This window comes from Gobio gobio (genome assembly GCF_949357685.1).
Source record: "Gobio gobio genome assembly, chromosome: 8".
Taxonomy (NCBI): Eukaryota; Metazoa; Chordata; class Actinopteri; order Cypriniformes; family Gobionidae; genus Gobio; species Gobio gobio.
Window position 1 is genome coordinate 27132109 of NC_137114.1, and position 60948 is coordinate 27193056.

At 40.1% G+C, this 60948-nt stretch overlaps 3 protein-coding genes across 3 annotated transcripts; 2 read left to right on the forward strand and 1 right to left on the reverse strand.

The window, feature by feature from the left end:
• Positions 1-34179: 34179 nt before the first annotated feature.
• On the forward strand, positions 34180-35754 carry LOC307130659 (ras-related protein ORAB-1; the record flags this gene model as incomplete). The annotated part of the gene is made up of 6 exons (XM_079823750.1): positions 34180-34193; positions 34426-34498; positions 34728-34823; positions 35133-35228; positions 35318-35449; positions 35533-35754. 6 exons carry the CDS (start codon positions 34180-34182, stop codon positions 35752-35754), a joined length of 633 nt encoding a protein of 210 aa, XP_079679876.1.
• A 3529-nt stretch (positions 35755-39283) lies between these two features.
• On the reverse strand, positions 39284-41622 carry LOC307130846 (gap junction delta-2 protein). The gene is made up of 2 exons (XM_079824096.1): positions 41457-41622; positions 39284-41125 (listed from the first exon to the last, which is right to left on the reverse strand). Exon 2 carries the CDS (start codon positions 41115-41117, stop codon positions 40053-40055), a length of 1065 nt encoding a protein of 354 aa, XP_079680222.1. The 5' UTR covers positions 41118-41125; positions 41457-41622; the 3' UTR covers positions 39284-40052.
• A 2507-nt stretch (positions 41623-44129) lies between these two features.
• On the forward strand, positions 44130-60237 carry vezf1b (vascular endothelial zinc finger 1b). The gene is made up of 5 exons (XM_079824097.1): positions 44130-44239; positions 54248-54987; positions 55125-55194; positions 55902-56067; positions 57229-60237. The coding sequence occupies exons 1-5, from the start codon at positions 44207-44209 to the stop codon at positions 57591-57593; spliced, it is 1374 nt and encodes a 457-aa protein (XP_079680223.1). The 5' UTR covers positions 44130-44206; the 3' UTR covers positions 57594-60237.
• Positions 60238-60948: the final 711 nt, after the last annotated feature.

The following is a 60948-nucleotide window of genomic DNA, read 5'->3' on the forward strand; positions in this document are numbered from 1 at the left end:
TCAGTTCAATAAAAGAGTCCGTTGAGACTTGAGGCGACTGAGGCAAAAACCGCAAATACTTCCATTTAAAGCGCTTTTCTGACTTTTTTCGCCTTCAAATAAATCTCAAAATAGGCTACTCTTATACAAAAACAATTGATAATGACTTAAGTTTTTTGTCTTTACTTACCATAAACCGTCTTTCACTCGTTTCAATCCGAAGACGCTGATAAAATGGCGGCTTCTCGCACTGGTGCCGTCCGTGTTACGTGACGTGCATGCTCTCTTTAACGTCCGCGTTCCCAACCAGCACCGCTGGGTTGCAGGTTAAGAACAACTTTCAACCCAAATTGGGTTAAATCAACCCAGCATTCTTACCCAGCAGTCTCAACCCAGCGTTTGGGTTGAAAAAACAACCCAGCATTTTTTAGAGTGCATAGTTCCCTGAGAAGGGAACAAAACACTGCGTCCCTTTGCCATACTCCCTGCATCCCTGTGATCCCTTGCTTCTGCAGTTTAGCTGAAGTGCGATCGCCGATCGGACCGGATGTGTATTTATAATTTCCTGGTCGTGACGTCACCCGCCCGTGACACTCACTCTCGCTGTTGGCTGAGTTGACATACATGCATCAGACGCTATCACGCTGTAGGCGTTCCCAGAGCTGTCCCTAGTGGACGCAGTGTTTCGTTCCCTTCTCAGGGAACTATGGTTATAGTCATAACCTGAGACGGTTTCTACCCTAGTACCGGTACTTCTGAATGGGCTGAGGCTGGGATATAGCGGGTTTGAAGTGAAAGTATTTGATGAACATATACTATGAGCAGAGAGCATTTTTGACCCAGGTGGCTTTTAGAGGCTTTTGCATTGGAAGTCTTCATATATATAGGCTATATATAAAACATAAAACCACTGAAAAGTCTTTTCATCTTGGGTTTGTTTTTGGGTAACGCAGCCCAGATTAGATCAGTTGTTAATTCTTGTTTTTAATTCAACTTAAATGTGGTTTGAATTCCTACAGTATGTATCCGGATTATGTTTTGAGCTTATGTCTTGCCAATTGTCCTTTCTAAGTATGTGTCCATTGTTACTTTAGTTTACATGAACTAAGAATGAACAATACTTCTACACTACAGAATTTATTGATCTTCATTTCAACATTTACTGGTACATTATGGAAATCAAATGTTGTATTTGTTAACATTAGTTAATGCACTGCACACCGCAGCTTGGACAATTATGTAAATGTTATAATGTATTGAAAATATAATGATATCTGTGTGATATACAGTATATGGTCTAAACTTAAAAAAAAAAATATTTTAACTCTTTTAATGGTCTTCACTCAACAATCTTATCAAGTCCCATCCCCCAAAACTGCCAAAATGAATCCCTATTTTTTTTTATGTAAAAATATAAATACTCAAAGAAAAGATTATTGGTAAGGTATCGACTTTAACTCAATCAGTACATTATATTTAAGTATACTGAGTCTGAATAATAAACCAAATCTGAATAATATGAAATACTCACCTTGGCATATACAGTATTTATTGGGCCATTGGGACTTTTGGTCAAACCATTTCATCATCTTGAAACATCGGATTAATGAGACCTGTGGGAGAGTATATTAATGACATCTAGTTTTGTTTATCACATATCATAAACCCTTGATAAACCTCTTGTGCCTCAAGTTAACTCACCAATTAGATATATACGCCTTAATAGCAAACAAAGTTACTAATAAAACTGTGGGGATTTGTGTCACAAAGCCTATACAGAAAAAGTTTCTTAATCATTTTTAAATCATGACAAAAATGTCTAAAAACAGCTGAAAATGATTTACCAGGGAACAGTTTTTGCACTTTTACTTTCGAGAAATGCAAAACATTACATAATGTAAATAAGTTTTCACAGAATAAGAATATGTGAATAACTACATTTTGACAAAAATGTCAGGTAGAACCATAATTCCAAGGTGACGAAATATTTATATTATGAACTAAAACATGTTATTGTCAGATCTTAGGCTTCAGTTCTCAAATGTTTGCATCATATACAGTGTGAGTCACTGAACAATTTCAGTTATAAATCCATATTAATCATTATGATTCTTCATGGAACCATACACTCTAAAAAAAAAAAGGTTCTATATTGCACCAAAAATGGTTCTTGGCTCGTAATCATAGGGGAACCTTTTTTAGTGCTATATAGCACCAATTTTGGTGCTTCAGTGGTTCTTCAGCGGTTCTTCAGAGGTTCTTCAGCGGTTCTTCAGAGGTTCTTCAGAGGTTCTTCACCGGTTCTTTGACTAAGGTGCTATATAGCACCTCTGAAGAACCGCTGAAGAACCACTAAAGCACCAAAATTGGTGCTATATAGCACTAAAAAAGGTTCCCCTATGATTACGAGCCTTTTTTTTTTAGAGTGTAGATGCTAATAAAGAACCTTATTTTGCACAGAGCTCTTTGACCTAGATGTGAGGGTGTCAGAGTTAGACATATAAAATGTCCAGTATTGAGAAGCACAAGTCTAAAAGAATTACCAAAGAATCTCAAGATTTATGTCAATAGCTCCGTTTCCACCGAAATTACACTGAATAATTTGTCCCAGAAACTTTTTTTTCTTCCAGACCTGTTGCTGTCTGCGTTTCCATCACAATCTAAAGTACCGTGAAGATTAGGCAAATTAGTCCAGTGACGTAGGAACTTAAAACTGAATTTCATCCTCTGCATATAAGCTTAATAAAGCCTGAACCCGGTCGTCTGTCGTTTTTTTTTTAACTTCATTGTTGATCGAATAGCAAACAACTCTTAAAGGGTAACTAAACCCTAAACCAACTTTTTTTAGTTAATGATCTGTAATGCTGGGGCTTTATAATGCTGTTCATTGATTCTAGTAAATGTTTTAACATTTGAGTATAAAGTGTTTTAATTCTATAAAATATGGTGTAAAACCGCCAAAGTGCTGCCCTCTTAAGGTTGAACGGTGGCTACTGCAGTTGAATTTTCCTATTGGACGTTGTGGTACATCGTGACGTAGGATGGTACTTCCAACGGCTCACTATCCGCGCCTCTGGCACGAGCTCACCACGCCCTCAGAAATGTTTCCCCCAATCACATGAGGAGAACGGCTTCACTCCAGTATGAACTGTCATGTTACATGAAGTAGAAAAATTATGAATGAAACTGACTTGACACTTGCTTTAACATTGTAATGAAGAAAATGCGGTTGTCAGTACACGTCAGGCATTTCAAGTAGTTGCCGCAGTAACGGCTGGCGTATATACACTGTTAGACATTTCTGTAATTTGTACAGTTATTTACTATATATCACCCAGTATAATACTGTAAATTCTCTTTACAGTAAATAACTGTAATTCCCGTTGCATCATGGGTATTTTCTATGACGTCAAACACCAAATACAGTGATTTCCTGTATTTTTAAAAAATAAAGTATAATACTGTAATTACCACAACGGCCTCTTTGGCACAATTGGGATCGACAGGATTTGCTTTAGATTTATATTAGGAACCATCAGTGCAGCGTTGAAAGTTTCACCCGAGGAGAGAGCTCACGGTTCCAGAGAACATATGAGCTGTGTCCGGACACCCTGCGAAGATTTTTTCATCCCCGTGAGAACGGCAAACAAGCAAGGTAAGTGTGATTTGTACTAGCCGCGGTTGTCTGCACCCCAATTTTTGCTTGTCAGCATTGGTGCTAAAAACTGAGGTAAATGTCACCGGGTGAAAACCTGATAAATCCAAAAAGATTCCTCATTGGTTCTAAATCTGGCTCTGTTGAGTGTTGGCCATAACGAGCGCCAGCTGAAGCAAATCAGCTGTGCTTCATTGAAGCATGTGCTCAGGAAAAGGAGCATAAAAAGGCAGTGTTTGCGCAGTGTGGGAGGACGGGTAGGCAGCAGTGTGTGTTCTGACAGCGGGGGTGAAAGAGGAAGGCTGAAGGTTTTAATGCCAGATCGGAGTTCTACTGTGAGATTCCCCGAGGCATGCTCATTTAGTGAGTTTTCTGAAGAAACCACGAACAGCAACGTAATGAAGTAAGTGAGAGAGGAAACCACTGCAGGATATTGAGTGACTCACAGAGGAAAAGTTAAGTGCACCCTTCATTTGATTACCCGTTGAGAGAACCACAGTTGACGATTGACCATCACCAGAGTGCAACTAACCTTTGTTTGTGGGCAGTGTGAGTGATCTTGTTGACAGAACGAAGCGTAGTAACTGGACCAGCTGGGAGGATCGTTGCTGTGTTCATGCTGATCTTCTGAAAACGTTATTCCTTGAGTCATCCACCCTACAGAGAGAAGAGAAACGAGTCGATTAATCACTGTGGAGATGAAGTGAGTTTGCAGTGTCTGAAAGAGTGAAGTGCACACGTGTGAAGATTTATAAGAGTGATTTATGCACAAGTGTGGTGAGATCAAATGACTGCGTTTCCCTCTGAAACTTTGATGGATGAATATTGATTTATGACTGAAGATCCCTTCAAATTGATCTGTCTAAAGCTGTGTCCAGGTTCCCACTTGAGTGTACGGTGTGGAGGGAAAGAGCTCAACGCACCCCGAGTACCACACTCCACGAGCACTGTCTCTCACGTCCACGAAAGTCCAGTCTCACAAACTCTCCCAACGACGCCGCTCTGCTACGCACGGAACGAGAGTAAAGGCGGGTAAATTACCACGGTCCTGTCTCGCTTGTTATTGCCTGATCCACCGTCACTGTCTGTCCCTCAGAAGAGGTGAGGAAGCTGCTGTCATTCGATCGGCTGTTCTATGAACACGTCCACAAGCTGAGTCTGAGCACCGTCACTGTCTGTCCCTCAGAAGAGGTGAGGAAGCTACTGTTCATTCGATCGGCTGTCCTAAGAACACCTTCACGGGCCAAATACTTACCTGCTCTGTCCGTGGGGAAAGTTGAAGGCGAGAAGAAGCCTCTGTCCGTCCTACAAGCACCTTCTGACGGGTCAAAGAAATTACTGTCCCACCCACGAGTCAGTAGAGAAGAGGAATGCCCCCCCCCCCCCCCCCCCCCCCAGTTCCTCTTCCCAAATCGGGTTCCAGCCAATTCTCAGCACTGTTTTTATTGTTTTAAATTAATAAAAAAAACGTACCTTTGAAAGTCATTCTGTTGTCCGCCTCTTGGTATCCTCAGGTGTCTGCTCCTCCGGAGTGTGGTAATCGTCCCTCGGCCCTAACACCGGTTACATAAACCTAAAGTTTTATTTTAAAAAAAAAAAAGTAACTTAGTTTATTGAATTAGATTAGGAACCAGTGCAGCCAGCGTCGTAAGTTTTGCCCGAGGAGAGCTCACAGTCTGGACAACATAACGTTACTTTACAGAATGTTAGGTTATCATTTGCTTAAACTTTGCTGCTAAAAACTGAGGTAAACCTAACGTTTTATTTTAAAAAATGAGTTTATTGAATTAGATTAGGAACCAGTGCAGCCAGCGTCGTAAGTTTTGCCCGAGGAGAGAGCTCATGGCCCGGACAACATACTTTACATAACGTTAGGTTATCATTTGCTTCAGCTTTGGTACTAACTGAGGTAACGTAAACCTAACGTTTTATTTTTAAAAAGACTTAACGTTAGTGAGTTTATTGAATTCACTTTACCAATACAATGAAGATTTTGTTTATCGAGCATATTAAGCGTACATTAGGACGACGTTAGTAAATTAACGTTGGCCACTAGTTGCAAAAATAACGTCGTTAACAAGCAACGTTTACATTTGGATTGACTTTATTTATTTTACATTTTAGATAAGAGAACCAGGAGCCTGCCTGTGCTGTGCGACACTGGAACTCATACAACGGTAAGTAACGTTACCCCTCTTTGTTTCTCCACATATTATTGTTAATTCAAAGTTTTTCTTGTATGTTTTAGTCGGGTCTGTTTAACTGAATCACAAAATTATTTAGTTTTTCCACCTCTTTTTAGCTGTAACTAGCCATGTACCATGTTTTTTCATAAATTATATTATACTAAAATAATCCAAAACTGTGTTTGTCCAGGACTGACAGAATATAATTTTATTTTCTGGAATTTAAGCAGTCCTGGACAATTTTTGGATTATTTTGGCAGATTAAATATAATTTATGAAAAAAACATGGCAACTTTATTATAATGTTGTTCAAGTGCAAACCTGAATACATTTCTGAACAAAAGATGAATGTTGTAACCTAACAGATTGAGGCACCATTCACTTCTATAGTAATTTTTTCCTACTATGGAAGTGAATGGTGCCTCAAAATTGTCTGGTTACAAACATTCTTTAAAAGGTTTAGAACAACTGGGCGAGTAAATGACAGAATTTACTCTTTTTTTTTTTTTTTTTTTTTTTGGTGAACTATCCGTTTAATGACGGACCATTATTCTAAAGTGTTACCAAAAACATTTAAAGCAAAGGCACTAAGGGTGATGAAATTTAAAATATATTTATTCTCTTAATTTTCTCTTGCTTTAAGTTTTTTTTCGTGAGGAAAAACCCAGAGGAGGGAACAAGATGCACCACCAAAACCAGAGTGAGTCGGAAGACCAGGGAAGTTGTTAACAGGAAGTCCACTGTAATCAACAACAGAGTGTCATCCTTCCATCGCTACCTAATGGAGTTTGAATATAAAAACTTGGACAAGGTGAGACACTTTTTTAATAGGATATGTAATGTACACAGACACTTACGCTGCATTCACACAGGGCGTAATGCCGGTTAGAAATTTTGTCTGACTTGAGGAAGCACCGACTCCACGTGACAGTGACGTATGGCATCAAAGCACTGAGCGATTCGAGAGCAGTCGGCTAATACAGCCGGTGAAGTTTCTCCAGAGCGACTGCACAGACTTTGATTATGACATAGCTGTTCCACGATTGGCCAGATTCTCCGCATGACAGCGATCACATGTGTTTCATGTTTATTCTAAAACCTTCAGTTCCTCGAATGCGCACAAATCTGTTTTTTATAACCGTTAAACCTCTTTTCATGTAGTTGCGATGTTATAATGTCATGTTTATCAAAATAAAACGGATGAAAATGTAGACCCTACTTCATTGATAGTTTAGGCTTGTATGTTAACTTTATTCATTTGTACAAACACACGCTGTATTAAGCAGTGCATAAAGTATTACATGACAAAAAATGTCTCTGAAACATCTGTGTATTGACAAATATTGCATTTATTTCACTTCAGCTGATAAAGTGTGCAAACACAGTGCAAGTATCACTGCGGGAAGCAGAAAGTGTCTGACTTGCCGTCTCCGTTTGCAGCTCCTCCTCGCCTGTGGCTACTCTCGCCGATTGGTTGCATCCAGCCACAGCTGATGTCCAACACACCTTTCAACTTCTGCCACTTGCAACGTGAGTGAAGCGACGCGACCCACAATTCAGTTCAGCAACGCATGACGTCACCCATTCAAAGTAAATGAGAAGCGTTAACGCCGGTGCGAATGTAGCATTAAGTTTGAGGATGCCTTACTAAAGCTAATGCAGTATACATGTAATCCATCCTTCAATAAAAGGTTACATTGTTGTTTTTGATTAAATAGTTTGTGAAATCATGTTGAGGTGATTTAGTAATATTACTTTTTTGGAGCATGTAGTTTGTGCTGCTGCTACTATTATGTACTGACAGTTTTCTTTAGTTTTTTACTCAATATCAATTTTGTTAAGCTAAATTACAGAGACACCTCTCTAATATGCAATCAGGTTCAGCATCACTACAAAGTACATTCTTCAAAATATTAATAACATTGAATCACCAGCTAAAAAAAAAACTGAACATTTCATTTCACATCTTCATGAAGGCATTGCAGGACTGAATTAGACTAGACAGCATGCGTTAAGTTAGGTGTACTTCAAAGTGTTAACTTTCTATAAAATACTATTTTACCATTATGATGAATTGTAATGGGATTATTATTTTTTATTAAATTCCAACAGTGTAAAAAGTTTGTGTATACTCAAATTGTATGACTATCTTCATATCATTCTTATCTAGAGGGACTTCTTGCCATAATGGAGCAGAATCCTGGTTCCTGTTTGAAATCATCCAATGTGGAAGATGGCACAGATCGGTACAGACATGAAATTTGTGTTGTGTTGTGATAACTTGTTTCAGAATTAATTTGCTCTTTGTTTATATTTTATTCATGTATATGCGTATTTTGCACCAAAGTTACAGTATTCTTCAACCAACTATTTACAGTATTCTACCAACTATTTTCTGCAGAGTTTTTAAAATTGTAGCTCAAACAATAGTGTGGGGCGCTAGCAAGGTCATGGGTTCAATTCCCAGGGAAAGGAAGAACTGACAAAATGTAAAATGTGTATCTCGAATGCAATGCAAGTCGCTTTAGATAAAAGCGTCTGCCAAATGCGTAAATGTAAATAAAATGTAAAATAAGTGATATTGAATGCACTCTTATCACTTTTATACATGATTTTCTGAAAATAAGATTTGATTCGAGGATGTTTTAAAGTGAACTTTTTCCACACATTTACATGTTTAAGTTAAAGCACTTAAATGTTTTAAATAAAGAATTTTATATTTCATAATTGTGTCTGTTTGGATTACTTCTGTAGGATAGATTAATGTAAGAATAAATGTAATTCAGTAAATATTAATGATTGAATAGGATTAGGATTAATGCACTGTTAACCAAGGTTTACAGTAACGGTACTGTATTACAAAATTACAGTAACATGTAGTTACTGTAAACTGAAATGCAGTTATTGTACTGTAAATCTCAAATACAGTAACTTACTGGCAACAGTGTTGCCAGTAAGTTACTGTAAAATCTCTTATAAATGTCTAACAGTGTGGTCTATAGTCTGTAGTATAGATCTATTTTTAGTGTCATTCAGTGTAAGGATTTGACTGTTCATAGATTAGATCAGTTCTCTTGCGCCACTGCTTCGCTAGCATCGTCGGCATCGGGAGTAAACGCAGTTTGAGCCAGCGGCTCGCATTGACAAGGCTCTGGGTCTGTGTCTGCAGACAATTCACCCTCCTCCACTTCAGGTGAAGGTGTGGGAGAATGACCGCTCAGTTGCAAAGCTGGCGTCACTCCAGTCATTCTCCATCTTTGCGACTCGCGAGTCTGACAGCTGTCAATCAAGCTGTCAATCAATCCGTCACTGCGGGTCTCAGGTGACAAAAGTGGGCAGAGCCCAGCGGAGACAGAGGGGATGAACCGAGGGCGGGGCTGAGTGGAGGGCGTCTCCGCTCAGCCCCGCCCTCAGTTCATCCCCTCTGTCTCCGCTGGACTCTGCCCACTTTTCCAGCATTTTTCAAAAATTGCCAGTGGGTGGAGTTAAGCTCTGAGCTGGGGTTTAGTTACCCTTTAAGGTCCTTGCACACAATTGTTGTCCGAAATTTTCACACGTTAAAAAATAAATATGGCTTCATGTTGTGTTAATCAGGTTTACACTGCCTGCAAAAAAATTGGATCAGGTTAAATTTTCTGTGTTTTTCGTATCCGTAGCAAGCATTTTGAGAGGTGTTTTGACAATTCAGAGCCACCGTACAAGCGAACGCCCCACTTTGCCTCGCAGCCCAAAGCATCGTATGACAAACAAAGTTAAACTGTTTGACAAACAAAATTGGTGGTATTCTTTTTAATATGTGACTCCAGTATCCCTAGCAAAGTATCAAGCTGAGCCACTGACATCCTGAAGTAAACTTTGAATTGCTCGGGATAATCCTGCAGCTCCTTGATAAGGAGGTGGAACTCTCCTTCCTCTCTACGCAATCTCAGGATTGGATGGACCCTCTTTCTTTTTCTCTTTTTAAGAAGAGAGAGGACAACAAAATCACCCTCACTGCTTGAAGACTCCATTGTGTATTGTTTTGTGAAATTTTTCTCAACGGATTAAATAATATGCATCAGACTCTGTGTGCAAAGTTTCAGTGTGTGACAAATACTTCCTCGCGAGCAGGGATTTTCTGAGGGGGAAATAATTATTAGTACCACCTCAAAGTCCCTAGTTCCTGGAGAAAGTTCCAGCAGTGGAAATGCTGCTAATGAAAACATTGACCCTAATGGGACTAAAGACCAGAGAGGAATCCTATTAATTAAGTCTGTGAAACATTGGTCAAGGGACAGCCACTGTGAGCTGACTATGACTGTAGAGACTAAGGGCCTAATTTGAGTAAGTGAATTAAGGTCACTTAAATGAATGCAGAGTATTTTAAAGCCACTTGTGGATAGAGAGGCCTTTAAGTGGAACCAGGGGTTCAGAGTTACTAAACATTGCTCCTGCTGGGAAAGTTAACCAAGTTAGCCATTAACTACACCTGCACATTGGGTCCAAAAAGAAGTATCTTTTTGCATTGACAGCAATTAAAATTAGCAATGTACTTTGATAAAATACTTTTGTATGTTTCAAAAGTAACTGATTTTTATATGGCTTCATATAAACAAAACAGACTTTTCTGTGTGCAAAACAGAGTGATCAGTGACATGACACAGTCAAACCTAAATTTATTCAGACACCTTTAATTTGAACATTTCAGTTCGCTATAGTTTAGAAAATGGATTTAAATACACAATTAGATAATACCAATTTAGGTCAACCAATGACCAAGCAATGCTTAATTTTAAAAGGTCACAGTAGCAACTAAAGAAAAAACACTTAAGCAAAACAGGGTCAGGACAAAGTGTCTGAATAATTTTGGTCCCAAATTTTTATAAATTTAACTGGTAGTCCGTCTACCATGTCAGTTTACTTTATTTTGATATCCTCTCTTACATAAATTAACTATAGTGTCCTGCACCAACTAGTAAAAAAGATGATATATGGTGTCTGAATAAATTTTGGTTTGACTGTAGGTTTGGGTCAGATGATTGGCTCAAAAGATGATCATGACGTAAAGATGGTAGCATTTACCAGGCCATGTCTGCAACTGGGATAAATGGGAATGCCAAAATATTGTTTATTCCTGGTACATTAGCTCTAAAAAAATGGCTTTATGCTGCACAATGTTAAAAGTCACATGCGTGTGCTGCATGTGGAACTGTAAACAGTTTGAGTCTTATTTCTGGAATTTCTGAAAACAAAAGAAAAAGAGCCAACGGTCAAATAATTTCAAATATCAGAAGTAGAATATTAGGTAGAAGGATCTCCTTTGCTTTACAAGGAAAAACAATACATCATTTTCTGTTATATTATTTTCAGTAGGTCTCTGAAAATAGTGTCCAGGGAACACATTAATTGGCTCTCTTGGACCTCTTGTCTCAGGTCTACTTGTTTTTGTTACTGTATCTGTTAGCAACGAGATTATTGTTGTAACTGTTCCATAGTAATGACTGTATATATCAAATTCAAAAAACAATTCAAAATGTTCAGCATGACAGCCAATCAGGGTGAAGCATAGAAACATTTTAAAAAATGAAATAAAGTAACTAAATAAAATTAAAGAATATGCTTTAGACAACATTTGTAATATGGTTTTCAATCATTCACTGTAAAAAACATACCATGCTGTATAGAATCACAGGACTAGTAATATGAAATAAGTACTTCATCATCCATATAATCAGTATATTCAGTGAATCAGGCCCCTGATGGTTGTCACCATCAATAGTTACCAACATCATCGGGCCCTGTTCTTCATAGATTACTCAGTTATCTGGATTTGACATCCAGGATTGTTATGTTCTTCGAAGCTCATCCTGGGGCCCGTTTCAGAAAGGAGGTTAAGTGAAAACTCTGAGTATGTTAACCCTGAAATAAGGGAAACTCTGGGTTTTCTGTTTCTGAATGGGAGGTATGTCAAACCCGAGAAAGCAGGGTAAGTCAAGCCCGTTTCTAAAAGAGGGGTAACTTATACTGAGAGTCAGTTACCAGGGTAACTTACTCTGTGAACCTAACCTGGTCAGGAGCAGGTTTTCTTTGGTAAACCCAGAGTTTCTTTCAGTCTCCTCCCCTTTTTAAAGCGCCAGCTGTGTTTAAATACTTAATTCATTCATTCAAACTGCACAAATGTTTTTCTTACTGAGTATGTTGGTCATATTTCAAGTACAAATATCAAAAAATTATACATTTAATCTAAATCTAAGCGAAGTTTACTTAAAACACATTAAATTATCTGCCACTTGACAAAAATAACTAGTAAGAAAAGCATTTTTTGCAGTGCAGGAACATTCATTCATTACTCATATTTCTACCATGAAGACTCGGGAGACCAGATAAAGTATGATAACACCACAAGTTTATTAGCAGACCAGCAAGTATTAAATTAGAGGTTCTTTGGCGTAGGCCCCGTCCGTAGCGCTCGTCACGAGGGTAACGGACTCTGCATTTCCTGCCTGAAGATGAAGGCAGGGGAGCAGCCGACCCCCGGGAGGTATAGACAGGGACCGACCTGGTGGTGGTGGGGAGGATGGAGGCAATGCTGGCGTCAGCATCTGTGAACTCAGACATGTGTTAATTACCAATCTTTTATACTCTGAGAATTATGACTTGATTGGATAGGTCTGAATGTGATAAGTGACGTAACATTGAATCTTCCTGCCAGAACTTGCGCATAAGCTTCATTTCTACCATGAAGACTCGGGAGACCAGATAAAGTATGATAACACCACAAGTTTATTAGCAGACCAGCAAGTATTAAATTAGAGGTTCTTTGGCGTAGGCCCCGTCCGTAGCGCTCGTCACGAGGGTAACGGACTCTGCATTTCCTGCCTGAAGATGAAGGCAGGGGAGCAGCCGACCCCCAAAAATTGGTGGAGGAAATTAGTTCCTCCAGGACGGGACCTACTCACCCCCAAAAATTGTAAAAGAATTGTATACTCGCCCGTCGTAAATGCTGCGATTCCTTGAACGGCCACAGATGGGCCTTGATCAGCCAGGTAGAGACAAAAGCCTTGAACGGCCGCAGACAGGCCTTGATCAGCCAGGTAGAGACGAAAGCCTTGAACGGCCGCAGACGGGTCTTGATCAGCCAAGTAGAGACAAAAGCCTTGAACGGCCGCAGGCGGGCCTTGATCAGCCAGGTAGAGACGAAAGCCTTGAACGGCCACAGACGGGTCTTGATCAGCCAGGTAGAGACGAAAGCCTTGAACGGCCACAAGACAGAGCCTTGATCGGCCGCATGGAAATGAAGGCAACGTTAGGCCACCTGGAGACGAAGGCCACCTGGAGACGAAGGCCACCTGGAGACGAAGGCCACATTAGGCCACCTGGAGACGAAGGCCACGTTAGGCCGCATGTAAACGAAGGCCACGTTAGGCCGTATGTAAACGAAGGCCACGTTAGGCCACGTTAGGCCGCATGTAGACGAAGGCCACGTTAGGCCGCATGTAGACGAAGGCCACGTTAAGCCACCTGGAGACGAAGGCCACGTTAGGCCACCTGGAGACGAAGGCCACGTTAGGCCACCTGGAGATGAAGGCCACGTTAGGCCACCTGGAGACGAAGGCCACGTTAGGCAATTGACGAAGAATAAGAGCTATAGAGACTGACAAACGGCATGAGTAATAATCTGAGAATGTGACGCTGTGACACCACCACCAGTATTTGCATAAGAATTACTTCGAATATGGACATTGAACATGCAATAGATATGGATATTGACATAGGTGTTAACCAATAAACAGAGGGAATTGTTATGCTACTGCAAAAGCCGCGTAGGCTGTATGGACTGCCACGTTGGCCAAATATTCAATGCCTCCATAGGCCATGGTACGGAGAGCTGCGTAGGCTGCATGTTCTGCCACTTTGGCCATATATTCACTGCCTCAATAGGCCGGGGTACGAAAAGCCGAGTAGGCTGTATGTTCTGCCGCGTTGGCCATATATTCACTGCCTCAATAGGCCATGGTACAGAGAGCTGCGTAGGCTGTATGACTGCCACATTAGCTGTGTATACTGCCTCAATAGGCCGGGGTACGAAAAGCCACGTAGGCTGTATGACTGCCACGTTAGGTCGTATATACTGCCTCGATAGGCCGGGGTGCGAAAAAAACCCCCACATAGGCTGTATGACTGCCAAGTTAAGCCGTGTACAGCCTTGATAGGAGAGGGTACAAGAAAGACGCGGCGACTGAGAATGATAAGCCGGTGCGCAGAGAAGGCTGCGATAGCCCATAGTGAGGAGAAGACAGCGTGGGTGCATGAGTTGGTCTCGATAGACCCCATGAAAAAGTATTAGGAGTTAAATGATAAACTGTAACTTACCTGATGCTTGTCAAGACACGTAGGCAATCTTAGATTACCTGAAGGTTTGCTCATTCTATAATATTAGAATGCTGACGACCATCTTGACCACCAAACAATCCTGCGTTCAGTTGCTGTTGTAGCAGCACATAACCCTGAATGAATGTCCGGTATACTGAGGAGATGGTCTGTAGGTCTGTCTCTAGGTGAGTTAACCACCTTGATATGGGAGAGCGTTGGGGAATATAAAAATTGCAGAATGATTAGGGGTGCAGGGATGTGCTTAGAAATATCCTCTTTTACCAAGACGAAGGCCACAGAGATGAAGGCTACAATAGGCCACCTGGACAGAGACCACGTTAGGCCACAGAGAAATTCATGAAAGGCATAGAGACTGACGAAAACAGGATTGATGAGTAGTAATGAAGGAGAAAACATGCCACCGCCAGTATTTGCATGAAAATTATTACTTGAAGTTGCTGAGTGTTTGAGTCAGATCTTGCTTGTACTATAATGCGGAAGATGACCATGTACACGGCACCTTGATAGAGTATGCGGACTCCACGCATTGAGCTGCGTTCGTAGCAGCCCCAATCCAAAGAATGACCTAGGCATAGAGGAGTTGGGGAACTGCAGTTCTTAGCATCTGCAGTTGGAGGATTCGAAACCATTGGGCGTGACTCCAGCTCACAGCTAGATAGAACACCATCTAACCATCAGAACCTGTTGAGAGAACCCGCAGAAGAAAATAAACCAGAACAGCATGACAAATACATAACTGACAATTGAAAACCAAACAAATGCCCTTGCGGAAGGATAAGAATGTTTTAGAAGACGCTTTACTAGCTAATAAACCATAGCTGGCTATAGAACCCTGCAAAGCAACCGAACCAATGAAAAACATTAATCAATGTGAGAGTCATCGTTTGATAACCTGAGCCAAGTTCATACTGTATGATGAATTTTTTTTTTTTTTTTTTTTTTTGTCTGTCCACGTTTGGCAGTCTGAGAAAAATATCGCAATCCTAAATTCTTTGGACCATAGGTTAAAATCTTGTGTCTTTGATAACATGTTTGACATACTCACCAACAGCCATGATAAAATTGTAACCTGAAGTAAATTAAACAAATGTGGGTGGGTTGATGTAACCTCCAGACAAATTCTTGTGCGTTTGATCATCATGCAGTCTGACATTAATGCAGCGGAGTTCCCACAGTGTGACATCAGGATCACAGTCTGAAAAGCAACGATTCACAATGATTATAAGCCGCACCGTGTGTGCCAGCTTTGGTGACGAGAAAAACAAAAAGCTCACTGCGAGAGAGCTCGTAATTTGCAGAAATCAGTACGCATGTGCAGACTTTGTCAAACAGTCACACTATATTTACTCCCCGTATATTGTGTTAGTCTCGATAGACTGACAAATGTTGGTGTTTACAATGCGAGTAGGGTTGCCACCTTTGGTGTGGCAAAATAAGGGACACCCATTCACGACCCCCCCCCCCCCCCCCCCAAAAAAAACCACGTCATGAAATGATTATTACATTGACTACCTGACAGCTCAATAATAAACCATAAGAAAACATGAGATCAAGTATGTGAACTTGCAACAGAACACATTTTATATTATTTTAAATTTGATTATTTTATTTATTTCTAAAGAACTTTTTAGTAGCCTATTTGGTGCACTTTAAAGGGACAGTTCAGCCCAAAATGAAAATTCTGTCATCATTTACTCGCCCTCATGATGTTCCAAACCTGTATGAGTTTCTTTATTCTGCTGAACACAAAAGAAGATATTTTGAAGAATGTTTGTAACCAGGCTTCTTTGGGGGCACCATTGACTTCCATAGTAATCTTCCTATGTGTTCAACATAACAAAGAAATGTATACATGTTTGGAACAACTTGAGGGTGAGAAAATTATGACAGAATTTTCATTTTTTGGGTGAACTGTCCCTTTAAGCAGTCATTCTGAACCAGTAATCACTTTTTTGAATTTCAAAAATATATATTTTTTTTATTAATTTACTTAAATTATGACTATATTATCATGTAGTTATTTGTCCCATTTTTATCTTTTTTTTTAATTTTATTTCATAAACTTTATACAAACTTTAGACAGGATTATTGGTTATGTATGATTATAGCGTAGCTAAATTATAAATTAATAATTACATTTATTAGGCTATGATCTATTAATTAACCTGTCTAAAAAATAATAATTCTGTCTGCCAAACTCTGATAATCTATGGAATATTATATTAATATATTATCCATTAAAAAAACTATAGGCTACCTTTAGAAGCACAGATGTGCCTGTCACCGCTGCTGCTTTAAGTCAGTCAGTCTGAGACACTGATCAATGCTTCTCATAAAGTGTGCAGTTGGCCTGAGGTTCATCATGAGTTACTGGACAGACCCATTGATACCTTTTTGATATTCAGCTCTATATCTGGAGATCCTCTTGCGTTCAAACGGTGGACGCGACGCGAGCTCGACATGTTTTTAAAAAAACGCGCAAGTTTTCAGGCACACTGCACACGGCACAGCGCATGTTCTCGAGACTCCGCCGCTATGGCAACAAAGCCGCTAAAACGCCATCACGCACAAATGAGCTCCTGTACTACTTATTGTGAAATTGATTTGTTTATATTTGCTATCAGTATTCTCCACACTGCAAAATCCTTGTGTGTTTATTGAACTATGTGACCTATGTAAAATACGGAACAAATCGCGTCCCGTATTGGTTTGATACGGAACGCGTCATTTTGCTTGTAAATACGGGACGATTCCGTATTTTACGGGACGGGTGGCAACCCTAAATGCGAGCGTAGCCAATCACAGACACGTCTTTCCTGAAGCTCAAACAGTAGAGCGTAGCACCAGCAACTCCAAGCCATGGGTTCGACTCCCAGGGAAAGCAAGATCCGACAAGATGCCAAATGTGCACCCTAAATACGATGCAAGTCGCCCTGAACCAAAGCGTCTGCCAAATGCGTAAATGTAAATGTCTGTGGAGCGCTTGAATGCAATGGCCAATTGGAGGAGCCAACACAACACGGAACATACGCAATCAGGATTGAATGGCTCAGCGCTTGTTCACTGACCAATTCTGCCTTCTAGTGCATACGTTTGACCAACGAAGAGTAGAACATGCTATAGATTCATGATTTGGTTTAGTCAGATTGACCGAAACGGTTTCCACTAGTGTCCGAGTTTAGTTGAACTGAAGCATTTGACGGTTTCATGCATTTATAAAGGAAACGCACTCTGCTCACTTACTATATTCATAAAAGATTTGAATAATTGTATTCCCGTGCTGCGATTTAGTTGCTGTACAGGATGTAATCTTTATGAAAAATGGGTCAGATTGAGTACGGAATTAAATTACTGCTATTGAATATCCAGTCAAACCTTGTTTATTAAGCAAACCTTACTTGACATATGGTGCTTTGAGTACTAGCGAGATACACTTTGTTTAATTCATAATTGTAACCATGGCGTCATAGTACAGAAGGACCGAATGAGACATAGCACTAAATTCTAAAGTTCCTAAAAATAGACATAGGCATCCAGATATCAGTAGCGGAATAAAACACGAATAGAGTCATATTAACTGGAGTACCGCAAAGACAAAAGCACAATTACTATACATGTTTGCTTTAATGAACTAATTTATTAATATGAAGCGCATATTTATAAAGCAATAAGCAACGGCACCTTTATAAGAGCACAGAACGCTGCGGTTCTTCCTCATAGTAAAGGAAGCCATGTTGAATCACACAAGGAAGCCATTTCAAAACTGGGGGCCCTGTATGTTTGAGCAAAATATGTACTCTGCTGGATGACAGGCCCATAACACTTCTAAGCTTGAAACTATGGTGTCAGTTTCAATTGCATTTTGTATGTGACGAACTCACAGCGCTTGCAAGATGAATAGCACCATTGAATGAGAACGGATCAAGCACTGATGTCGGTGCTGTACTTAAAAATATATGCTGAGCAAATTAGCATAGTTAATTCAACTTTAGCGATCTGATAACACTGAACCCATTCGCGATTTCAGCTTAACTTCTGTTAATCATGAAGCCCCGATTAATGTGTGCATGTCGCTTTAAAACCCGTGTTGGATTCCTTGCATTCGTGGGGAGAACGATAGAGGCTAATATGCTGCGCCAGTGTTTAGATAACACAATGAATTACCAACACGAGGAGCTGGTTAACACATGACTTTACTGGTGAACACCATCAGACTAATAAGCCATCACACATAGACCCAAACCCCACCCCGCGCTGACGTGCCACAACACTGGGGATCAGACGTCACATCCCATATACGACACCGGGGATCAGACGTCACATTCCACTGGCACCACCCATTTTCCATAGAACCACACTACCGCTCCTGCAGTAACTGCTGACCTGTAAATCACAGTGAGGTACCCAGGATAGCTATGTGGTAACAAGAAACAACTGTTAGAATCACCTATACGGTACAGCCTACCAGGCTATTAAAGAACACCAAACACAAAATGTATAAACCTATAAAATAACTTTCCCCCCACACCCAAAAAAGGATACGAGTCAAGGCTATATGCCTACTGTAGCTCATAGTCCATCAGCTTAGCAGGGAGCCGGCGAAGACGGCCAGACTTCTGGGGTATCGACACCAGGCTGTGACAGGGGGAACTACTTGTACTGCTGACAGGACCAACAGGTGAAGGTGCTGGCGCAGCTATTGCCACAGGAGCATCAGGAACCGGCGATGGTGCTGGTGATGATGCTGGTTCAGCTATTGCCCTAGGAATGTCAGGCATCTGTGGGGAAGAGCTCATATCCCATTCCTCGCTCTCAGAGTCCGAGTCCTCCTCAACTGACGCAGTTTTCTCAATGATGGACTCAACTTTGTTACAATCACTCAGTCAAACTCTATACGAGCCACGTCGTAGCTGTGAGCCTGTAAACTTTCGAATGTTGCACCATGCTCCATCAGTACTAAGTACCAGATAACGACTCCGGGCCTGATACTTATTTCGATCACTATACAAGTACACTAGATCTCCTGGGCCAACATCTGGGCAAACTGCAAATCGGTTTGATGGAACTTTAGCCTTACAGCTGTGAGGATGGTTTACCAGACGTTGTGTATGCTGTTGAGCAATTAACTCCTGATCGTGGACCGGTAACTGTTTCAGAGAGAACTGATCACGTTGGAACAGCATCTCACGGGCCGACATCCTAATCCGGCTGTTCAACTGAGCGACAGCCATAGACAAAAGAAGAGGTGTGATAAACTGACAATGTGGCTCCAATCGCAAAACCTCATCCTGCAGCTCTTGAATGGCCTTTTCAGCGACAGGGTTTTGTGTTAACATTTTTAGCTGCACCCAACTCAATGACCAATCTATGCTGTGCAAGCACCTCGTCATTTGTTAATGCTGCGAATCCTGGTGCCGGATCAGTCCTGACCACTGCCAACGGACCATCGAGTGGACGCAGACCAATGCACAAGGTTACGATCCCATCCCGCAATGTCTCTTTTCGCTCATCAGCAATCAAAAGGGCGGCCGTGAAAGACGTCACAGCCTCACGAACAACTAGAATGAGCTGACGTTCACGTTTTAACACATCTGCTGCAAAAGAGGATCCTACAGCCTCAGGCGGGTCACTGCTGGACTGTTCCACTACAAACGAAGGGGACTTTGCCAATGCTGCACATTGATGACAACCCTTATTGGTGTGTTGAATAGCAGCTTCCAAATCCAATGCATAGAAGTATCGGCTGACTACGAGTCTCAACTGATTTACAGATGGGTGATTCAACCTGATGTGCAATGACATAAGCAAGCCATGCAACACATTCCTTGGAACGACAATGCACTCGGAAGATCTCACTAGCGGTGTATGACGATGTACGACTAAGAGCCCATCCTTTGCCAAAGTGATATTGTTCAGATAGCGTTTCACATCTCTGACATTGGTTACTCGCTTAGAGGGGCGTGTACCTTGGCGAAGATGTGCACATACTCTACGAAGATCTGGACAAGCTGCCTGTATGGACACCCATGACGCTCTATTTGAAAAGGGTACCTTTTGTGCTCCGTGCAAAATGTCACCAACGTCAGACCGGTGCACAACCATATTCATACACTCCTGGACGAATCCACACACCTGACATGTAGGGCTGTTGCACTCTACAGCATTGCGACTAGCATGATCTGATGGAAGAATAGCAGCCCCAGCGACATGGCGGACAGACACCTGGAATCGACTTGCAGTTGACAAGAACGTAGTGACACGTGGACTTGCTGAAAACTCACCCCTACATAATTTCTCAAAGGCTTGCACACACGGTTTGCTGTCAGTAAGAACACACGCCTTCTTTGTTGACTGGATAACAAATGGGCCAAAGTGCTTTAATGCAGCCGCTGTAGCGAGAGCTTCAATTTCACATGGAAGCCAATTGATCTGGTTTTTGCGAAGTTTAGCACTAAAGTAGCCAGCCACCAGTAATTTTCCCTCACGTGTCACGTACAATGCTGAAAGCACCGTCAGTAACGATCCAAAGTTGGTCATCGGGTCGTGGTATTGTCACCGCACAGTTACTGGATAATGTCCTCTGAGCCCTGTGAAAACACTGAAGAAGCTCATCTGACCATACGATCGCAGTTTTTGACTCACACCCAGCAACCATATCGTCAAGGGGGGCAAGAACTGAAGCACATCCCTTAAGTACCCGTGCTAAGACTTTATAAGCACCAATAAAAGATCTCAGACCTCTAACACACGTAGGAGGGGTGCATGAGGCTAACGTGGCAATGCGATGTTGACTAGCGCTGATAGTACCCTGGCTCCATACCCATCCTAGGATGTTGGTCTGTGCAGGCGCAACAACTGTTTTTACAGGGGATAAGCATAGGTTACATGCCTGAAGAGCCACTAATACCCTCCTCCAGACCACAAGCAGTTCTTCAAAACTGTTAGCACCACAGTAAAGATCGTCAGCAACTTTGACCACCTGACCCTGTTGAAGAAGGTCACCAAACACCCGACACGTCAACTCCTCCAGGGCAGTTTCTGATCCAGGCATACCCATTGCACATCTAGCATACACACGAATTCCCTTGAATGGCGTTACTACTCCACAGTACTTCATGGACTCCCTTGAAAGGGGTATCTGATAGAATGCCTTTGTGAGGTCAGTTGCAACAATATATCTCCACTGAGCGATCTGACGTAAAGTGGCATCGATGTTTGGCATGAGAGATGGCTGAGGTTTGCTGTACCGGCCTACGTCTGTGAATGCTGTTACAAGACGGAACCCTCCGTTCGGTTTTTTGATAAGGAATGATGGATTAACATACTCAACAGCAACATCCACATCCTCAGGTTTTTTAAAGACCCCCATCTGTTCTAACATGTCAAATTGAGCTTGCAGCTCCTGTAACTGGCCTCTTGAGTACTGTGGGACTCTACCCTTCCGTTGCGGTGGTTGAACAGGGCCCATATTTACTCTAGCCTGAAAGGGTCCGACAGCGGCATTATAACCCTTAAACTGTGGGTTGAAGACTTCGTCGAATTCTCGGTGGACCTCCAGAAATTTGTCTCTAACGTTTGGAGTCATTATACTATCTGGGTCTAATGAGACGAGCTTGGAAAACAGGGTCAGACTGGATTTATGGGTAACTGTCATTGAGGTCTCAGACGGAGCCCGTTCAGGTAGTTCAGGCTCTGGGACATAAGTCCTACGAATACGACACACATGATCATTTCTCCTAATGCCCTGCGGTGTATCGGTCAAATTGGGAATTCTGATTTTACCTGATATTCCTGTATACAAGGCAGGTGCAAGCCACTGTGTAAAGGCCTCATGCGGCTCAACAGCGAGTTTCTCACTAACGTTCACCAACTCGGCAGGCAGTTCGAGCTCAACAAAGTCGCCAGGCCACACAGTATGTGACGATGTAGCACGAAGGACATGTGCTCGCCGGACAACGTGTGTATTCCCCACTGTTCGACTGGAACCGTACTCATATGTATTAGACCCTACACAGACCTGGTGTTTAGCAGGGCGAAGGGAGATGTCATTCCACTCCATAAATGGTATGCCAGCAAGAATATCAGAGTCTAAATTTTCTACAACAAGCCCTTCAAAGTAAAGCTCATGTCCATCTCTATGAAAGTGGGTGTTTGTCTCACCAACTACCTTTAAAGGTGAAGAGCCATCCGCCTGGTGAGCCGACTGGGTACTGCTGGTAATCTTAAGCCCCAGTCTATTAGCACACGCTGTCCTTATCATATTTCCTGTAGCACCACTATCAATGGTCAGCTTAACTGGAGCATAACCATGGAAAGCATCAAGACACGGCGACTGCATGATACGAACACGCTGCACTGCCATAGGGCAACACACAGAATCATCATGGCCATCATCAGATTCACCCTCTGTGTGGTCTAACGAACCCACCACTTGCCGTGCTTTAGCAATGAATGCTCTGTCTTGGGGAGGCAGATAGGAACACTTACTGAGAAAGTGATTATCAGGTCTGTGAGCCTCTTTACATAATGGACATGACTTCCTAAATCGACCCATAGACGACGACGGTCTCTGCCTTGGAAAGTTCGACACAGCAGTGCGCATAGCTCTGGCATCCTCTGACGACTGAAGTTCATCCAATAATGAGCTAAGAGCTTGTGATATCTCTGGTTTTATAGACGCCAGTGTACGTGATCGTAATTCAGTGCCATACCTCTGCTTTACGAGTTTCGGTAACTCACTGTGTATAAGTCGAAGCCATGTGAGAACAATAAAATGTTCTATTGTGGGAGAGAGTTCTTCATCCTCCACAATAGCTGCCCCTCCATGAGTAATACAAGAGTCTTTACGAAGTAAATTGTCTTCAACAAAGGCCATTAATCTCTGATATAAATCCTCTGGACCCTCCTTAGGCTCTAATTTAATGGCAGTAAAGTCAATGAAATGGGCACCCGTGGATTGAAATCCAAAGTGTAGCCTGATTGTCTGCCATATCTGGTCAATGCAAGTGGAGTTCTTAACAATAGTGTTGCGGGATATAACTGGACAATAATTTGCAATCTGTCCCAGCATAAGCTCAAGCATGCTAACCTTTTGTTGGCGCGTGCGTCGTCGAGCTGCAGGAATCTCCGCATCATCATCGGTGAAACCCCTATATGGTGACGTCCGCGTCTTTTTTTCCCATTGCAAGACATTGTGCGAGGTTTATCTCTAAAGATGTTACTCTGCTGATGTTGAACAGAAACGACTGTATGCACATTGTAGAACAGATAGACACGACGAGGACATACAAAAACACTGACTCACAAGATAGAAAACACGAAAACACCGTTCTGTCGGGAGAGAGAGAAGCCGCTGCGTGTGCACGAATAATAAATAATTAGCTACACATCAGAAATCACTGATCACAGATTAGAAGGAACTGAAAAAAGACTTCTGTTTTCATTTGTACATCCAAACTGCCAGCATTCACTCGTTCACAACCCATGATCTTTCGAGCGTTTGCATGGGCGTGCCAGATTCTCTGGGTGGAGGAAAGGGAGGTAACCGTTCCTGCTTGGACGTCAAAACAGGAGACTTCAGGATTGGCTAGTCTGGCCTGTCATTTTCTCAAAGGCAGAGAAAGACAGCCAGAACTCGGGTTTACACCAATCAACATTTCTATCCACTTGGGGACAATATTCAGGCTAGGGGAACTCATATTAATGTTGAAAAACCTCATAAAATGAAAATTTCATGCCATGGGACCTTTAATGTCATTACCCTATTTAATAAATGTAACAGGTGGGATTAGAGAACATTTCATTATGTGAAAAGAGCATAGACCCTTTTCACATTTCCGGGTTTCCGAAGCTGAAGTCATCATAGTTGGTTAACTTTTATATTGGTGAATGAGAGACTACATTAAATATATATTTTTGTATCCCCATTTGCAAAAATAGCAAAAGAAAAACTCCACAATAGTGATTTCACAACTTTCAAAAAGAGGGAAAAAATAGAGTGAGATTGTATAACAGAAGTGAAAAGAGAGAAAGATATTATTTTTCACCATCACTCCCATAGACGCTTTATTAGAAACACCCTCACAGCAGCGGTAACTTGTTTTTTGTAATTTGATGCAAAAGTAATATAATACAAAGTATTAGTGTTATAAATGTACATACATTAAAAAATATATATACACAAAAAACGTTGCAGGATTTAGGAAATTGATGAACATTAAAACACGTCATCACAGTCTGTGAAAAGGGTCTATGTGGGAAAAGCTGCTGCACATTGGACACTGAATGGCATTTATTTAATATGTCAAATGTTTGTAAAGTCATTAAACCTACACCGATGAACACTTTATGCTTAAAGCTTTACCTGATTGAAATATGTTTTTATTTTTTATTTTTAGCTGCTGCCACATTCATTTTTGCCTTTTGGATACCACGAAAATTAAACTTAATTAAAATAATTAAGAATTAAACTTACATATTGACCCGGAAGTATGCAAACGTCTTTTTGTTGGGTGCTGTTGCCATGGTGAATCGGAATTTCGGAGCTCCATTGATCGTGGCTTTTCATAGTTGGAGTGCATGTGCTTAACTCAGAGTCAGTCTACTCAGAGTTGATTGAACTACCTCAATTCAGTTGTTCTGAAACCCAAAACTCAGAGTTTCCCATCTCAGAGTAGGTCAACTCAGAGTTCAGGTTTAAACTCAGAGTTGGTTGAACCTCCTTATTGAAACGGGCCCCTGGAGTTGCTATTAAATCAAAAAGTCTGTGATTTGTCGCTGTTTGGATTTAAATAGGCAAATGCTTGAGAGTCTATGATTGGATCATTATTGCAGTGATTTTTATGTTTCTAGCATATTATTGTCACAGACACGTCAGGTTCCACCCTCCACCAATCACAGCGCACTCCTTCCCCAGAGTACTGATCACCATCACCTGCACCTCATCACCACACTCATCACAAGCACTATAATGCCGCGTTCCAGGCAACCCGTAACCCGTGTTTTTCCAACCTTCTACCCGTGAAAGTGGACTGGAACGGCAGTCAAACCCGTGACTTCCCACCCGTGAACTCGTACTAGATAGATGTACTCCCAGTTACGAGTTTTGACATCACATAGCCCGCGAAGCAACAATGGCAGCCCCCAACGGATCCGGTGTTTATGAAACAAGTATACAAATAACGTAAAATAAAAGGAATAACAGCTTTTCTTGCCGTCTGCGCTGTTTTTCTCCTCCGTTTGCCTCAAATAAGCAAGGAGTAAAGCACCTTTAGCGATAGAAATGATTGTAAATGAGCATACACCCCGTACGGTCCGCCACGCTTTGTTTACATCTAACTACCACACAATTCCTTGCGCTCAGGCAGTTTGGCGTGACTTTGCCTGGAACACTACAAAGTCGTGAGTCGTGGTTTGAAGTTGTAATTTACGGGCTCAAAAACCTGCCTGGAACGCAGCATAAGACTCACAACCACACAGCACTCCACGTCCGGTCTCGTTCGCATATACTTCAGGCTATGCTTACCTCAAGGATTCTACTTCAGATACTTACCTGTCTCCAGCGTGTCTCCTTCCTTCCGTGTTCCTTGTCTGCTGTGTGGATGTGTTCCCATCTGTCCCTCAGTACTCCAGCGATCTCCAGTCTCCAGCGATCTCCAGGCTCCAGCATCCTTCCATCTACAAAACAAAAGACAGTAACTCTCTCTCTCTCTCTCGTATCACCTTCAAATCTACCAACAACCGGTTTACTCACCTGCTCCACAACACCTGCTCTACTGTGGTCTAATAAACTACCCTTACCTGTTAACATCTGTGTCTGCCTCCTGTGTACTTGTAACCAGACCAAGACCAGACCAAAACCGAAGGCCCAGTATGAGCCAACCGGATCCATTTCAGGAATTGGTAGATGCACTTCGGCGTACATTTCCTCCACAACCCACTCCAGTTACTGTTCATTCACCTGCACCAGCGATCACTAACCCATCCGTCAACAACCCTCCTTCACTACCTCCGTATGCTAGTCCCATGGCCAAACCGGCGCCCTACTCAGGATCGGCGGAGAATTGCAGCGGCTTCCTGCTGCAATGCACACTGGTCCTGGAGATGCAGCCGCACTTGTACCCGAGCGACACTTCCAAGATCGCCTTCATTATCTCTCAGCTCAGCGGCAAAGCATTAATGTGGGCCGATTCCATCTGGTCACAACAGGGTGCGGTAACGCAATCATACGCAGCTTTTATTTCCCACTTCCGGGAAGTGTTTGGAAAACCGATCACAGATTCTTCAGCTGGTGAGAAACTTTATAATTTAAAACAGGGATCCATGTCTATTTACGATTATGCTTTGCAATTCAGAACACTTGCAGCAGTCAGCGGATGGAATGAACAGGCGCTGATAACAACATTTCGGCAAGGATTGGAACCTCGGGTACGGCTGTATCTCGCTGCATGCGAGGACTCCATTGGCCTTGAGAAGTTCATCCAGCACTCCATTCGCTGCGCCACTCGCATGCAGGCGTGCATCCAAGAGCACCAGGACCAGTATCCCTTCAACGTGCCCTTCCGCCGATCTGAACCCGTCAGCACCCGACTGCCTTTATTACCCCTACTGGACACTATGAATACCTTGTCATGCCGTATGGATTGGTAAACGCCCCCTCCGTATTCCAGGATTTCATCCATGAGGTGCTCCGGGAGTTTCTCCATCGATTCGTCCTAGTCTACATCGACGACATCCTCATCTACTCCCGGAGCCAGGCCGAACATCGCCAACACGTTGCGGAGGTCCTCAGCCATCATCCAGCACTCCATTCGCTGCGCCACTCGCATGCAGGCGTGCATCCAAGAGCACCAGGACCAGTATCCCTTCAACGTGCCCTTCCGCCGATCCGAACCCGTCAGCACCCCAGAACCAGCCCACGAACCCATGGAGTTAGAGAACTCCCGACTAACCCCTGAAGAACGCCGCTGTCGGCTGACCCTACGTCTCTGCCTGTATTGTGGTGAACCTGGGCATGTCATAGCTGCATGCCCCACACGACCTCCGCGACCCATGGTGAGTGCCATTATTCCTGCTGATCATAAAATGAAACCACTCACCACTGTCGTCACCCTTACTGCCGCTAATGTCTCCCTTTCAGTGGTCGCGCTCCTCGACTCGGGGTCAGCCGGCAACTTCCTCTCCGGTGCCATCTGCCGCCAGTTACGCCTCAAGACCACTCCGTCTCCGACCACCTACAGGATCAGCTCAATAACCAGAAGACCCTTCAGTCGCAAGCACGTCCGTACCGTGGCTGGACCAGTCACTCTCCAAGTAGGGCTTTTACACCTGGAAGAGGCTCACATGCTGGTTCTGGAGGATTCGACTGCTGACGTGGTTCTGGGGCGCCCCTGGTTGGAGCAGCACAACCCTACCATCTCCTGGAAGACGGGCGAAATCCTGAAGTGGGGCGACACTTGCTTCTCTCAATGTCTAACTGAACTTCCTCTTCCATCCTCGTCTCTGCCGGATCTGACTCTCTGTGTCACCTCCATCGAAAGTCCAGTTGAACAACGCTCTGTCGATATCCCCAAGTGTTACGCTCCCTTCAGCGATGTCTTCTGCCCGCAACGGGCTTCTAAGCTGCCTCCACACCGGCCATGGGACTGTGCCATCGACCTGCTTCCGGGTGAACCAGTACCAAGGGGTAAGATATACCCACTATCCATCCCGGAGGAGAAGGCCATGGAGGAATACATCCAGGAAGCCCTCGCCCAAGGTTACATCAGGCCGTCTACTTCCCCTGCTGCATCCAGCTTCTTCTTTGTGGCAAAAAAGGACGGAGGCTTGCGGCCCTGCATCGATTATCTTTCCCTCAACAAAATCACTGTTAAGTTCCGGTATCCCCTTCCTCTCGTCCCAGCAGCCCTCGAACATCTCCGTGGTGCCACTGTGTTCACCAAGTTGGACCTCCGCAGCGCGTACAACCTCATCCGGATACGTGAGGGGGACGAGTGGAAGACTGCCTTTATTACCCCTACTGGACACTATGAATACCTTGTCATGCCGTATGGATTGGTAAACGCCCCCTCCGTATTCCAGGATTTCATCCATGAGGTGCTCCGGGAGTTTCTCCATCGATTCGTCCTAGTCTACATCGACGACATCCTCATCTACTCCCGGAGCCAGGCCGAACATCGCCAACACGTTGCGGAGGTCCTCAGCCGTCTACGTCAGTTCCATCTGTTCCTCAAGGCCAAAAAGTGTTCTTTCCACCAAGCATCCGTTTCCTTCCTGGGATACCACATAGATCACAGTGGCATCCGGATGGACGAGAGGAAGGTGGAGTCCATCACAACCTGGCCAGAACCCACTACCATAAAAGAACTCCAACGCTTCCTAGGTTTCTCCAATTTCTGCAGACGATTCATCAAAGGTTACAGCTCTATCACTCATCCATTCACCAGTATGTTACGCAATAAGCCCAAGTCTCTGTCCTGGGCCCCGGCAGCCACCAACGCCTTCAGCCAACTCAAGAAAGCCTTCACCACCGCTCCCCTACTAGTCCATCCAGACCCGGAAAGGCCCTTCGTCGTGGAGGTGGATGCTTCCACAACCGGAGTGGGAGCGGTGTTGTCTCAGCAGCAGGGGACGCCAAGTAGACTCCATCCATGCGCCTTCTTCTCCCGCAAGCTCAGCCCGGCGGAAGTCAACTACTCCATCCGTGACAGGGAACTCCTTGCAGTCAAGCTTGCCTTGGAAGAGTGGAGGCATTGGTTGGAGGGAGCCAAACATGCGTTCCTGGTGCTAACAGATCATAAAAACCTTGAGTATCTTCGATCAGCCAAGAGACTAAACCCCAGACAAGCCCGTTGGGCTATGTTTTTCTCCCAGCTCAGCATCAGTTGCAACGGGCCCTGTGCAGACGCAGGATGGTCGCTGATCTTCGACGTTCTGACACCCCCGTCTTCCAGCCTGGTCAGCTGGTGTGGCTATCTACCCGAGACATCAGAATGCGTCTGCCTTGCAAAAAGCTGGTGGTCAGCTGGAGTATCTAGTGGATTGGGAAGGATATGGTCCCGAAGAACGCTCCTGGGTCCCAAGGAGCGACATTTTAGATCCCAGTTTACTCCAGACCTTTCACGACAGACATCCTGAGAAACCAGCTCCGTGGGGTAGAGGACGTCCACCACGGCGTCGGGGTTCTCGGCCCTCTGGAGCGGGCCGTGGAGGGGGGGGTACTGTCACAGACACGTCAGGTTCCACCCTCCACCAATCACAGCGCACTCCTTCCTCAGAGTACTGATCACCATCACCTGCACCTCATCACCACACTCATCACAAGCACTATAAGACTCACAACCACACAGCACTCCACGTCCGGTCTCATTCGCATATACTTCAGGCTATGCTTACCTCAAGGACTCTACTTCAGATACTTACCTGTCTCCAGCGTGTCTCCTTCCTTCCGTGTTCCTTGTCTTCTGTGTGGATGTGTTCCCGTCTGTCCCTCAGTACTCCAGCGATCTCCAGTCTCCAGCGATCTCCAGTCTCCAGCGATCTCCAGGCTCCAGCATCCTTCCATCTACAAAACAAAAGACAGTAACTCTCTCTCTCTCGTATCACCTTCAAATCTACCAACAACCGGTTTACTCACCTGCTCCACAACACCTGCTCTACTGTGGTCTAATAAACTACCCTTACCTGTTAACATCTGTGTCTGCCTCCTGTGTACTTGTAACAATTATATGTTTGACAACGGTTCTTCTAAACCTAGTTGATGGAGCTTTTCATCTCTTGAACAACTGACACATCATGGCCATATTCCACGATGACAATGTCAAGATTTATCAGGCTCAAATTGTGACAGAATGGTTGGAAGGGAGCATGAAGAATCATTTTCACACATGAAAGGTACCTCTGAGTCCAGACCTTACCCCCATGTCGTTCCAAGTCCGTAAGACCTTCGTTCATATTCGGTACACAAATGAAGATATTTTTGATCCGAGAGCTCTCAGACCCCTATAGACAGCTTTTTAATTAACACTTTCAAGGTCCAGAAAGGTATAAAAATAGTCCATGTGACTCCAGTGTTTCAATCTTAATTTTATGAAGCGACGAGAATACTTTTTGTGTGCAAAAACAAACAAAAATAATGACTTTAGTGGGAGCTGCACTACATCGTAAACAGTGTAGGAGTCTGGCACAGGCCACAACGAAATTGTTGAATAAATTCATTATTTTTGTTTGTTTTTGCACACAAAAATAATGCAATAGTGCTTGACTCTTGCACTGTCAATACAAGCTCTTGACCAAAAATGTATGTACCTTTTGATGGAAATAATATCACAACATTTATTACCATGTTGTGTTTGTTTTATATTTGTTTCTTTTCCTCACTGGATTCCTCTACAACCTGTAATATTCTAAAGCAACATTAGGGGGCAATAAATACTGCATTATGGCAATGCTAAGAAATCATTGTATGCGCGTGTGTGGCAAGGGGGTAATCCAGCACCCGGAAAGCGTACCTTCCATAAGGGCAGCCATTGCTAACCAAGCCATCACCTGCTGTTAGCATCCCATTGACTCCTATTCATTTTGGCGTCACTTTGACAGCGAATAAATTTACATCTGAGGCGTTTAAAGACTCCATTTGTCCATTGTTTATTTCTAAAGAAACACGATAATTAATAAAAGGCTCCATTACCTTGTATCTTACACTATCGCCCCGTAAAAGCGTTTTTTTTGTCAAATTAGGCTAACGATTGCCGTATAGACAGGAGGAGAAGCTCGCAGGCAATCTTTTACTGTCTATGTGGCAATTTATTAAAATAAATAAATACTATGCAAAATGACAAAATAATTAAACAGAATACTTACCAAAAGTTGCTCCTGCTAGGCAGGTACAAATAGGCAGGTCCTTCTACCAGGTGGGAATGGTCCAGGAGAAGATCAGTGAGAGGGATTTCATGCCTCTTTGGGATGGCACCACAAGGCGACGTTCACTTGCAGAACGCAAGTTTCTGGAGGGTGTGTAAGTCTGAACAAGCGAGTTTAGGTATATTGGTGCAGAGTAGAGCCCTGCGCGGGACTGTTTTCTTCATCCCGCTCCCGCCCGCACCCGCCGAATTTCTGACCATTACCGCCCGCTCCCGCAACGTATGTGTTACACTCCCGCCCGCTCCCGCAATATGTATGTCCACTCCCGCCCGCACCCGCAAAACTCTGAGAATTTATTCCCGCTCAATAATAGAGATGCATTGATTTTGTGTCTTCTCCCGTCCCGCAGGAGAAAAAAAAACACGTATTTGTATTGATATTATTAAAGAGATTCATGGGGTTGTTTGTTTCGTTTCCCTGGCCTGCATGTCAAAAAAAAAAAAAAAAGACAAATACATTCAAATATAATTTCGTTTTTATCCAAAACTTTGCACATAAAAATAGACTGCTTTGCAAAACAGAAAACAGAAAAACAGATTGAGAAACAAAAAACAGATCCCAATTTGTCGGTCAGTTCCGACGTACGTCGAACGTGACCGACTGAAAGGAAACCTGAGAAAACATGCTTCAACAGAACGTAATGTGAACACAAAATAGCAAACGGACATTTAGAAACAATCCATTTCCACTCACTAAACTTCTATGTATTGTTTGTCAAAAACACCAAACAGTCAACTTGACCTGCAGGGAGTGCTGAGCGTTTTTGGTGAGGTATGATCAAGTAGCTATGTATTTGCCAGCTGCGCAATATGTGGATACATATAACGTTATACCGCATGATTTTGCCTACCAAAACAATTGAGAAACTTCTCCAAATGTCAGACTTTCCTTGCTTAGCTTTTGTGCTGTAAATACCTCGTTTGAGGTTCTTTTCTACATCATCTATTGACATCTTCTCCATCATGTCGTTAGGCAACCTCCCTATCCCGCCGATTCCCGCTGTGTTTTTTTTAGCCGCCCATTCCCGCCCGCAGCAAAATTCAAACCGCCCGCTCCCGCGAGATTTACGTTGGGTCCCGCGGGACCCGGCGGGACTCAATCCCAATGCAGCCCTCTAGTGCAGAGCCAGTGGTTGCTTTGAAGGCGAGCATCAATGCCTTGAATTTGATTCGAGCGGCTATTGGGAGCCAGTGCAGACTGATGAAGAGAGGTGTGATGCTGCTGCATTCTGGATTAGTTGTAAGGGTTTGATAGTGCATGCCGGAAGGCCCGTTAGAAGAGCATTACAGTAGTAGGGATGGGCGCATCGATATGAAATATCGTTATATCGATACTGATGTGAGCATCGAAAAGTATTGATACTCAAATAAAAATATCGATACTAAGGTGTTTTTTTTTTTGAAGATTAATTATTGCATACAATACGATTAACCTATGTTACCGAATAGTTAGGACTATTTTCCTGCTCGTCTGAACCATGATCTGAAATTGATGATTTGTAGATTTCCATGGTTACCACTACAAGTATACATATTTTTACCATGTGCAAACAAAAATATGATCTAATAAGTTGCAATTAAGGCATATTGAATGTTAAAATACCTTTCAAATATAATGTTAAGTGGGTATCTTTACCCATTTTACTCTTAGTAATTTTAATAATTTAATAAATGTAATAATATAAAAGTTCAGTTTAGAAGTATCGTATCGGTATCAATATCGGCGATACTGGCCTTGAAAATATTGGTATCGTATCGAAAACAAAATAAGTGGTATCGCCCATCCCTATACAGTAGTCCAGTCTGGAGATAACAAGAGCTTGGACCAGGAGTTGTGTGGCCTGCTCTGATAGGAAGGGTCTAATCTTCCTAATGTTGTATAATGCAAATCTGCAGGACCGGGTTGTTGCAGTAATGTGGTCAGTGAATTTTAGCTGATCATCAATCACAACTCCAAGGTTCTTGGCTGTCCTGGACAGAGTTATGGTTGATGAACCTAGCTGAATGGAGATATTATGGTGAAGTGCTGGGTTGGCTGAGACCACAAACAGTTCTGTCTTTGCAAGGTTTAGTTGCAGGTGATATTCCTTCATCCAGGCAGAAATGTCTGTAGGTCTTTTAGAGACAAAACAATGGCAGTGACATATTTTAAGATATGCCAGTGCAAGCTGCTTTCAGTTAAAACAGCTCAAACATGCATTTTAGCCTGGCCTATAGGTTTAAGCCTTGTCTGTGAAGCCATGGGGTAGGTGTTGAACAGTGTTTGCAGTGTAGTTTTATATTAGCAAATATTATTTTTAATGAATTCCAATAAATATACATTCACAGTGGGCTACTTACTTGCAGGGGAGGGTTGATTTAGTTTACTCACCTTTTTTCACAGTGTTGTCAAATCTCTAATCCCTAACCTTTTCTCAAAAAAGTGACTATTATTGAGACTAAATATTCAGCATACTTATTAAAAAGTTTATCTAACATAATGCGAATATATATTGTATTTTTTTTGTAATGCATTTCTTTTTTTAAATATCTGATGTTCAACAGCAATGAGTTGAGTGGACTCTTTCTTATTCCTCAGCGGCCTCTAGCGGCAGTAGTTTACTATGACAAGTTCGTTTTTTTGACTGGTTACTGGTAGTGTTGATGGTCTTGGGTTCACTCTTTTTTTCTTGCAAGTTAATAATTTCACGAGTTTTATAATTGTTTTGTGATTAACTTAAACACTGACCCAATGACAGCTTGTTGGATAGGCGTTGGTACAATTACATATTTCATTAACAATTTATATCTTCAGAAGTTGTTCAGAATTTGGCAGAAATCAACATAGGCTTTTTCTGAGTGCCTTGCCTTTGACACTTGTTGTCGCTCGCTACTAGGCTGCAACTTTAAGAAACAGGTAATGGCCACTTTGAAACCTGATAAGAGGCTTTAATAAATGATGGAGCAGTATCTGGGTTCACTATTGCCACGGTTGTTGCTGTTTGCATTTCCAAGGACAGAACCCAGCTGAACAAGGATAGTCGAGCTAAAAACACTTTTGTGCCTTCTGCGATCAATTAACCTAAGGATGAATCCTGAGTAGTAAGTAGTTATGCCTCTATTGTTTACTTTTTTGGTTACTGTGTTGCTAACGGTTAACAGACTTATCTTCAGTTACAATGACTAGAGAAGAATTCTGGCCTCTAGTTTGTGCCATTAATGCTAGTATTAACTATTGTTCCCATAATTAATGAGTGCATAAAAATGCAGCTTACATTGAGCATGAACACCAGTACAGTAACATGCTATGTTAATAATATGATGTTTTTCTCAGTGACTACCTGTTCAAATTGCTGCTGATTGGGGACTCTGGTGTGGGAAAGTCATGTTTACTCCTACGGTTTGCTGTAAGCTAAATAATTTGTTCCCCTTTACCCATCATTTTCTGTTTGGATGTTCTTCAGTGAATGGTGTCATTCATTTAAAGTAGCTCTATACATTATTTACTCACCTGAATTTTTTTTACAATTTTTTTTTTTTTTTTTTTTTTTTTTTAAAGAATCTGTTTTGGAAGTGTCCACCATTTTATGTTTAAAAATAAGTACTTCTGTTGATGACACACACTTATTCCACCAGGATGACACCTATACAGAGAGCTATATCAGCACTATTGGAGTAGATTTTAAAATCAGAACTATTGAAATGGAGGGAAAGACTGTCAAACTGCAGATTGTGAGTATAGAAATGTATTTCAATTCATATTCAGAGTCAACTAGTTGGTTTGTGCCTGGCTGTGTCTAATTTGTTGTTTTTTATGTTTTAAACAAACCCCTGTGGAGCAAAAACATTTAAAATCAAATTATTATTGTACAGTTACAATAACTAATAATTTGCCAATTAACTTTTATCACTTGGGTTGGTCCCAGTGGGCAAAAAGGCCCTAAATGCCTGCATGAGGATCGATATTTCCATCTTCTCAAAGTTTTTGCAAACAACATTGTGCTTTTTTTAACATGTGCCATGCTTTTCTCCATCCTGAAGTGGGATACAGCAGGGCAAGAGCGATTTCGAACAATAACATCCAGCTATTATCGAGGGGCTCATGGGATTATAATTGTCTATGATGTCACTGAGCAGGTAATATTTTTGAATGTTGTATATTTTAGCATTTTGTGTATGGAGAATTGCTTACTATTAATGGCTAATAAAGAACTTTGTTTATACAGGAGTCTTTCAACAATGTGAAGCAATGGTTAGAAGAAATTGATCGCTATGCATGTGAAAATGTCTCCAAGTTGCTAGTCGGTAACAAGTGTGACCTTTCGTCAAAAAAGGTGGTAGACTTTACCACAGCAAAGGTAATGCTTATGCAAATTCCTGGTGAGGTCTGTAATACAGGATTGCCATATCTAAGCTAAAATGTATATATATATATTTTCAGGAATTTGCTGATTCACTCAAAATCCCATTCCTGGAGACAAGTGCCAAGAACGCAAACAACGTAGAGAAGGCATTTTTAACAATGGCCTCTGAAATCCAGAAGAGGATTGGGACAGACAGTGTTCAGAATGAAACTGTTAAAATGGGATCCAAAATAAACAGTGCCCCCCTATGGCCTGGTGGAGAGAAGTCAGTAGCTGAGGAGGTCAGCTCTTGTTGCTAGTACTCTATATCATTAAAATTCAGGGTTATATGAAAACTCATATTGTTTTTGTTTATCGGTTTATGTGTTTTTGTTCCTCTTTTTCCTTCTTTTTCATTTTAAATGTAAAATTTTAAATGCCATTGACTTTATGTTTCCACATCCTAATAAGCTGATGAAGATGAATTTGGAAATGTTTCTGGAAATCATTTTCTGTTCATGCATGCATTGTTCTATGTTAAATGTTCTTTCATCTTTTTGGTGATGGACAAAACCTATAGGTATACACTACTTTTCAAAAGTTAGGGGTCGTTAAGATTATTAAATGTTTTTGAAATAAGTTTCTTTTGCATTTAAGGCTGTATTAATTTGACAAAATCAGTAGTATAGTGAAATATCAATTTAAAATAACAGTTTTACATTTTAATATACTTTAAAATGTAATTTGACGCAAAGCTGAATTTTCAGCAACCATTACACCAGTCTTCAGTGTCACATGAGCCATCAGAATATAATCAAACATGATTTTATGCTCAATTTTCTTATCATTATCATTGTTGAAAACTGTTGTGCCGCCTAATATTTTTGTGGAAAACCATGCTAGATATTTTTTCAGTATTCTTTGATAAATAGAAAGTTTGAAAGAACAGCATTAATTTAAAATAGATTTTGAATAGTTTTATAATAGTATAGAAGTTTTTGTCTTTATCTCTTTTGATCAGTTGAATGCATAAAATGAAAAGTATTATAGTTTTTCTCAGTCGCTTTGGTACATTTCTCGAATCATCCTCGACATTTGCAAAACAGCAAGTGCATTTCTCAAAACAATTCGTACAAATAGCAAAACACCATGGATTACCTGCAAAAGCCAGTCTCTTGCTCAAAATCCTTAGTTTTCACACATGTAAATATCTGTGTCAATGAACATGTCAGTGCCATCAGAATGACAAGTCCTTGTGTCATTGTGTATAAATAAGACAGTCAAATTGCTTAGTCATATTGTCAATATAACTGTACTCTGGAGGGATGTTCTAATGTAAATATGGCTAAAATTTTGATGACAATTATTGTAAATTGTAGGTTACACTTTAGTGTATGTGGGAGTTTGAATGCAAGAGACTGGACAAGATTCACATTTATGCTTTTACTGTTTGTACTGTAATTTGTTGACAGACCATGTCATTGTGATACAGAAAGGAAAAGACAGCACTGCATAGCACAAAGAAAAAAAACCCCAGAAAAACAAAAGTAGAAATGTGAACGTCTAACGGAAATGTATAGAAATATGCTTGACATTTTATGACAACTTGTTCAACCATTTTGCATGTAAAGACTTATGCTATGAACTAATGCCTAAATGTTGTGGGGGGTAAGACTATATTCAACAGAGACCCATTATAATAAATTTTGATCAACATGACATAAGCAACTGATAATGTAGGAAACAGCAGAGAATTGTACATAATCATTTGCATGGATGTACCAACAATTTGCAACTTGTTCAAAGAAATGAGAAACTGCTTTTTTGATGTGCACAAGTGACACAATGATGTGAAGATTGAACAGGTAGCTTTGAGAATTTCAATTCTGATCTGAGAAATGTACCAAAGCGACTGAGAAAAACTGTAATTATAAAATTTTACTGACCCCAAACTTTTGCACAACAGTGTATAAATGTCAGATACTATATCACCTACAGTCATGGCCAAAAGTGTTGGCACCCCTGGTAAATATGATCAAAGATGGCTGTAAAAATAAACCTGCATTGTTTATCCTTTTGATCTATCATTCCAAAAAAAATTGTAAAAGAATTGGAAGTGGGGGGGGGGGGTAAATCACATTATAAAATAAACGCTTTTCTCCAAAACACGTCGGCCACAATTAATTTGCAACCATTTTTTAACCATACTTTTTGCAACCTCCTTTTTCCAAGATAACAGCTCTGAGTCTTCTCCTATAATGCCTGATGAGTTTGGAGAACGCCTGACAAGAGATCAGAGATCATTCCTCCATACAGAATCTCTCCAGATCCTTCAGATTCTCAGATCCATGTCGCTGCTTCTTCTCTTCAGTTCACCCCACTCATTTTCTATAGGGTTCAGGTCAGTGGACTGGGATGACTATGGCAGAAGCTTCATTTTGTGTTCAGTGACACATTTGTGTGTTGATTTTGATGTTTGTTTTGGATCATTGTCCTGAGGGAAGATTGAACCACGGCCCATTATAAGATTTCTAGCAAAGGCCGTCAGGTTTAGATTTTTTATCTGTTGGTATTTGCTAGAATCCATGAAACCATGTATCTGAACAAGATGTCCAGGACCTCCAGCAAAAACATAGGCCCACAACATTAAAGATCCAGCTGTATTTTTAACCGTGGGCATGGGGTACTTTTTATCCCTATTTAAACCTATTTGGTGTGTTTGCTGCTAAAAAAGCTCTTCTTATAGTTCCATCTGACCACAGAACCAGGTCCCGTTTTAATTTCCAGTCGTGTCTGACAACTGAAAAAGCTGAAATTTGTTTTTGGATGAGCGAGGAGGATTTTTCTTGAATCTCTCCCAAACAACATGTGGTGATGAAGGGGTTGTTTGATTTTTATTTTATTTTTTTAAGGCTTTCTGACACCAAGACTCAACTAATCTCTGCGATTCTCCATCTGTGATCCTTGGAGAGTCTTTGGACACTGAAACTCTCCTCCTCACCATGCATTAGGACAATATAGACACACGTCCTATCCCAGGCAGATTCAGAACATCTTTAGTTGATTGAAACTTCTTAATTATTGCCCTGATGGTGGAAATGGGAATTTTCAATGCTTTAGCTATTTTCTGTACAGCTCAACAAACTTTTTCTGCACATCAGAACTATATTCTTTGGTTTTACTCATTGTGATGAATGATTAAGGGAATTTGGCCTTTGTGTTTCCTCATATTTATACTGCTGTGAAACAAGACGTCATAGCTAGACAATTTCATGTTCCTAGTTACCCTGGTGTGCTAAAAAAATATATATATTAATGGGAATATACTTCAGAGATATTTTACTCATTAACAATTCTAGGGTGCCAATAATTGTGGCCAATTTGTTTTGGAGAAAAACATTTATTTTCCCCCACTTTCAATTCTTTTACTTCAATGAAAGGTTAGGTTTTTGCAATTTTTTTGAAGGATAGATCAAAAGGATAAACAATGCAGATTTATTTTTACAGCCAAAAATAAATTACGCTTAAAATATATTTACTTTTCAATTTCTCAAAAAATAAAAATGTATATACATACATTTTTTACTTTTTCTGAGTATAGAAGAACCTTCTGATCCTATTGAGCTTCGTTTACATATGGGTAATCAAGCAATTCTGCACTCTCACTGCACAGTGCATATACAGAAGTGTTTGCACTGCATACAAAGCTAAATAAAAACTCGGATCAACCATGTGCTAAATATTATATGCGCAGATAAAGTACTGGACCAAGAGTTGTTGTGCATGACACTACATCATATGTGTCTCAGAATCAAAAAGAACATAAACAATAAATCACGGCGATTATTTCATGGATCTCATCAGCGAAATAACATAGTCAAGTATTCATACAATAAGCAGATATTATATAATATACATTTATAATCTGATGATCAAATTCTGACATTTAGTTGAATATATAATATTCATTTATAACATTTCAACATTTTTGAAAGGTGCTTATCTTGATTTATAATCATAGCCCTAAAAGGGTGTAACTTCTTAGGTCAAGCATTGAAAGCATTTGAATCAAACACAAAATGGCACAGAACATTACAACACAACAACAACTCTGCTTAGCTGACATGAGCACAACAACATAGTTCATCGCTGAAAAGTTTCAGGCCTGTTTTATACATCCTACAGGCTCATGTTGAGCTTCACACTGATTTCTGCCTGGGTTACTTCACTGTAGGGAAAAAAAATATCATAAAAGAATTACCAGTATCTTTTCCGCTGAGTTTACAGACATTTCCTCCAACCCTAAAACACATCTCAAGGCAATGCATAATTCAAAATACGAGTAAAACACTGTGGAAAAATCAATGCAGAAAATGTCCTCATATTAACGGGCCACATTTTTTATGATATAAAAATGATATAAGCTTAAGCACTTTCAATCAGTTTTCTGCTGATTTCAGCATATAATGCGCCTTGAAGTCCACTTTCATTGCTTCTTCTGGGATGCAGCACCACCGCATGCATTGTAAAAGCTGCAACTTGTCAATATGGCCACCAAAAGAGATGAAATGTACAACAAGCTTATGTAACAAGAGAAATTAAAAACCATCAGTACAAATTACAACCAGGACTTTTTGCCAGTAAATCTAGCCATATTGGCCAATTTCAGCCTTGTGCGTTCCCTCTCCTCTGTGTTTCTCTTTGAGGTGCACTCAAGTGTAGAGTCGGTCTGGAACGAGATGGCTGGGCCGTGTGAAAGCAAAGCCGCCCCCGTCTTCTCCTGAGACAGGGTGGTTGTAGGCGACTGCAGGACCAGCCTGCTCCGCATTGAGTGTCTGAGGCGTAGCAACAAAGGGTTGCGTTGAGGGTACGGCTCCCTCTCTGGCCTGCAGCACAGGAAGCAGGCAGCACACAACATGCGGAAAATGTAGATCCAACCGAGGTAGTGAAGCTCCACAATGTTCAAGAGGAAACAACCCAGGCTGATACTAAACATAAAATTAAGGAAGATGGTCTTTTCTGTGGCTCGAGACACAAAACAATCGGTCCGTGTTGGGCATGGGTATGTTTCGCAGCGGAACAAATGAGGCACCTCAAATCCGAACAGGTAGTACTGACCGACAAGAAACGTGATCTCCAAGACGGAGCGGATCAGGACGTGAACAATATAGATGAGGAGAACCTGACTGGAGAGTGTGGTTGGATCCTTGCCGACCTCACCGAAATCATCCTGCAGTAGACTTTGCTCCACGCTTTCCTCACCCTGACCACCCCATTCCTCTCCCTGAGGTCCATATGCCAGTTTGACACTCTCCCTTTCCAGCCTCCCAGGGTGCTTGGCCTCTGCCTGGACCCTCTCGGTCTCCAGCTTCTCGTCTTTGGTGATTTTGTGCAGCACATATATGATGTAGAAGATGGAGGGCGTTGAGACCAGCACAATCTGGAAGACCCAAAAGCGCAAGTGTGAGACGGGGGCGAAAGTGTCATAGCAGACGTTGTTGCAGCCCGGCTGCAGTGTATTGCAGGTGAACTTGGACTGCTCATCGCTGTACACGGCGTCTCCCACCAGGGTCACAAGCAGTATGCGAAAGATCAGGAGCACCGTCAGCCAGATCTTACCGATGACCGTCGAATGATTCTGAACCTCTGTTAGAAAGCGGCCCAGAATTGACCAGTCCCCCATTTTTTAATCTGGAGAAAACAAGGATGTGGTGGAAAGGCAAATATATTGTAATGTAGTCATTTAACCTATTAAATAAAATAGTTTTTCTTAAGAGAGAGAAATAATCTTCCGTTATTGTAAATTAAAACAATATTTTGTCCAATTATGTTGATGTGCATTTCTTCATCTTGCATTATTTAGGTTGTAAAATTAGTTTTTTGTCTAATCTATCTCTTTGCAGTCATTCTTTTATTTGGTAGGTCAATATGCATTAAATGGCACTCATTTAATGAAACTGAACAACACCATTACCATTACATTGAGGAATATAATAAAATAGACATGAAAAAAGGCACTTACCTTGGGTTAATTTGTCTTTTTTTGATAGCAATTTGACAAATTGCGCAAAACATACCATTTCATGGCTACATTTGAAAAAGGGCTGTTTGTCACTGGGAAAGGACCTCGATGTGTGAGCTGCGGGAAATGGGCTGACCACAGGCATCCATCCAAAACCCTCATTGTACTGTATTCAGACAAAGAATCCCAATGTACAATGTCACAAAGGGATGCAACATTTCTGAATGTCCCTGAACAGTCAAATTGTTCAAAAGAACCTGCTGGAATGGGGAAGCAATGCTACTTCATGACAGATTTTGTCCTATACCTGCTCTGAACATTTGAAAGCTGTATTCTTCTGAACGATAAATCATTAAACTCATATGCCATAATATGAAATGATCCGTACTGACCCATTACACTGATCGCTGTTTCATATTGAATTATAGTCAGTTAACACTGGCTCCCTAATGTTGAAGTATTATAAACACACAACAACATTTACACCTTTGGGTAAAAAAAAATCAACAGTCTTTACATTCTTTTTTTTTTAAACAGATCATGAACTTGGAAATGTTTAAACTGTGAATTTTAATTAAGAATATAAATATGCTTTAAAATATTATATTCAAGTGCATTATATTTAGCAGAACATGTTCAATATTATGTCAGTGGTAAGAAAACAGCTGCCATGATAACTTTAAAGTCAAAGTTGCATCTGCTGTGTTAGAGGATGGAAATATTGTATATGCAATTAAGCAAATTACTAAACATTACTAAGCTTTTCTGTGAACTTTTTGCACACCCTAATGTTTTCACTACCACACCATCTGTCCCGACACACAATATCGACTTGCACAAACATAATTTGCACTGCCTCGACATCTCTCTTGACTACTCCATAACATATTATTTTATTTTATTTTTCATTTGGTTCTCGCACTCCATGCACACCAAAATATGATGTCTATTTCCTGTATAATTAGTTGTATTTTGAGTATTTCTTAAATATTTGTATGGTTATAATTTTATTAACTTTAATTTCATATTTATTATCATATTTATTTATTATTTTAACTATATACAGGCCTTGTTTAACTATATTTTTAATTTAACACAACCTGTGGCATTAAAAAAAAAACTCTTGTACTCGACCTGGACAGACGGTGATATATAGATAGACAGACAGACAGACTGACAGACAGACAGATAGAAAGATTGACAGACAGACAGACAGACTGACAGACAGACAGATAGAAAGATTGACAGACAGACAGACAGACAGACAATGATGGATAAATAGACAGATAGACAGATAGATAGATAGATAGATAGATAGATAGATAGATAGATAGATAGATAGATAGATAGATAGATAGATAGATAGATAGATAGATAGATAGATAGATAGATAGATAGATAGATAGATAGATAGATAGATAGATAGATAGATAGATAGATAGATAGATAGATAGATAGATCCATTTAATTTCAATCAATTGAAACTCATAAATCAAAAGGGAGCCTACAGATATATAAATAGACAGACAGACAGACAGACAGACAGACAGACAGATAGATAGATAGATAGATAGATAGACAGACAGACAGACAGACAGACAGACAGACAGACAGACAGACAGACAGACAGACAGACAGACAGACAGATTGATAGATAGATAGATAGATAGATAGATAGATAGATAGATAGATAGATAGATAGATAGATAGATAGATAGATAGATAGATAGATAGATAGATAGATAGATAGATAGATAGATAGACAGACGACAAAGATAGATAGATAGATAGATAGATAGATAGATAGATAGATAGATAGATAGATAGATAGATAGACAGACAGACAGACAGACAGACAGACAGACAGACAGACAGACAGACAGACAGACAGATTGATAGACGATGACAGATAGATAGATAGATAGATAGATAGATAGATAGATAGATAGATAGATAGATAGATAGATAGATAGATAGATAGATAGATAGATAGATAGATAGATAGATAGATAGATAGATAGATAGATAGATAGACAGACAGACAGACAGACAGACAGACAGACAGACAGACAGACAGACAGACAGACAGACAGACGACAACAAAGATAGATAGACAGACAGACAGACAGACAGACAGACAGACAGACAGACAGACAGACAGACAGTAGATAGATAGATAGATAGATAGATAGATAGATAGATAGATAGATAGATAGATAGATAGATAGATAGATAGATAGATAGATAGATAGATAGACAGACAGACAGACAGACAGACAGACAGACAGACAGACAGACAGACAGACAGACAGACAGACAGACAGACATATTCCAAATACATTTTGGTATATTTATTTTTAACTATAGATCGAAATAAAATAAAAAATAATAATAATCTTAGTTAGTTGTTTATATTGCACCTAAAATAGACGTTTTCCTTTTAGTATTATATGATTATTAATTTCTACAGTGATCATTCTTTGTCGTGTGAAAGGTCGTTTAATGATATAATATCCTATATAAATATTTTAATTTAAAAAAAAAGTATCGTTGCTCTAAAGTGTTTGTGAGTGCAGTGCTGTGATGGAGTGAGCTGGCAGAATCTCAGCAGCAGCAGCAGCAGCAGCAGCGCGTATATCAGATGAAATGGTTTGGCCCTCGGGGTTACAGGAAGTTGTAGCAGCTGCCATGTTTAGCTGCTTTGTTGTAGATTTCTTGTAGGTTTCCTGCAGATTTTTTTAAGTGTTGCAATGGAGCCGAGCTGGAGTTCATTTTTATTTCAGGTAAGTCAGCCGTTCGAAATAAATCTCAACCGCACGGGAAAAATAGAAAATCGATCGGGACTCTTAAAAACATCGCGAAGCGCTGAGATTTGAGCTTTAAAAGCGGGATTTTAAGGCAGTAAAAACAATGGTAGCTAAGCTAGCTCACATTAGCGGCTAATGCTGCATCTCCCCCAGACTTCCAGCTGTGAACTATGAGGGAGACGTACAAGGGATTTCTTTAGCTCTTTTCTACCTCTTCTTCCCTTCCCTTTCACACTCTTTTTACGTGCTTTTTGTCCTTTTTATCTTAAATTGAACACTTTTACGTTGGCAGTTTATGCCTTAGTTTTGGGTACTCATTGATTTTGTGACACAATTAGGATGTTTTGGCCAGACACAACGTCCATGTCTGCGTGTGTAATAGAATACGGTGTTTATGTGCATTTTTTGGCACAGTGTTTTAATACTTCGTTTTTCTTCCCCTAGCGTTCTCCATGTTTTACCGCTTTTCCTTTGCTTTATTTTTATTTGTTGTCAACGCAGCTCCCTTGGTTACTTTTATTGGAGGGAACATGGGGATAATGGCTGTGTTTCAAAACCTTCTGACCTGCCCACCTAGACATCATAATCGAACAGAACATGCACACGATGGACAGAATAAGTTACTGTATACAACACTTATTTTAAAATACTGTGAAATTATGTCTAGGACTAGGTTGATTTTCTTACAGGCTTTATGAACAGTATTTTTGTGTAAGTTTAAAAACACCTTAATATTTTGACTTTGGAATTCATTTTAAACCAGGCTGTGTAGTTATGCATGCAATGATTTTGCAATGCAATGCATGCTTTATGTAAGTGTGATGCAAATGCTGATGTGTGAGGAATTTGTGCATGTTTATGGTGAAATTGGAACACTTATGTTGTGGCTGTTTTTGAATGCATGCAACTCAATTTGTTTTGTTTTTTTACTTTGACTTTGACTTTTATGAAAAATGACTGGTTTTTCATTTTTAAGTCGTTTGCTGAATGAATAAATGCAAATGCATAGAGATCAACCAATATAAGTTTTTTCAACAATATCGACACTGCTGGTTTATATATAATTGATATGCAAAATAAATTTTCATAAAATGTGTTATTTCTGCCTTTTCACAATAATAATCATGCTACATACATTTTCTATTTAATATTATTAGCAGTGGAATTTTTTTATGCAAAGTTGTTTTCGAATCTAAATGTTGTTTTTTAATTCTAGATTTGTTTTATCTTTGTTTTGGGCTGTCTAACTGTTGTTAAGATTAAAGGGTTAGTTCACCCAAAAATGAAAATTGTCATTAATTACTCACCCTCATGTCGTTCCAAAACCGCAAGACCTTCGTTCATCTTCGGAACACAAATGAAGATATTTTTGATGAAATCTGAGAGCTCTCTGACCCCTCCATAGACAGCTATTTAAAGAACACTTTTAAGGTCCAGAAAGGTAGGAAAGACATTGTTAAAATAGTCCATTTGACTCCGGTGGTTCAACCTTAATTTTATGAAGCGACGAGAATACTTTATTGTGCAAAAAATAACAACTTTTTTCAACAATTTCTTTACATCAGTGTCCTAAGCTGTTGACGTAGTCCAGTGCTTCCTAGTTATGTCAGAGCTATGCCAGAACGCCGGCTTACCATTGGCCGAAGCTGTTCACGTGAGCACCACGACGCATGCGTGTGATGCTGACGCAGGAGCTCGCCAACGTAAACTGCGTAGAAGACTGACACAGACGTGAAGAGATTGTTGAATGAAGTCTTTATTTTTGTTTGTTTTTTGCACTAAAAAAGTTAATAAAAAATTAAGATTTATCCACTGTATTCGCATGGACACTTTAAACGATGTTTTACTACCTTTCTGGGTCTTGAAAGTGGTAATTAAATTGCTGCCTATGGATGGTTCAAAAACCTCTCGAATTTCATCATATCTTCACAGTCAATAAATTAAATATGAAAGCTGTTGTTTCCTGTTAAATGCACTGGGTGCTATTCTTTAGAGCTTCACCACGTGATGCAATTTATCGTTGGAACCGATGTTAAAGAACTAATTAAGTTAAAGTATAAATATTGGTAAAAAAAAAAAAAAAAAAAGCTTGATCCAGCTAATTATTATATGTAGTCAAGACATGTATTTAAACTTCATCTTAGCCCAACTATGCTTTCTTTTCTAGAGGTATAAGGAAGTAGTGTCTCTTTTTCTGTCTATCAACTTTCCCCTTGGGAGACAAAGCATTTGAAGCGTTCTACGACTCTAGGCTTTCTTCCAGAAAAATTTGCCAAAATGCATTTACATTTGGAATAGAAACAGACCAGGTCCAAAAATGATAACTGTAGGAAGGCGTGCTGCATCTTGTGCGCTTCATCATTATCATCATCTTACTTATTTTTAACTGGACATGTAGTGAAAAAAGTTTATTGCAATCAGATAAAACTTCAGATTCAGCATTTTCTGTGAGAATAGATTCTAGGGATAAAGCGGTTTGAAAATGTAATATGATGATTATAGTGACCAAAACGATCATGGTTATAAATATTATCATTGCATTTTTTTAAATTTGCTAGAAATTTTCAAAGCGCACACCGTCAACATGCTAACCAAATCTACTAATTTCCACTGTATTACAAATAAATACTTTGATAATACAGGGCTCCAGACTAACATTTGAGAGCAGTGGCAGAGCTGGAGGAAAATGTATCATAAGGTTAATTTAATCATAAATGTACTATTGTTTTGTTAATAAGTGCAGTTACTAATAATAGTACATGTTTGTTCATTGGAAATTTAACTGTGAAGTGTGAAACTCTTTATCTTCTGTATTAATCAACAATACATCATTGTATAGTAATGGTGGAAATCTTTAATTGGTACCTCACGATCCGATTCCGATTCTGGGAGTCACGATCCGATTCCAAAACAATTCTTGAACTTTTTCCTTATTAATTAATCTTATTAATTTATTAAAAACTTAAAATGTTTTATTATGATATGTAATAAGCTTTTTAAAATAACTAGGACATTATAACATTTTAATTAAAACAATTGCATGTTAATAATTTTAAATATATAAACTAATATAGCTACAAAACATAAGCTAGTAAATCATAAAGAGGAACAAAAAAACATATTACAAGCAATGAACAAAGAGTGCTTTCAGTATTTAAGAGTGTCTGAACTGATTGATTTTTCTCTTTCTCAGCTTTACTGTTGTTTGATTATTAATCATGACATCATCATAGACAGCGGGAGACCTGCATTCACACTAATGCACAGATCTCTTTTGAAATATAAGATGTTATATGTGATTGTGTGTGTGTGTGAGAGAGAGAGAGATAATGGAAGCAATCAGAATACGGGTGTTTCTAAAACACACGCAGCGCCACCGCGCACCTGCAGTTAAAATCTAAGCTCAGAATCGATCCAGAATCATTGGAGAGAGAATATTTTCTCCCACCTCTATTGTAGCCTATAGTATGAACAACACAATGTTAGATAGATCAAACACAAAGAGTTTTTTTTCCCTTTTAGGCCAGGCATATGATATGTGTAACGTGCCAAGTTGCTTCTTCTGCAGACTTTACTCTCGCGTGTCACGTGACCAGACTGTAATCGCAGCCTTTGCGGTCAGGAAAACGTATTTTATCATATCGCAATATTATCGCAAATGCAATTAATCGTTCAGTCCTAATTGTTATGCAGAAAAAATGAATTTTTATTAACAACAGTAATGTGCAAAAACCTTATTTTTATAAGGAAAATTGTAATATTCCACTCTTATTAAATGTACTATTGTTCTTCTATAGCATCATACTGAACTAAAAGAAACACTCTTTACTTGTTTTCTGTGTAATCCAGTCACAATTTGAAGAAAAGTTTAATTAAGAAAAAAAAACCGCATATATTGAGGAGTGGAAATGTCACACGCTGCGTTCACAACGCGAATAGAGCGTCAAAATCGCGTCTACCGCGTCTAGTTGGACGCTTGAACATTTTGAATCCATTCGCACGTCCACAGCGAATTGGGCGTGTATAAATCAAGCGTTTGAAGCGAAATAGACGCGCGTTCAAGGCGCTCCAGGAGAAATATGTCATAAAACACTACTCTGCCTCTTTTCATTAAAAATATATATTAAACATTAATAGCCACACAAATGTGGTCCAGGCAACTCCTACATTATCTTCACTGCATGTATATTTAAATATCCTTAAAAAATGAAGTTATGAAACTTCTCTTTGCCCTCAGTCAAAACGATTCGAAACAAGTCGGTTCTTCGTTACATTCGTATAATTCATGCATGCATTCTTTCATATGCATTCTGCCTTCCGTCATGTTTTCACACAAAAGCAAAAACTAGGCTGCATGCTGCGCGCCACGCTTGATACTGTTGTTATCTTTGCTTAATGCTGAACAGTAATTATCGTGTCATTTTCAAACGCTATTATCAAATAAAGTTTTAATGATAATCATGAAAATGTAAAACTAACAGTTTTTCACTAACAGTGTCAATAATTTTTATTGTGACTTATCAGCAAACTGGTAGAGTTTCATCCCTAATTGATTCATTGTTACACACAATCTAAAACGTTCTTTCTTTCATTATGCAAGTTTGTCTACTGTTCTCAGGAGTTTCTTCATACTCCATGCTCCAAGATCTTGCGTGCACCGATCATAATCCATATTTGACTTAGTGTAAGTTTAACCTTAGCTGATGCGGATATTGTCAGTAAAAACCAGAGCTCACTGACCATTTAGGAGATAAACAACACTATGTTTGTTTCTTAAAAGCTTGCTCAAAGTTATTTCCAAGTGTCTTATAACTCTGTAATATGATTGTAGCAAACAAACTTTAATAATTTTTATAACCAAGAGATCAGTGATTTGGTTTATAGGCCTAAAAAGTGCTTAATTTGCTCTGCTTGATTCCATCCATGTGATGAGGCATCTAATGAGACGGCGGTCTAGCGCGTCACTCCTCATTGTTCTGCAGGCGTCTGAGGTTATTCATGAGCAAGGCATTGTCCGTCTCCCAACAGGCATCTCTTAATCCGTCTGCAGCAAACAAGAATTTGATTCACTGTGTTCTGTCTTTGGAGTAAAGGCGTTCTGCTCTGTTTTTCGACAGGAGATGTTGGTTTTGATACCACAGATGTTTAATTTGATCAATGTTATTAAGCTATCTTTTCTATTTCTCCAACAACGCCTGTAATAGGCTTAAACAGAGATTTATCTGTGCATCTGGCATCTTCACAGATCACGGCTAAAGTTTGTGCTGCAGATCAGAGTGTCTACAGATTATGCCGGTCACAATGCGAATTAACCTATATAGCAATACGTCACTTAAAAATAGACTGACAATAGCACCACATTTTAAATGCAGTAAGCTTGCTTCAGGTTTAATTTGACCTTTTATTCATGCTTGTCATATATTGGTCTGTGTTTCAAAGTGCCTACAGTGTTCTTCTTATGTGCACTGCTCAACCTCCATATTATTTCTATTGGCGTGACCTCAGCCTTCAATGCGAATTTGTATCAAAATCATCCAAGCAGCGTGAAGAGCAGGTTGTCATGGTATGAACATTTATCGCGGCTTGAATGGGTCCATATACAAATATACTCACAAAACGAAGTCACTAAAAGTACCATCCATACCAAATAATGCTGGGTTAACAGTGTTCAAATCATTCAGACCTCAAAGCAGCTGTGTCCCGTTTAATTGCACATTCTGCAGAGCGAGGTCACCTAATCAAGCTCATAAAGACCTCCTATGGGGCTTTTACGTAAAAACACAAACCAAAACTCGTATGCTTTCATACTTTTAGGATATGTAATCCTGTAAGCTTTAACGTTTATAGCGTTTCCCCAGCCGTCATCGGAGGCATGTCCAGTCTGTAGGTCTCTCGTTACTGTAGGCTTTACTATATTTCCTCAGAGTTACAATTGTGTTCATGAACGCCCACCCCCACCCATCAACTGGATGCCGTGACCAATGGGACAATGCAGGCAGCTGCAGAATGGGGAGGCTAATAGTTGTGTAGTCTTTCAGCTGCTCTTGTTTTAGGCCCTGGTTGCACCCCCCCTGGCAACCAACGCCCCACACCTTATGAGCAAATTATGCTCTGCGACCTCCACTCGTTTATTTTTTTATAAGTAGACTCAAAATGTTTTTACTTAATATGGAGCATAGGAAATATGCTGAGGGTGTCCCAACTTACTCTGCTCCTGTGGTGTACAGAATCACGCCTAACGCTTTCTTCCAGACCTTATTTTCTTAGCAATTATCACACTAAACATGGTTCCCTTTATTGGTTTTACTTAATTTTTTATAGAGTGTATTAATTTTATATTGCAGTGCTTGCTTTCTTGTGATTTATACCACTTTGTTTTGATCACATCAGATTTTTTTCTCTCGTTTTTTCCAAATTCAGGCATTTATGGATGAAATATGACTAATCCAATTCGTTGTCCTTTCTTTAATTCATAATGATGTTCTGTTGTGGTTTTGTTCTTTTACCTAGGACTTGCTCGATTATGGCAAAACACATAATCACGATTATTTTGCTCAATATTGAAATCATGATTATTTAACACGATTATAGGTGGTTGATTTGATCAAAGTCTTATTTCATGGTATGAGTCATTTTTAATGTCAGTGACATTTCACAATGATCAATACTTAAGCACAAACTAATACTAGGTAAATTAATGAAAGTAAAAGTCCTCAAAACAAGTAAACAGCCAGCAATACAATAAACAAAACCAACAAAAAAATACAACCGAACAAAAATACAAATTAAATAAACAGTGCTTTAGGCTTTTCAGGAAGATGTACTAACAGTTGTATAATAATAGCCTACAACTGAAAATAAATAAAGTAATCTAATGTAAAATAACACTGCTGTATGCATTAAATATAGACTAATCCTTATTAAAACTACAAAAGTTATTCATTCAAGACAATAATAACTGCAGCAGATTTATTGGGCTGCTGTCATTTTAAGACATTACCAAAACCGCATTTCGACATATTTGTGTGTAGGCTATTTGACCGTTTAGGCGCGTATCTGAAGCCCATAGTATACTTCACTTATGTGCGTTGCGCACATGAGGCCAACTAGGGAACAGCATCTCTTTAGTGGCTTAATGCGCTTTTAATAACACTGTTTAATATCAAGCACGTCCCACAGTTTAGCAACAATAGACTGCATTTTACATCTCTCACTTATTCGGCTGATGAATTGAAAGTGCTGTAATCGTAGCCATGCACTATATTCCGTGTTTTTTTTATTAAGTAATAGCTCTTTGTCATAAATAGATTATTTTCCCCTCTGCAGTAGATCTCAAATGTCATTTCCACATATTTAAACATGCATCAACCAAGAATGTTTAGCGGCATTAACATAAAATGTCTTGATTTGCCATGTTTGAATATGCAAATGAGATTAGAGAACTGCATTTATGGAATACAGTGGATACTTTTACAGCGCTTTATGTCCATACAGGGAGTGCAGAATTATTAGGCACGTTGATTTTCTGATCATATTTTTTTTTCAGGCACATTTGACCAATTCCAAACCACAGTAATCCTAATAACTACTATTGATTTAGTATTTAATAATGTATAAGTGATATATAATTGTTCATGAAGGCTGGAAATGAAAATCACCTTATATTCAGGTGTGCAGAATTATTAGGCATGTTTTCTTTTACAGATGAATTGAGCCAAAAAAGAGATTTAACTCAGACTGAAAAGTCAAAAAGTATTAAATGCCCATGAGAAGGATGCAATACTAATGCAATACTAGACATTGCAGTTAAGGCCTGCTTTTTTATAGGCTTTATAGGTTTTATAGGTTGAGAATGACTCTTGAAGGACCAGCACCACATCCTCTAGTACCACTGTTTGAAGAATTCATCTTCCAGAATCTGGCAGTACGTTTTGGGAGTTCATTTTAGTCCATCCTGAAGTCCGTTTTGCAGAGATGGACTAAAAATGAACTCCCAAAACGTACTGCCAGATTCTGGAAGATGAATTCTTCAAACAGTGGTACTAGAGGATGTGGTGCTGGTCCTTCAAGAGTCACTCTCAACCTATCTGTCCATAAAGCCTATAAAAAAACCTTCTTCATGTATTTTACAACACTTCAGCTTGTGATTCTTATCTAGTGGGGGTCATTTTTTAGGATTCTTTACCTAACTGAAGTCTCTGAGATCCTGACACCTTGCACTTCTGGAGACTCCAGGTAGGTTGCAGCTCTGGAAAATGGTGGCGCTGGAGACTAAAGGGTTCCTGATGGTTTCACCCTTAATTCTTCACCTTAATTCTTAATTCTTTTGCAGTTAACAGGTGTCTTTTCTTCACCACCTGTTTTTGTCAGATCCTGCTGACCCAACGGGCATTTCACTGTCCAATGGTCACGCCTTAACTGCAATGTCTAGTATTGCATTAGTATTGCATCCTTCTCATGGGCATTTCATACTTTTTGACTTTTCAGTCTGAGTTAAATCTCTTTTTTGGCTCAATTTATCTGTAAAAGAAAACATGCCTAATAATTCTGCACACCTGAATATAAGGTGATTTTCATTTCCAGCCTTCATGAACAATTATATATCACTTATACATTATTAAATACTAAATCAATAGTAGTTATTAGGATTACTGTGGTTTGGAATTGGTCAAATGTGCCTGGAAAAAAAAAATGATCAGAAAATCAACGTGCCTAATAATTCTGCACTCCCTGTATGTTCCACCTTCTTACATTGTATGGAAAAGAGCCATCGTGTGAACATTCTGCCTTCAGACCTGCTCCGCTGTCCATGTAATCTCACTATATGAGTCTTGCAGTCGTTGTTGTCTATGATATGTAAGTTTAGCAGAACGTCCTGAGCCTGTGAGGCCAGTCACATGAGGAACTGCTTTCATTACAGACTCAGATCATTTTACATGCAGTAGATTTATGTTTGCAGGCAATTTCTTTTGCAAAAGCACTGGAGTCTCTGATATGATGCCCACGTCTGCACATTTGCTTCTTGCCCTAACGTGATCTATAAATTCCTATTAGTCACACGAGGATTAGGTTTGCCAAGAATTACTTTTTTTATGCATCTGCTTTTTCTCCTCTTGAAGTGTGTTGCTGTTTTCTTAGTTGGTTGCTTTTTCTGGACAGTTTTCAGCATGTTCTCTTACATCTGAATAAATGATAGTTCCTTCTCATTCTCTCTCTCTCTCCCTCACTTTCTGTCTAGCTTTCCTCCTGCTAGGTCCCATTCAGGGCTTCTCATGTTTTCCGAGTTGCACAGATGCCCTGGATATTAGTCAGTTTCTATTTTTGCTAAACATTTAACGCCGTCTCTCAGCTGAGGTCGTGTCTACCTCATACTGGCCAATTGCAACACTGGCCCATAATATCTCAGCCAGACGATTCACACAGCTAGGGCTACGAGTTTCATCATGTGTTCATGTTGATACTGTCAGATTTTATTACAGGAGAATTTTATATTTATTAATATGGCTTAATATTGAAAAAGAAATGTATGCAATTGATCAAAGTTCAAGAGATCAAGAGTTTTTATAATGTTTCAAAAGGTTTCCTCGAACATATTAAGCATTACAACAGTTTTCAACATTGATGATGATAAGAAATGTTTCAAATCAGCATATTAGAATTTCTTAAGTATCATGTGACACTGAAGACTGGAGTAATGATGCTGACAATTCAGCTTTGTCATCATAGGAATAAATACAATTTGAAAATACATTCAAATAGAAAACATTTATTGTCAAATAATATTTCACAATATTACAGTTTTTCTTTAATCAAATAAATTATTTGGTCTTGGTGAGCATTAGATGAGAACTTATTTCAACAAACGTTAAAAAATCTTATCAACCTCAAACCTTTGAATAATAGTGTATATTAAAGTAGTGACCGTTTTTGGTTTTGTTTCATGTCTAAAAGCTTCAGTGAAAGTCTTTTCTTCCTCTATTGCAGCAGGCCAATGAAGCCCTCCACCACCAGCATCAGGTCTCGCAGAACAGCCTTCTGCCTCTGCTCAACTCTGAGCCGCTGGATCAAAAGCCTATTCTTCCCATCCCGCTCGACCAGAAGCCCCCAGTCAGTGCGGCTGACCTCCTCAAAGACAACATGGGCGGTGGGACAGGGGGAGGTGGCGGCGGTGGTCCGGTGGTTATAAAGAAGGAACCCAAGTCGAAGACTCCCTTCATATGCGGCTACTGTAACAAGGCCTTTCGGGACAGCTACCACCTCCGGCGGCACGAGTCCTGTCACACGGGCATTAAGATGGTGTCACGGCCCAAGAAGACAACCACAGCGCCCACCATGGTGCCTCTCATCTCCACTGTGCCACGCGACAACAACGGCAACCCCTCCTACGTCTCCACGATGGCGGGCATCCTCACCACTGCCACCACCTCCGCATCCACGGCCGCAGGCATCATGTCAATCCTGCCGCAGCAGCAGCCGGCTGTGCCCAAGAAACCCCCCAAACCAGTGAAAAAGAATCACGGCTGCGAGATGTGTGGCAAGGCCTTCCGTGACGTCTACCACCTCAACCGTCATAAGCTCTCGCACTCTGACGAGAAGCCCTTCGAATGCCCCATCTGTCACCAGCGCTTCAAGAGGAAGGACCGCATGACCTACCACGTGCGCTCGCACGACGGCGGCGTGCACAAGCCGTATATCTGCTCCGTTTGTGGGAAAGGCTTCTCTCGGTAGGTTCAGCAATTCACTATTTACTTAACAGCAACATTTTCTTTCTGGGTCTCATGAAAAAAAAAAAAAAACTGTTTAATATGTCTTGCATGTACTTTGAAGTTGTTTTTATTGTATGTAACTTCCTCTCCAATAGGCCGGATCATCTTAGCTGTCATGTCAAGCACGTACACTCCACAGAACGACCCTTTAAATGCCAAGTAACGGTATGACTACACACTAATATTTATATTTTTTATAAAATATTTTTTTTAAATAATTGAAAACTCCACAACATTTTTTTTTCTTTACAAAGAAAATGTAAACATTTGTATTTAATCATTTTTATATTTAATAGAAATAATATTTGTATTTTTCACAAAATATCCTACTTTTTTTATAAAGAATATTTTAAAAATGTTTTTTTTAGAAACATTATTTAATTATGTATTTTAATATTTACTAGAATATAATATTTATATTTATTTATAAAAGGTTACATTTTACACATAAGATCCACACTTTTTTTTATTTCTTTAAGTGTATTTTTCATAAAATGTTTTCTTCTTTGCAATGAAAAATATGAATATTTCATTGCAAAAACATTTTTCTTTAACAATGTATTTTTATATTTACTAGAAATATTAATATTTTTTTATAATGGTACATTTTCACAAAATATCCCAAATTCTTTTCAAAACAATTTAAACATTTTTCTTTAGAAACATTTTATATTTACAAAAATATTTATATTTGTCATAAAAGGTTACATTTTTACCAAAAAATCAAACTTCCGACTCTTAAAATGTTATGCAACATCAAGACTTCACATGCCCCACACTCTTCCTGCATGCCAAGACTGAAATTGACTTCCCGTGACTTTCATTCATTTATCACACTCCTTCCACACTAATGTGTCTTTCCATCACTGCAGGCCTGCACGTCTGCCTTCGCCACCAAAGACCGTCTACGTTCACACATGATACGGCACGAAGGCAAGGTTACCTGCAACATCTGCGGGAAGATGCTGAGTGCCGCCTACATCACCAGCCACCTCAAGACCCACGGGCAGGCCGGCTTCACATCCCCCTGTAACAAAGGTATACCAATTCTACACCAATTTTTTAATTCTACACTCAGAGAGAGGTGCCACTGGTGTCTCTTGATCCTACCACATACATTAGTGCTTCCTGATTGTTTGCCACAAGTGTGATTTAATGTGGCCATTACAAAATAGAATGGTTCTTTATGTTCACTTTTGATAATATTACGTGCGCCTTTTTTTTTCCCCTCAACTTGGTCTTTTAAAGTCAACTGTCTACTGTGAATGTTAGATATATGTAGGGGTGAATCAAAATAAGACATTCAGGGCTCAACGGTAAGTATTTTTTTCATATATCTTCAGTATTATATTTCTTCAGTATATTTTTCATGTTAAATTTTTACAAAAGCAAATTCCACTTTTTTTTTTTCTTTACAAAGAAAATGTAAACATTTTTTAAAGACAATGTAAAAAAAATTCATTAGAAACAGTTCTCTTTAACAATGTATTTTTATATTTCCAATAAATAGTATTTATATTTTTCATAAAATGTTATGCTTTTACAAAAAAAGTTTGTTGTAAATTGTTTTATACAGTATAACATGCTCTTGCTGGAAAACGATGGTTGGGATGGATGGGTTCAGTTTATTCATCTGTTAGGAAATTATTATTATTTTTTTTAAAGCTTAAAAAATAATAAAAATATAAGAGATGGATGGGTGGGGGTTCCACTGACCATCAATTCAAGTAGCAGCATATTACCCATGATTACAGGTGAATTAATAAAGAAATAGCAGTTTGTATAAATTGGTTCTTAAATCTCCTTGTTCTCCCCCTAATTGCTCTATATCTACGGCTTGATGGAAGTACAACAAACTGGATGGAATTCTTTTTCAGATCTTACTGACACTTTCAAGACTTTCACAGGTCACTTTTGACAATCTCATGTTAGCCAGCCTGATCAAATTTGGTGATAAATCAGCAGAATTTGCAACAACAACGTAGAAATTCTCACAGTAAACAAAATGTTTACATTTGGATGGCATAAAAGTTGATGCACACTATCGATTAATGTCAAATGTTCTGTGGCCTAGCCTGAAACCCTCTCACACTGACCCTGGGCCATCCTTATTGATGAACCCTTGCATTTTCTGTCTTGCCCATAGTGAAATCATTCCAATGTTTTATTCACTCTCTTCTTTCCCACTTTTCTGGCCAGACTCTAACAACGTGTGCAACTCTGCCTCAGTCACGTCAGTCACTGCTTCAACTGCATCCAACACTACGGCCATGAACCGCGGCTCCGCAAGCAACCCGGTCACCATCGCCGCCCAGATGAACATCACCACCAACACGGTCAACATCACGTCCCCCGTCAGCCTTCAGCACCCGGTCACCATCACTGCTCCCGTCAACATCGCCTCTGTCAACATCCCAGCCACGGCGCCCATGAACATCGCCCATCCCGTCGCCATCACCTCGCCCATGTCAATGAACATCACCGGTCCGCTCAACATCGCCATGAGGCCGATGGAAAGCATGTCTTTCCTCTCGCAGGTCCTGCCTTCCTCCCCTCCCTGGTAGAACCGAACGTCCCACCCGGCCTCTCCTCGTAAACCTCTTGTCTCCCGTTTTAGTCTTCCTCTCCAGCTGTGAGGGAAAAAAGAGCCTGGAGGAATGGCAAGTATAGGAAAACGACAGTCCGCAGCGGCAAGGAATCCATGCAGAAAGTTAGCTGGCACTTTGCGTCTCTTTCGCTCGGCTGAGAGACGAGCAGATCCAGATTGTCTAGAGTTTAGTGACGGACAGAAAAAAATAGTTATTGCATGGAGTGGAAGACTGACATGCTGTATGTTTGGTGATTTCACTTTTCTAGTGCCAGAAAATCCTTGCCAGTCGACTGTTTGAAGCAGAGCACGTCGCCGCTTCATTGTTAGTTTTAACGGTTTAAGGACTTTGGCAAATATTAACTGTGAGGATTTTATTTTTGTTACATTAGCTTGCTTATCAGTATTTCATAGTTTTATGCATTTTAACGAGTCACGTACAACAAAAGGGACAGTGGCTTCCGTTAATGGAAGATGAGATGGTTTTTTTATTTGAGACAATACTCTACAAATGAGGAAAACGAAAATGTTGAATAAGGTTTTAAAAGGCCTCCTTTCATTGTAAGCCTTTTGATCTGTAGCTGTGTTTTTATTTTTATCATAATTATTAAAATTATTATTATTATTATTCTTTATAGGTAATCTTTGGAGTTGGTCATTCCTGATTGTAGAATAATTGCGTTCTGTTTCAGTAGCTGGGATATTCTTCTGCTTAGGGAGGTTGAACATTTACAGTAACAATCTGATGAACTCTTGCACTGAACACATTTCTCTTTAGCGACTATTCTGATGGCAGTATTATTTTAGATCAAATACTTTGAGTGTTCATATAGATGCCTGGTCACCAAGTGGCCGACTTCAACACTGAAAGGTCCATTTTTATCCTGATTCTTATCTTAAGAGCATTTAGTTTTGTAACCGTGACGTCTCTGCTCGTCCTTTCTGAAGGACGAGGGCTGTTTTTCCTTAGGACCTTTTGCTCAGGAAATATGCTGAGGGTGTCCCAACTTACTCTGCTCCTGTGGTGTACAGAATCACGCCTAACGCTTTCTTCCAGACCTGATTTTCTTAGCAATTATCACACTAAACATGGTTCCCTTTATTGGCGAAAACTGAGACGCACCTCAGAGGTCGAGGCGCCAAAAACTCTTCAGCTGTTGACACGATCGTCCATCACAGGAGCATTAAGTTAACCTCTGTTGCTTGTTTGTTTACCCCAGTCACAGTGAAAACCAAAACTGCCTTCAAATTTTCAGGGTTTGTCATCTTGTTCTGAGTAACCCTGTTCAAAATAACAGAATCGGCCACCGTAATTATCCCCAAACTAGCTTCTCTCTTTGATTTTCCTCTCTCTGTGGGATATATAAAAGCAATATGCCTTTCTCAGTCCTCCTGTTGACCCAGCCGGACAGCTGTCGTGCCCATTTTATGTGTTATGATATGGGGAAACTGATGCAAGGTATGTTGTCACGTGTCGCCCTCTAAATTGGGCTTGCGTGCGCTTGTGTAATGTGAATGAGTCTCAAACAAAGAGTAAAACCAGCTGAATGTGATCGTACTTTTACCTGATGATGTCATAGCTACCACCATCTGGGCGTAAATTGCTGAAAGAAAAAAAAAAAGGTTTATTTCGTATTAACTCGCACCCCCAGTGTTTCCCAACCAGCGTTGAGCCTGGTAGCAAAACGTGTGTGGTCTTCAGTTAGTATTACATGGACTTACGTGTAGGCATGTGAAAGCTAAAATCACTCAATGGCCTATTTCCTTTTTTCCGTTTGTTTTTAAATGTTGCCTATAGTAAAGGCGGATGAGTTTCGAGAACTGGAATTCAAGGAATGTTACTGAAAACACTACAACAACAACAACGACAACAAAAAAGAAAGTTTTTAATTGTGCTCGTGATTTAAATGTCTGTCCTTCCGCAATGGCGTCACTTCCGTGCCTGAACTGCATGTCTGAAAATGCCACCGTGAAACGCATCAGTCTTCTCTCTGACAAGACGAGCAGTGCTCAGCGATGGAAACAACTGGGCGGCCAACTGCAGTTTAACTGTTTACCAAATGTGTGTGGAGATTTAGAATCTATTTTGCATATGAAATATCAAGTTGCCATGTTTGAGGAATTATGAATCTGTTATTTTTTTTAATATCTTATAAAGTATTGCTAATGAAGTTACTCCTTATGCATCAGTATCTTTTAAAGAACATTAATGGGGGAAAACGAGAAAAGGCTTTGTGTTCGGTTTTGGATTGGAGAGTTTAAAATGAGTCCAGTCCTTTCATGTCCTTTTTTTTTATTTAAATTGGCAAACCCATGTGAAGGCCAATGAATGTATATCTTTGTACAAAAACATTTAGCTCAGAGAACGTGGTAGTTATGATAGACACATGCAAGGAAAAACACAAGTAAAATAACCTTTTATAAGACTTTTTGTATTAGAACATTAACATTGGTAATTTTGTATATATATATGAAGACTAGGCTTTTTTGGTTAGCAGAAAGGTAAAAAAAAACATTCCTACATTTTTTTTTAAATGTATGTTAAGAATAATTATGTAAACACATTGCGCAATGTTTTATGTGCCTTTTATTTGGGTTGTCTAAATAAAAGAAAACTGTCAAGTATGATTTGCCTCATTCTCTGAAAGCTTTTGCCATTGCCAATTGATTTAATAGTAAACGGCAAACAAAAAGAAACGTGTATTTGCATCACTTGTTAAGTATAATCTCAAACTGAGATTATCATCTTTCAGTAAATATTTAATATGTTTCGGTTTAAAAGTTTGGGATCAGTATGCTATTCAGCAAGAACACATTTTAAACTGATCAAAAGTGACAGTAAATACATTAATATTGTTACAAAAAATATATTTCAATTTAAAGAACTTTTAACATTGATAAATGTTTCTTGAGCAGCATATTAGAATAATTTCTGAAGGATTATTTGACATTGAAGACGTGTAATGATGCTGAAAATTCAGCTTTGCATCACAGGAAGAAATAGTTTTTTTAATAATATATTAAAATAAAAAAATGCCATTTGACTTGTTTTATTGTATTTTTTTGGTCAAATAAAAACAGCCTTGTGAGCATAAGAGACTTCTTTGGACGAAAAACATGGCTTGTTGACCATAGCTAAGCAGTGCTTTGATGTGTATACGAGCTTTCATGTGTCCTGTATAGCTTTGGTTATGGTTATACGGATTTAAATGCATCCATCCATCAATACTAAGCTCACTCCCATTTAGAGCTGGCACACAATATGTGTGGATGTCACCACACGGAATGACAAAATGCAACTGTCAAATGTGTCTGCTAATGCCATGAGCAAT

Bases quoted from the DNA above. Each gene is read 5' to 3' on its own strand.
- LOC307130846 (XM_079824096.1), bottom strand. From the start codon at position 41,117: ATGGGGGACTGGTCAATTCTGGGCCGCTTTCTAACAGAGGTTCAGAAT.
- vezf1b (XM_079824097.1), top strand. From the start codon at position 44,207: ATGGAGCCGAGCTGGAGTTCATTTTTATTTCAG. The intron at 54,988-55,124 runs GTAGGTTCAGCA...CCTCTCCAATAG, and splicing joins TGTGGGAAAGGCTTCTCTCG to GCCGGATCATCTTAGCTGTC. The intron at 55,195-55,901 runs GTATGACTACAC...CCATCACTGCAG, and splicing joins CCTTTAAATGCCAAGTAACG to GCCTGCACGTCTGCCTTCGC.